At 35.3% G+C, this 72,089-nt stretch overlaps 3 protein-coding genes and 3 long non-coding RNA genes across 6 annotated transcripts; all 6 read left to right on the top strand.

Annotated features, from left to right (window-relative positions):
* The first annotated feature begins 14,162 nt into the window (after nt 1-14,162).
* On the top strand, nt 14,163-14,711 carry LOC136815184 (uncharacterized). The gene is made up of 3 exons (XR_010847686.1): nt 14,163-14,217; nt 14,380-14,410; nt 14,676-14,711. It is a non-coding gene; the product is annotated as an uncharacterized lncRNA (long non-coding RNA).
* A 1,424-nt stretch (nt 14,712-16,135) lies between these two features.
* On the top strand, nt 16,136-17,389 carry LOC136815179 (uncharacterized protein KIAA1958-like). The gene has a single exon (XM_067071632.1). It carries the CDS (start codon nt 16,136-16,138, stop codon nt 17,387-17,389), a length of 1,254 nt encoding a protein of 417 aa, XP_066927733.1.
* A 4,110-nt stretch (nt 17,390-21,499) lies between these two features.
* LOC136815185 (uncharacterized) lies at nt 21,500-22,998 on the top strand. Its single transcript, XR_010847687.1, has 3 exons — nt 21,500-21,530; nt 22,221-22,274; nt 22,981-22,998. It is a non-coding gene; the product is annotated as an uncharacterized lncRNA (long non-coding RNA).
* Nucleotides 22,999-26,239: 3,241 nt separating this feature from the next.
* Nucleotides 26,240-34,847, top strand: LOC136815180 (uncharacterized). Its single transcript, XM_067071633.1, has 13 exons — nt 26,240-26,288; nt 26,608-26,878; nt 28,948-29,142; nt 29,610-29,721; nt 30,280-30,438; nt 30,734-30,880; nt 31,835-31,966; nt 32,211-32,310; nt 32,708-32,764; nt 32,870-32,974; nt 34,120-34,169; nt 34,362-34,433; nt 34,677-34,847. The coding sequence occupies exons 1-13, from the start codon at nt 26,240-26,242 to the stop codon at nt 34,719-34,721; spliced, it is 1,494 nt and encodes a 497-aa protein (XP_066927734.1). The 3' UTR covers nt 34,722-34,847.
* Nucleotides 34,848-39,007: 4,160 nt separating this feature from the next.
* Nucleotides 39,008-41,513, top strand: LOC136815182 (uncharacterized). The gene is made up of 3 exons (XR_010847683.1): nt 39,008-39,077; nt 39,294-39,347; nt 41,492-41,513. It is a non-coding gene; the product is annotated as an uncharacterized lncRNA (long non-coding RNA).
* A 45-nt stretch (nt 41,514-41,558) lies between these two features.
* On the top strand, nt 41,559-45,328 carry LOC136815181 (uncharacterized). The gene is made up of 5 exons (XM_067071634.1): nt 41,559-41,603; nt 41,703-41,754; nt 42,173-42,256; nt 42,418-42,495; nt 42,659-45,328. The coding sequence occupies exons 1-5, from the start codon at nt 41,559-41,561 to the stop codon at nt 45,154-45,156; spliced, it is 2,757 nt and encodes a 918-aa protein (XP_066927735.1). The 3' UTR covers nt 45,157-45,328.
* Nucleotides 45,329-72,089: the final 26,761 nt, after the last annotated feature.

The raw sequence follows: 72,089 nt of genomic DNA on the forward strand, positions 1-72,089 counted from the left end.
CCACGAAAAAAAGGAGAAATTCAGACTTTCAGAGATTCCTCCATCTTCCCCTTATGGCTTTTAATAAAAACTTCCTGAAAGTTCTAAGTTGCTGAGACTTCTATTTGGGGAGCTAAATAATTCTTAAAATGGACGCAATCAAATACCAGAATTTTTAGAGACTCTAAAGGACCCTGTAAAAGAGAAGTGCCGACTTTTGGCCCCTCTTAAGGTAGGTTCCCTACCAAAAACGCAAAAACGGTCATTATTGATCCAAATAACTTAATTTTTGGTTGAATGAAACTTCTCAAAGTGAAAATAAGAATTTTCCAAAAAAAAAATTCCAATTTTTCAAATTTTGCTCACTTTGAGCATGATTTATAATTTTAAAGGGTTCCATTCTGAAGTCAATATGTTAAATGCTTCATGGCTTCTGCAGAGTTTCTAAAAAAATGGAGAAAATCACGTTTAAAGTTTGCATTTTGGCTGAAATAAGGACAAAATATGTTTTTTGCCTTTTTTCAAAAGGTCAACATATCAGCAGTCATCAAAAGTCATTCATTCAGTCTTAAAAGTCACTTTTTTCTCCAAAAGTAAAGACCAACCTATGGGTAGTCGTTAAACGTCAACTTTGAAATTATCATTTATGGTAGAGAACCACCTTAATTTATACCTTCTCATTATATGGAACACATCCAGAAAGCTGTTAAAGACTCTGGAGTGAACCAATTTTGCTTTCGTTTGCGTCTCAAAATCAGTTTTTAAGGGGCCAAAAGACTAAATATAATTTTCCATTGGCACCTGTGAAGCAACTGATCGTTTTGAGAGAGTTTTTTATCTTTTCTGACTGTTGACTATTTGCATTAAAGGTGTTACTTCGTTTATCGTCACTCTAGATCCCTTAAAAATCATACCCAAAATCCAGGTTTTGAAAGATTAGCACACTTAAGATCATTTCCCAAGGGCTAGCACGAAATATCCGAGTTTCCTGACTGAATGAAATCTATTTTTCCGGATACCTGGTATTATTTTGAATCATTTTGAGTGATTTGAGAGGATTTAATTAATTTTCTCTCACTCTAAAGTCCCTCAAAATGTGCTCCAAACTTTACTTAGATTGATTTAGGGTGGTTTTGAGAGATGACAAAACAAATTTTGGAGGTAGGTCACGTAAATTACTGATTCTGAAAATATTTCAAAACACAAAAATGATTTTAATTAACCTCAAATACTGTCTGTCCCCTTGCCGAAATGGGTCTGGAACTTAGTACACCTTGCAGCTGTCCCAGATTTCTATGGGGCATAGCTCAAAACTACCATCATCCAGGGTGCTAATTTTTTGCTAGATTTTCAGTATTACATTGATTTTTCACATGAAAACAAGGTTTGGAATATTTTGCTGATGTAAATAAATGTTATATAATTCCCTTGAATGGGGCTCCAAACTTAAATTGTTTTCTAAGAGAACTTCAAACTTCACTCAAAAAAACTACTCATATTGAGTGTGGGTGATCGTAGGCTCGCTACACGCTTTTTTATAAGAATATCTTCTATAAAGCTTTTTCCACATGTACGTAAAAAAGTAGAAAAAACATTGATTCCTTTTTTGATAAATTTGTGTACTGTATTATGTGTAACAGCTCTTCGACAATTTTTTAAAGTTGTATATTTTGTTACTATTTGTCAGACTTCAAACCCTTCTTAACATGACAATGGAAGATTACTCGGAAGCTAGAAGAAAAGATGGATTTTTCACCATGATTCAGATAGAAAAGCACAAAACTTCTATTATGAAGAGTGAACACATCACTATTGGACAGAATGAAACTGAACATTTAAGAATCTATGTTGAAAAGGTGAGACCAATGTATGCCAAGCAAGACAGCAATCGTGTATTTACATCAATCCTTGGTGGAGAGTTGACACCTAGAGACATAAGTGATAAAGTGATAAATAAGTAAATTGAGATTTTTCAAAAAATTTCGAAAGTATTTCCCAAAAAGAATTCAAATTTTTGCGAGAAAATGCTGATATCAGCAAATTTTCTATTTTATAAAAAAGAAATTTCCCTCCTCTTGATGAGTTCTATAATTGGTCTAAATTTCATAATGTTTCGAGTGTTAATTCTTGAGATATTCAACTTTTTAAAATTAGGACTCGTGAATAATTACGTCATAATCACGTTTTCTTAAAAAATCTCATATTCTGCTGAAAAAAAATAAGTTACACCGATAATGTATAATTTGTTATAGTTTAAGAGCTGGAGTTTGGGGGAGAACACGAAAGTAATAGAAATTGAGGCAAAACTTGAGATTTAAAAAAAAGTTGATATTATAAAAAAAAAAAAGTTTTTGAAGAAATTGGGACATGCATTAAGTTAGCCGAGTTAACTTTGTCGTTTTTTTTTTTTAATTAAATGTAGCGGTACAATTCACTGATTTAGATTCAATGATAACCATTTATTAAACAGAAATTAAACAAAACTGAAATCTTAAATCAAAGCTTCTTAAAAACTTACGATATATTTTTTTAACTTTGAAATTTCACAGGTGATAGCAGTGGCTTTTGGTGAATCTCAATCTACCTTGAATGGAGTTTTGTTGAAAGGAAATCCGACATTCCTCGAATCTGACGATGTCCTCATTAGTGACACATCGCTCCAATTCAAAGCAGGCGAGAGACAGGAACACAAAGAGTACAACGACCTCGACGGATCAAACATGCTAAAAAACTGCTTGGAACATGTCAAAAATCGTGATAATGGGTTATATATAGGTATTCAAAATCTTCTTTTTTGATTAATCTATCAGTACACCCCTGTGTCACTGACCCTGGGACCCCGGAAGAACGTTCATTCCCGATTAGAAAATATCCTGAAATTTCAGACCCACTTGGAAATTGACTTTTAAATTTCAATTAAATATTAAAAATTGCACTCAAAAAACCATCCCCACCGGATTTTTTTTTCTATGGAAGATTTCAGAAAATATTAATATTTACAATACTTGTAATCTACTTTCTTTATTTATAGTTTCAATGCTTGACCGTTTATTGCTACGTTGTTTGTTTTCTTCTACTTCTACTGTTAATGCTGCTTTTGTTGCAGAAGGTTGTCCTATTTCCATCTCCTGAAATAACAATGATAAATTACGGATAAATTATTATAAAGTATATCAACAAACCTTATAGCTTGATTATGCTTGTATAATGATATAATTAATATGTAGGATTGTCGAGATTTGCTACTCTGCCATGGTTTACAAACATAAAAAAAACGATGGTTGACACAGTATATTATTAAAGTTTGCGGTAACTGTTACCGTTTTCACATGCCAACGTTCCTCCAGTTCTGGAACTCGGGTTTTGTTACTTGCGACAATAACGGGGACAGTGTTTCGAAAATCTTTTGTATACGGACATGCACATTTTCAAAGATCCAATCGTCCATTGAGGCAATGTGGTCCTATGACAAGGGATGTCGTAAAGATTCTCGGAAAAGCATCAGATGAGTGTGAAAGTTTTCTCCCATCAAGAACTGAATTTCATTTGGTTAGAGACTGGTTATTGGCCGCCATCGCTCTTGCTAATGCTCACAGGTATATTCAAAATATTTCATTCCCAACTCACCATCCAATGTTATAAAAAAACCGTCAACTTTTTCGCTAGATATTTTAAAGAAAAATACAAAAACATACTGTAACATGTTATTGTTCCTAGACATTACATATCCAATTATGTGAAGAATCCTATACTTAACTTAAAAGTTCACTTATTGTATTATCCTTAGATCCGGAGTCCCAGCAAACATCACCTTAAAGGAATATGAAAAAGTAATATCTGAAGACGACTACAAAATTATCAAAGTTCGTTCTCATAAAACCTTCTTCAAACACGGTTATGCTCACGTCACATTATCAAATCTTGTTTTCTAACACCTAAAGCTTTACAAGAAGTACATTAGACCTACGTTCGCTCGTGACAAAGAGTGTACAAATCTTTTCATAAGCCATAGCGGAAGAGCAATGGAGTCAGGGGCGGTGAGCAGACGTATCAACAAAATTTGGCATGAGTCAGGTGTTTATAAAGACAGACCGGAACCACCAAAACGCAATGTATGTGACAACATTGGTTCATGAAAAACGGCCAAATGACAAGCAGGCCGTAGCTGATTTGCTTTCACATAACGTCAGCACAGCTGAAAACATATATAGACAGAAAAAGATGATCCATCAAGCTGTGCGTGCTGCGGAAGTAATCCAGAGTGTTACAAATGCAAACTCATCAAACGAAAAGTTAGTCACTTATCTATCTGCAAGTTAATATACTGAATTTGACTTGGGCATTGAAGCTTTTTAAATAATAAAATGCTTTATGCTTTAAAAGACTTGAAAAATGCCGATATTTGGTATCTATTTTTAACGCACTACAATACAATACAATACATTTTTATAAAATTAGCATCTAAAATGGTTAGTGTTCGTCGTGGGCGTCAAATGGTTCGACGCGTGGATTTAGACAAAAATTCGTTCGACACGCAGGATAGAAAATTTGACTTGAAAGTTCTAAACATGATAAAATGTGCCCAAATTTGTAAAATTTTGTAATCTACTTCATGATTTTATATTAATTTTATTTTGCTTTACGAAAAAAGTTCGTAGTGAAGACAAGAAAGGACTGAAATATAAACGCAGGCGCCTTAGAGTTAAACACGGGCGTCAAAGCATTAGTCTAACGCTTCGACAAGATTTCTTCTTTCTGCTTCAGCAGCCCCTGTTATTTAATGATATATTTTTACTCCTGTTTATAGAAATCCCGAAATTTCCTGCAACGAAGTTGAAAAGAAAAAGAGCACAGAAACCGATTGTACCTCCACTCTTCAATCCAACGATTGTGACAGTATTCATTTGGAGACTTCAAATAAAAGGTTTTGTAATTTTCATTTAAACAACTACACGATCGCTTGATTGAAACTCCCATTTGAGTGTTTTGAATTTTTATTAAGCTTGACTTGGCCACGATCCATCTTTCCATAGGGAGAGAAAAAGAAAAACAGTTTTAAAAAATTCCATCTCCTTTACAGATCGAAGGAAGATGCTTCCGAAGCATCCAATGATGACTCTGATTCAGACATTGATGACAGATCTGTGGTTGCCCCGTCTTCAACCGTCTCATCAGGAAAAGATAAACTCTTTACTGTGGTAGAAAGTCATGAATTATACAATATGGCTATGGATTTGATTCGAAACCCACCTATCAACGAAGAAAGGATCAATGAAGTTTTGAAAAAAACTAGTTGTGGAAAACAATTTCTGCTGAAGTTTAATACTTTTCAGTTGGAAAATAAAATGAAATATGGCAGGAGATTGTTCAGAATGGCTGACTCTCGAGTAATTAAGCTTAAGAGCATCATAAAGTAGTTTTAACGGTAGAGTTTTTATAATGCTTTTTATAAGGTTAAAACTGTTAGCTTAATATTTGTCCATTACAATTTGAAAATTTCCGAGATTTAGCCTAGCTCCCAGTTCATACTCCCATAGGACAAGTGTTTTTCGAATGTGAGGCCGAGGTACCTTAAGAACATGACTTTCTTTCCAGAACATAAAGAGACTTTCTTATTGCGTTAGCCACCTTGTAGCTGTTTTGTAGCATTTTTTTAAAGGCGTTCAGCATTTTGTACTTTTTATATTTTTTCATACTAATACTTCTTTAGTGTAACATCTACGATTGACTTTCTAAACCTTAAAATATTCATTGTAAATGTTTATACCTACTCAGTAGTATCACAAAATATAGTCTACAGTAATGAATAAAACCCGAAATATGCTTTACTATCCCTATCCCTGCCGTAATTTTGGCTATCCTTGATGTAGTTTTTAGCTTTGTACGGTTACGATCTGCAGCAAAGACGTGCCGCTAGACATTGATACATAGAGTGTTTGTTACAGTACCAAACCGAGGACTTGTTTATGATTTTGGCGGGATATTCGAGGACTTTTTAGAGACCGAGGACCTACGCACACGTCCTCGAAATCTATTTGTCTGAAACCTCGTAAACGAGGTATTTAAGGCTAGAAAAGGCTTCTCTTTAAAAAAAAAAAAGTTGATGTCCTCGAAAAAACATTTTGGACATGTGAAGTGCGGAGGGGTCTAAATCAGTTTTCACTTTTAAAACTTCCAGATGGTACAGAGCAATCTCCTTTACATCCGTAATTATTGTTACAACGGAAGGACAGCCAGTTAATTAATTCTCGAGAAGACAATTTTCCTTTACGCATGTCACAAACGCGCTTTTGAGAATGTCCTCACTTTCGTACTTGAGACACATACCTCACTTCCAACTTTAAGGTGCGATTTTCCTCACATTCTTTTTACCGAAGTTGATCTTGGACCAATGAGCAAGATGAACGATAATAGATCGGAAGAATGATTGACAGATTGAACTTCTTCACCCGCGGGCGTTCACGGGCGAATTAGAGGGTGGTTTATGTTGCGACTCGGCCGAGAGCCTAGGGGTCGGCCTTTTCACGGCACCGAATTCAAAAATGGTAGCGTAGCCGTGAATCTCAATTTAAATGAACACCACGTTGTTTAAACTAATGCTGGACGTTCAAAAGTTCTTAACAAAATTTCTTTTATTTGAAGGCAATGCTGTGATTATTTTTTGTCTTATCTGGCAAATGAGGTTAGTAGGTTTTGAAATCGAGCATTTTATCATGTTGTCATTTTGTTAGTCAGTGATGACTGCTCTCCTGGAAGTTTTAGGGCCCGTTTACATGGATTTTCGGTACTGTCTGAGATCTAGACCGTTCTGAGTCTCTGTCTTGTTTACATGAGTGTCTCGGTACGGGCTGGATTTTCAATTTCGGTTCGGGGTTGTCATAGTACTTTTAGCAGGCCGAATGTTACTTCAAAAATGAAAATCTATCCCGTCGTTTAGAAAGCTCTAGAAAAAGGCGCTCCAGTAATTTTTTTTTTGAGTTCTGTGATAATCGGCCCTAAAAAAAGTGCTACGACCACCCTGAACTGAAATCTTTTAGCGTTTACATGGATTTTCTGGATCGTACTGAAATTTCGGTACGGTGATTTTGAACGTACCGAAAGTTGGGGCGCACTGAAATCTCAGACCGGTCTGGCATATAAACGATATGAGACTTCAGACTGTAGACCGTAAAAAATCTCAGTACGCCCGTACCGAAAATCCATGTAAACGGGCCCTTAGACTCAACTGGCAAACCCTGTTTTTACCCCAAAAACTAGTAGGAAAGTAAAAAAGCAATGCTAATAATAGTCATTGTATGATTGCTTCCAATCTTTCCTAGCATCAATAATTAAAAATTCAATTACTCAAATTAAAATATTTATTGAAAAAACTCTGAATGAGACTTTTTCATGTGAAAAGCTACTTTCACTTTCCCAGACCCGATTAATCGAACTTGTCGAACCAATCGAACCATCGAACTAATCGAACTTCATCGAACTTCATCGAACGATTAAAGTTCGATTAAAAAAATTAATCGAACTTTCCATTTTTCAAAAGTGTTCGATTAAGTTCGATCACTAATTTGGTTTGATTAGTTCGACAACCTAATTTGTTCGATTAGTTCGCACCATTAAAAGTTCAATTTTAAAGTAAAAACCGGATTGTAGATCGGGAAAGCTACTCCCAATATCAGAATTGAACATTTTTCCCAAACCAGTGCTAACATTGCGTCAGCAACGCGCATCCGGCGCGGCCGGACGTCAAAATTACTGCGCGTTTGCTCGCGCGGCTCGGGTGTTAGCAGTCGTGTGGACTAAATATTGTCGGGTCGGTAAACTGAATATCCAGGAGAGTAAAATATCTGGGACTCGGCAAGATGGCAGCTTTACAAAAATCGGAGTGCTAACATTGCGTCAGCAACGCGCACCCGGCGCGGCCGGACGTCAAAATTACTGCGCGTTTGCTCGCGCGGCTCGGGTGTTAGCAGTCGTGTGGACTAAATATTGTCGGGTCGGTAAACTGAATATCCAGGAGAGTAAAATATCTGGGACTCGGCAAGATGGCAGCTTTACAAAGAAGTCAAAGAAGTGGCGATAAGTTTTGCAAAAGGAATTGAGGATTGGAATAACGAACTAATCGAACTAATCCTTTGCTTTTTACCGAATTAATCGAACTAATCCGAAGCAAATACCGAACTAATCAAACTCCAATTTCCGGTAAAATTGAGAGTGTTCGATTAAGTTCGATGGTTCGATTGGTTCGACAAGTTCGATTGATCGGGTCTGCACTTTCACTTTCAAAGCTTCACCGAAACCAAAACAAACAGCCATAGTCTAAACTCAAACAATTGAAATAGTAATTGGAAGATAATAATGTTGTCTACTTAGTGATTTCTGGTAAGAAAGGATGACTTAGCAAACACAAAAGAATACACGAGCAAACAAAAATTCTACGTACCTTTGGCGCACTCCAGACGACGACCGAACGTGCTCTTACTCAAAAGAAATCATAAGTTACAATGTCATGAAGTATTACTTAGAGTTTTACAAACCTCCATGTACATTAAAGAAGCATTAAAACACCTTCCACAACAACAAATGAGGATGAAACACACAGCAAGCCTGATCTCATGAAAGCAACCACTGAACTGCAATGGCGGTTTTTGTTTACCAAAGTTCAAACTCTTATATACTCAATATTGGTACATTTAAGCGACTCGAACCTTCTAGAAACGTTTTTACCATCTTGAAGACGGTCTGTAAGGATTTTCAAGCCGTTTGAGCCGCTAGAACAGGATTTATTGCTCTTTAATTGCCGGGCGGCAGAAAGGGCGTCAGCGGGCGGAGTCCTTGAAGCTCCAGGAAGGTGTTTTAAAACCCAAATGCTTCCACTTTCTCTCTGGATTTATGGATTGAAATTTTTAGATTGTTACTGAGAGGTTATATTTGACTTTAAGCCAAAAAAACAAAAATCCACTGACAAATGTTTCACTTTTATTATTTTGGGTCGACGACCACCTTAAACATATTACTCCCCCCTTAATCTACAAAGCCTCATGGTGTATATTCGGGGCCAAAATTTCATTCATATCTGGTTTTGCTTTCATGATTGAAACTTTTTGAATGCTCGATGGAATTTCAGTTAGAAATAGTTTAAATTATAAATCTTGGATATTGCTAAATTATTGAAAAATTTCTTATTGGATCATGGATTTCTATTGGAAGTTGTAGAAGTTTAGATTATGGTAGAAAAACGTGTTGGTAAAGATACTGATGCTAAAACATTATTTTACATCATTATCATGCTGGTCCTATGTCTGATGAATATTACAAAGAATTACCATCTGTTAAGTTTTTGTTGCAAAGCATTCTACATTCAAATTTTCAAGTCCATAAGTATTTACAGTTAGGAAGAGGTTAAGGGTAAGGTTTTCTTTTTTCTGTAGTTTTTTTCAAGAAATTTCATCTCTTAGTTTGGTATCCACGCTCGTACAAGATTGTAATTTTCAAAAAGATATGCTTTAATATTACGAAATATTATAGAAATTTTGACAAGGAAAGTTTATGCGTTAACTGAAAACATGGAAAAAAGAGACTACATTTTTTTTCTAACTTTTTATTTTCACACTTGCCTGAGATTCTTAATTTACCAAGAAGCTTAAAAAATCCGGGTAAAATTATAAATTCCTAAATTCAAAATTTTAATCGCCTAATCCAAAATCTCAACATAATTTGCCTTTATTTTATATCCATATTGGCAATTATGTCAATATGTGTTACATTTTAATTTAAGGAAATATGAAAGAATCTTGAAAAATTTTGAGTTTCTTCTAGCTTCATGGGAAAATTTTGATTGAGAAAACAATTCGAGCTCCGTATTAAACAATTAAGAACTAAGCCCAGATTTAATAGTTCTTATAACAAAAGATAGAGGTAAACAAAAAAGTTTTTCTTAATTTTTTCATTATTTACAATAACTTTGGCTATTAAAACCCTTTTTGCTTTTGACCACATCTCAAGGGGAAACTATACCATAAAATAACATTTCTTTGATCTCCAAAAGATTTTGTGGCCATTTCAAAACCATTTAAAGGTGATCAAAAAATCAAATCAAAAAGATTTTAAAAAGCAACACAAAGAAACACACTTTTTCTCTCATAAAAGAAACGTAACTTCATAGAACTTTTCAGAAAAAATGTATACCAAATGTTAACGAAAGGTTCACTCTTTAATTCTATTTTACTCTTCTAAGGCACACATATCTTTTATTCTTTTGAACGTAATTATAAACGGCCGGTTTTATGCCGTCCCACTGAGCACAGAACGTTTTTCAACGTTATAAAACGTAATGTCAACGTCGAAACGTTAAAATGACGTTTTAATAATGTTGAATAAACGTTCTGTGTCCAGTGGGGTGTCTAATTCAAATAATTAAGTTCGGCAAAAGTTCGACATGCATTTGAGTTTGACTGTATAAACTTATGTTACAGCAAATTTATTTTTTGATTTTTAAAGGAACCTTAACTTTGCTCTGAGCCAGGAGTTCCTTATTTTTACAGAGAATTTCAGCCTCGAAGTTCCTTAAGGTGGCGGTCTACTGCCAAATTGGTAAAAATTGAAAATGTTATGAAATTTTTTTTTTTGAGGTTTTCTATTCTATAACCTATTCTGAACACTTCCTGAAAATTCCAGATCAAAAGCTAAAATACTTCCTTCAATATGAACGATTTTTGTCAGGAAAGGTAAAATCAGCTTTCCTTAGCAACGGATATTGACGTCGGTTGCTATGGTCCAAAACGGTAACCGCTGCTTGGAACCCTATCAAATGACCCGCCATTGGAAAGCTCTTTATACGCCCGTTTCGAGCGTTTATAATTATATTGACTTTGCTTAACGGGATTTTTTGCAAATCGGGTCTAAAGATGGTAGATGTTATAGTGGGAAGTGTTTTTGATGCAGAAAGCAGGGTAAAAGTACTGTATTGTTGTTGTTTTATTTTTAAATGACTTTAAAGCATATTTGAATGTTTCATTTATCTTTTTAAGAAAAAATAAAGTAAATAATGACAAGAAAAAAGGCATCAAAGTATGCTAGTCGTGTTGGCAAAACGTCCCTCCGACGTCGTGGTTTCAAAGGCACCCAAAAGCAAAACATGCCAAACGTTTTGAACGCTGTAAGAACTGTTAGTGACCAAGCTTCTTCATCAAATACACCACAGACACCACCCAGGCCACAAACTCCATCTTTGCCATTAGCTGCTGATGAACCAGGGCCATCGTCCAGGGTCACCTGCTCAACTCCTCCAACGGCATTACGCAATGTTGCTGCTGCAGCCATGTCACCTGTGAAGAAATCATTGGCGGCGAAAATTGAAAAGCAAGAGTTTCGTACTCTTACTAATAGAAGTGCTGAAAAATTAGAAAGAAACAGCAAATTAAAATCAAAATTCAAACAATCTAAATTGTTCAAAAGAGTTTCTTCTCGTAAGGTCAATGCCCGTACCCAATATCGTTCCCCCTGAGGAAATGAAATTATCGATAGCGGCATTTTATACAATATCTTATCTGATCATGTGTCATGTAAGAAGTGCAATCACAAAGGTATTGAACTACAGGAGAGTAATGGTAACAAGAAGGGCCTTTGTGAATTTCTCAGAATCTATTGTAATAATTGTAGCTAATCCGTTAATTTCAAAACGTCCAAGCGTAACAAACAACGGACATTTGAATGTAATTTACGCTCAGTTTTAGCTTCTTTACCTCTTGGAAGAGCAGGACTCAAAACTTTTTGCTCTATTATGGACCTTCCACAGCCTGTCAATGAGCAGCCCTTTACGAATATTCAAAACTCTTAGGAAGATACATCCACAAAAATTTGTAACGACTTGCTCATCGCTGCCGCCAAGAATGTTTATGAACTTACCGCAAAGGAAAAACCTGAAAACATTGTTGTTGACGATAAAGGTGTAAGCCATGCAAAAATCTCTGTAAGTGTAGACGGTACCTGGATGAAGCGGGGACATCAATCAAAAATGGGTATCGTCTTCGTTCAGTCAGTTGATACGGGTAAAGTGCTAGAATATTCGGTAAAGAGCCTATTCTGTCAAACATGTGCAACCAAGAAAAAGAAATTATCCGATAAGGACTTTGAAACTTGGTACGAAACTCATGAAGCAGATTGCAAAATTAATCACAAAGGATCTTCCGACAAGATGGAAACTGAGGGTGCAGTGGAAATCTTCCTTCGGTCCATGGATAGGAACTTGATATACAAGCTCTTTGTTGGGGATGGCGATAGTGGCACGTATGGCCATGTAAAGAACGCATGTTTTGAGAAATCTATGATGTCATTAAAGAAGAGTGTTCGGGACACGTTCAGAAAAGATTGGGAACCCGCCTCAGAGAGTATAAGCGTATTCATCGAGGGGTGAAGCTATCTGACGACAAAGCTGTTGGTCGTGGCAAGAATCGACTTACTGATAAAGTCATTGATAACATGCAGAAATATTACGGTGAAGCAATAAGAGGCAATATTGGTGGTAAGAGTGCTATGTATAAAGCAATCTGGGCAATTTATAATCATTGTATCAGAAGTGACACAGACACTCTTGAGAAACAACTTTCCTATTGCCCTGAAGATGGTTGATGTAAGTACCGCAATGACAACGCAAATTATAATGACAAGAAGCGACTAGACCCTGTCTTTCGAGTTGAATTTAAAAAAATCTATGAGAATTTGAGTGAGGACTCTCTTTTGGATAGCTGTCTTAGGGGATTAACTCAAAATCAAAATGAAGCCATCAATGGTGTTTTATGGCGGCTTTGTCCAAAGAACAGCTTTTGCGGTTTGGACAAATTGAAACTAGCCGTATCCATTACAGTCGGGAAATTCAATAGCGGTGGAGGTTATTATTTAGAGTTACTTGAGGATCTTGTTGACAGTATTGGAGAAAACACTATAAATGGATTTGAGCAACAAGATCTAAAGCGAATCAAGGATGCTTCTAGGAAGATTGCTGGTACCTCTTTTGCCAAAAGAAACATCAAAAAGGGGGAATTTATAGCCTCCTTTGAAGGAGAAAGAATTACTCATGCTGAAGCGACCCAAAGCGACTACAAGAAGATACCGATCGAATCTACTTGTACTTTGTATCGCACAAAAGAGAAAAATTTTGGTAAAGGTTTCTAAAGTCTATCCCAAAACAAAAAGAATTGGCAGTTGACACATTTTGCTTTCCTGCTCCTAAAAATATAAAATGTTACGAAGATAAGTGATGCCTCCTTGGAAAGATAATTTAAAGTGGGTAGTTATTAAAAATTAAAATTTGTCAAAAAGTTTGAAAATGTAGTGAAACAAACAGATTTTTATCTAGCAATCCTAAGAACTTGAAATTTAGTAGAAAAAATATTCCAATGGAGCTGATCAGTATACATTACTTTCCTTGAATGTTATAGAGGTAGAGGGATCAAAAAGTTCAAAATCGGATTGAAATTGGGGAAAAATCGGGAACCTAGGCCTACTTTGAGGAGATATTTCGATACCCAGAAGGGTTCTGGTAAACACCTCTCATAATTATCCCTTCTAAACTATCTTTCCAATGAGGTATCACTTGCTATTGTGGCAAGTCCATTCAGAACTTCTGACAGAAACTAGAAGACAAAAAAGTGCCAACTGCTAATTCTTTTGGGATAACATTTTAATGCTATTTAGATCATCTTGTTTTCTTAAGATAAATTTTCTACATTTTTTTATTTTCTTTCTTTTACATTATCAACTTGCTAAGGCATAGAAATACCATTCTTAACTTATAGACAACTATTTTTTTGCGTTCTTATAGCATGCATCAAAAGTCGACAGACTCGGACGTTACATCAACGATTCCAAGAACCATAATTGTGTGGTTAAGACCATCAGCAGCGGAGTTCCATGTGTAGCAATATTGGCCGCAAGTGATAAAGCCGAGGGAAGGGAGTTTCGATATGACTACAATGATTGTAACTTATTCCGGAGAAAGCAGGTATTTGAGGCATTGCTACTAAATTAAGTTGATTTTTCCTAAATTTTAAAATTTCCTTAACTTTTCATTCTAAATTCTTACAAAGGAGGTCACGCCAAATTAGAAAAAGACGTTTTACCATTTCAAATTCCTAACTTATCGATTTCTATGCCTCTGGTCTTGATTCAAACCTTTCCCTCCTATTCATAGGACGAGTTCAAGAAATACAGAAAGCCACTACTAAAGAGCGATCTGTCTGCCAGGTATTATTTTAAGAGTTATAATTTGATTTTTTATTCATTTTCAATCAGATTCAATCAAAAGTCTTAATTATCACTGAAACTTCCAGATTTTAAATTTTTTAAACGTAGATAGGTTTTGACATGATATTTAGATTGCTAATAAAACCTTTTTTTTCGTTGCAGCAAAGAAGAAGGACAAATTATCGAAAAAGAGGTATTTTGATATTGTATTACCAATTACATCCACTTTTAACGAATTATCGTTATTGTATAGATTGCTATACCCCGATTTTCATTATTCATTACCGAGGTCAAAATATTAACCTCAAGGTCATGTGAATATTAATTCCAAAGTAACCTCTGTTAATATTAAATATCAAAGTCCAGCATTGATTATTACACCTACCTATTCTCAGCAGACCCATGATTTATCTTTTAATCCAATTATTTCAGTATCATTCTTATTTGATTCAATTTAGAATTTAAATCCAGATGTAGTTCCACCAACTCCAGAGAAGAATTCACGAGGTCTATAAAAATCAATTTGTAAGGTAAAACTGCTGGGCTTGTTGTTCTTTCAATCATAGTTTGAAAAATGTTCTCTAGTTGTTTTACTAATCCCCAGGCTAGAGGAATGAAAAGATAGCCAGTTTAGTTCAATCTAGATTGTTACTGTGAGTATCACACATGTCATATTCAAAATGTGTGACGACGAATCGCCATTCTATTCAAAGTGAGAACAAATAAACCATAGCAATCATCCACTTTCCGAAATTTCAATATGAAGATAAAAGTGCTCATCCGAGGACTAGACATAGTGTCCTAGTGAGTTGGTTCCCCACCCTTGAAAATTGAAAAAAATCCATCCGTCCCCCCTTTTAGTTCCCCTCCCTAAGGATTTTAAAATAATTTCCCAACCCTTGAAATTTTTTTTATTTTTTGCTTATAACATAATATTGCTTCTATTCATGTTATCTCGTCCCTATATACAAAGAAAAAATGTAAATCGCCACCACCTCGAATATAAAGCTAACATAAAAGCTAACTAAAGCTCTTAACAAGGTCTTGTAATGTTACCTATGGTATTAAACTTCTCTCAAAACTCACATTGAGTGCAAAATTAGATCATCAGGAACAGAAACAGAAATTTTTTTCCTCAGATGTTTTCTCCCCCCACCCTTGACTTTTTGGAACTAATTTTCTCCCCCACTCTTTTGATTGAACCCCTAGAATTTCGAAAACGATTTTGCCCACCCTTTTCCCATTCTCTGAAAAAAAACTCCCCCCCTCCCCTTAAAAGGGGGGGGGGCATTATGCTGGAGCAGTACTAGCTATCTTTTAACGACTCAAACTTCTTAAGTTTTCTCTTAACTATTTTTTTTCTATTTTGCGCCAAATGTTTATCCGAGGACCCTTAGAATTCATTAAAGCAATGCTCAAATAGGGTTTAAGTTTTATTTACCAAAAATCTCTTTTAACTAATTCTCAATTCACGAAATTTCAATATGACGATTAAAGTGTCCATCCGAGGACTAGAGCAGTACTAGCTTTTTTTAGTACTTCTTTTAACGGCTAATACTTATTAACCCTATTCGTACTGGGGGGGGCTATTTTTTACCACCTGAAAACTTTTTTTGATAACTTCTGTAATTATATGGTTGATTACATTTAGCTTAGATTTGTAAATGACGAGCGGGGCGATAAATCCGTAATAGCCCCGCTTTTTTGTAATCGCCCTGATGTAAACAAAAATTTCTATTGGTTGAAAAGTATCGTACGATATCTTTAGAGCATTTTGATTGGTTAACAAAATATCGTACGACTTTTTAAGCCAATCAAAATGACAGTGTCAATTGAATGTTTTTTATAATTTCGAAAGTTTTCGAATTTTTGAAAAAAATAGCGAGCAAAAGGAAAAGAATTCAAAACACAGAAGAAAATGGAGGAGACAAGTGTTAGATTCCAACTTCTTTCTGAAGAAGAACTTTCAAAAATAGCTGAAGAATCGAAAAACAAAAACACTAAAAGGAGTACGAACACTTGGATCAATGTCTACAAAAGCTGGGCTGTTCAGAGAAATATGAAAGTCCAGTTGGAAGAGTACAGCCCTCCTGAATTGGATGCTGTATTATGCCAGTTCTACGGTGAAGTCAGAAAGAGAGATGGAGATGATTATGAACCAGACTCTTTACGTGTAATGCAGGCAGGACTTCATTGTTACCTTGTAGAAAACAACTATCCGAAGTCTATCATGGATGAGACTGTATTCAATAAAAGCATCAAAACTCTTGAAGGGAAAGCACGTTTGCTTAGACAAAATGGAATGGGGAAACGTCCAAATGCAAGTCAAGCTATTACGAGGGATGAGGAAGATGAACTTTGGCGTTCTGGAAAATTGGGAATATCGAACCCAGTTTCACTGCTGCATACAATATGGTTCCTTAACATTCAACACTTTGGTCAACGAGGCCAACAAGAGCATGCTTCATTAAATATCGAAAATTTCCAAACGAAAACTGACGAAGAAAGTGGATTAGTGTACATTGAGTATTTTGAGCCTCCCACAAAAACACGTCAACACGGTTTGCACCCGAATCCTCGAGTTACAAATCCAAAGATGTTTGAAATACCTGACAATGAAAGATGTCCTGTCAGGATATTTAATTTTTACGTTTCAAAGCGCTCTTCAAATCTACAAAACACTGGTCGTTTTTATCTTTCACCGAAATCTGTTTATTCGAAAGACGTTGATGAACCTTGGTTTAAAAGCGTTGCTGTTGGCAAAAACAAGATTGCAACCTTTATGAAAGAGATTATTTCAGGTACAAACATCGAAAAAGGCAAGAAAATCACTAATCATAGTGGTCGAAAACTTTTTGTCAAAAAGATGAAAGCAGCCAACATTCCTGAAACCTCAATCATCAAGATAACTGTTCACAAAACAATTGAGGGGTTAAAGAGTTATGACCCTGGTGACCAAGGAGAAATGAAACGTATGTCGGATGCTATTGTTTCACGCCCTAAAAGTGCTTCTTCTCACCCCTCTTCATCTACAATAACTCGAAACCCAGAGCAAGTGGGACACGTATTTACCAATTGCACTGTGACTTTTAATAACATAATTCAAAAAAACGAATCGAGTCGGAAGCGAAAACGTGTGATTTATAGTAGTGACTCTTCTCAATCGCAATAAAATGATAAAAGTCAGATTTTTTTGTTTAAAGTCATGAATATTTCTTGGGTTATTGATGTATGTTTATTTATAGCAATTACTGTTGTACGTTTTTTAAAATTTGAAATTTCTTGAGTTGTCAATTTTAATGATTTAAGTCTAAAATGTTACAAAAAATTGTACTCTATTGCACTTTACGATTGAGTCTTCTTCAATTCTTTTTTGACCATATAATTAACGCGGAATAACATGGTATTCTCGGGTGATTTTGGATTAATAACCCCTCGTTTCATTGAAAACATTTCAAAATAGCCCTCACTACGTTCGGGCTATTTTGAAATGGTTTCAATGAACCTCGGGGTTATTAATCCCAAATCACCCTCCAAACCATGTTATTACTAGTACAAATATAGATACTAAACCCCCCCCCCAATTTTCTGACTTTTAATCAAAATTATCTGGCAAGAAAATAAAACTAGTTTGAGTCATTAAAATTTTTCACACCTTCTGCATGATGTCATTTTGGGCAATAAGGTGTCATAAAAATGACACATTTTCTGCATAATTTGAATTTTGTCATTAGATATATCATTCAAATCGTAATTTCACAAATAATTTGAATAAACAAAGTCATTTTCATCCATTTATTACATTCCCAAGGTGAAAATTCAGGATTTGGAATTTATGGTGGCAAAAAGTGCTATCTTTCATTTTTGCTCACATCAGCATGAGTGACGTCATCAAAAAAAATTTTATGTCATTTTTATCTGTTTATAGTAAGGGTCATGTCTACCAAATTTCATCAAAAAAGGACAACCAGAAAAAGAGTTAAGGGGTGGTACTAAAATAGAATAGCCCCCCCCCCCTAGTTCTGAACCGCCCCTAAAAGCCTAGAAGCATTACTCCAATAGGGTTTAAGAACTTTTACTAAGAATCGCTTTTAAAACAAATCTTTATTTACGAAATTTCAATATGACAATTAAAGTGTGCATCCGAGGACTAGTAGTAGCTAAAGACTAACGGATCAAAATTCTCATTTTCTTCTAAAAAGTTTTGTTTCATTTTGCACAAAATGTTTACCCTTTAAGACTTCGGGTCCCTGATGAGTGTCCCCAGGGCAAAAAAGCAAAAAAAGTAATAATTAAGTTATTCTAATGAAATTACGGATATAACACAATTAAATGGTGTAGAATTGAATGGCAATATTATTTTTGTGTATTTGGGGGTAAAATTGGGGATTTTGGGCCCAATTCTGGGCTTTTAGGGCAAAAAATGACTCAAAAAATGAAGTTTCTCCAATTTCGATGAAACTTTCCACTTTTATCCAGTTTTTCATGTAGAATACGAAAATGAAACTCAAAATTATTCGAAAGCTCTGAAATACCCTCAAAAAGAGGGTTTTCGCCCCCAACTTTTTCCTGTAAAATATGAAAAACACTCTGAAAATTGTTCCAGAAAACGAAAATCAGAGGGGTTTTCAGAGAAACAGTCCGCGAAAGCAGCCGGCGAGGTGACCTTTTTTTCCGTTGTGTTCCGAGAGCATGGTTCAGTTAGAAATTTTAATTTATTCTGATCAGAACTAAATAATCAGCTAAAAATAATGTGTTCTGGCGAGACAGGGGTATAATTAAGTTCATCTAACGTTTTCTTGTTGTCTAGGTAACCCTAGAAAGCTATGTAACATAATTTGATTGAACAGAAAAGTATGAAATAATATTGATGAAAATGATAGTTAAATTCCTATCACACATAAAAAACAACTTTACAACAATACCAGTCAATAGTCATATATCAATCATATATTGCGTACATATATACTATACTAATAATACACTAATGAAAAGTAATTGAAACTTTTCAAACAATAAATCATTTGTAAGGAAAATGCACCAAAAGGAACAGTTATGAAAATCAACTACAAGTTATGTATTTAGAAATTATATACAGAAGTGTACGATAGAAAATCGTTATATAAACCGATGATACAGAGAATCTCAATCTTTGTCAAATGAAAACACTCTCATACGCGTTTTTTGACGTCAATAGTGCACTTTCACCAAAAGGTGAAGAGAAATAAACGATAAATTACTTTAAAAGCTTTGACGAAATAGGATTCTCAATATCAAATTCAAACGTCATCTTGAGACTGGCTGCTCGCAACATCAAATTCTCGCTTTTTTGTGGTAGCGTCGTCTTTTGTTAGCTTAGCTTCTGAATGTCGAACTTGAATATGAATTAGTGTAATTGTTTAAATATTCACTTTTTCTAAATAATGTGACACGATCACACTGAAACACTATTTGACAAGCTAAACAGATCCAAAATACAGATTAAAAATCTAAAAAGTAATTATGTGACTGTAGTTTAAACAAGCAAAAGGGAAAGATGAAACCTTTTAACGCTTTTCAGGAATTTAGGAGAAACTAATTATTTTATTACCTTTACCTTTACGAGGTGATAACACGCTCATTTCAAATTTTCTTCTTTTTGAGACATTTGATGATGGGTTTCGTAACAGTTTGTCTTTATTATTGTACATTCTGCATTTTGCGTACCAGTTACGAATAACAGCAATTCTGAACTCGCTGCTCGAATATATCTGTTGCTTTTCCGTGATGAAATGAACATTTTTCCAGATTGTGAAGGTATTGCAATACGCGTATGTCTCAATTAAGGAATCAAGCACTCGGCTCTGTTTACGAACACTACGGCACTCGCTGTTGTAGTATGCTTGATGTTGGTTTGTACGGTCAACCATCCCATAAATCTGGCGATAAAAAACCACTGAGGGTGGAGTGTGAATGGCCTGTCCGTTCACCTCAATTGAAGACCAGTTTTCCCTGGCAGAATCAACATCATTGTCAAGGAAGCAAACTGCATTATTATCGTTCCAATATGTCAAGTTCAAATTTTCGTGATGTAGGGACTGTGAGTATCCTCTGACAAAGGATTTGGTATTCTTTAGAAATGAGCTGTGTTTCTTTGGAAGATGGGCCCTATTTCCACGAACAGTAGCAATGATTCGGGTGTTCCATATGCTAGCTGCATCTTTCAAAAGTTGAATAGTTGGAAATCCACTATCAATCACCACAAGTTTTCCCATATGTTTTAGCCCATCTAAAAGTTGCTCAACGGTGTTGTAATTTTTTCCAGAGCCCGTGTTTATGAACGTTTGCTTGCCGATTTCATTTCATTTTGCTGAGTTCACGAAATTTCAATATGACGATAAAAGTGTGCATCCGAGGACTAGTAGTAGCTATCGTCTAACGGCTCAAACTTGTTATTTGCTTTTTAAGTTTTTTTTTTAATTTCTTTAAAATCTTTATCTGAGAACTTATATCAAATCATAACTTAATCCGTCGTTAATTTTTAATATGACGAAAAAAGTGTGCATCCTAGGACTAATAGTAGCTATCATAACAACAGAATGGTTATCCGAAGACCCTCAGAACTTATCAAATCATTATATAATTCACGATATCTTGATAAGACGATAAAAGTGTGCTTCCAAGGACTAGTAGTGTCTATCGTCTAACGGCTCATATTTATTATTTGCTTCTAAAGGTTTTTTTATTTGGCACAAAATGTTTATTCGAGGACCCTAAAAACTTATCCAACTTTTAATAAATTATGTCTTTTAGTTTTTTCTCCTTTTCCATTTTCCTATATTAAGCAATGATAGAAATTTCCGCGGAATTTAATTTCGCGAATCAGACGTCGAAATCGAATTTTGATGGAATTAAATTTCGCAAAATGACTAGATTTTGGGGGAAAATAGATGGACCATTTTAGAGGCTAAAACGACTTTTTTGAGGATAAAATCTCCTAGATTCTATATTTTAAATAAACAAATATTTTCCTAGAATATTTTGTATTTCCCAAAATTTAATTTAGTGAATGATTCAGTAAAATTTCTTGCTTTTGAAGTAAAGATCTTTGACAATTTTATGATATTTTAAACTTTAGTGTGGGTCAAAGCAATCAGAAGAAACTGTACTTATCTTTCTTTAAAACCTACTTCCTTCAAAGGTTTCTTAAAGATGTTCAAGTGCAAATATTAAATTTTGTATCTATTAAAATTTAGTATGGAACAATGGAATCAGAAGAGATTGTATTCCCAAGATTATAACGAGCCGAATTGACTGAAGGTGCTGATAGCCAGGTACAGATAAACTTTGTCTACATTTTCACTCTGATCAGGGGCAGGCATACAATTACTATATGAACGCTATGACACATTAGTACCGAGATGGCATATATAGAAAAAATTGCGAAACGAACAGTTAGTACACGATAAAATTTGAAAAGAGAGCATTTTTTTGAGTCTGGTTGAAGTAATGTTTCAAATTTTGTTGCAAATTTCGGCAGTGATTCTCTTTTACCTCAATTTTATATACCTAGGATCACATTAATATTTATTTGATACAATCAAATATATCAAATTTTTTTCAAAGTTTCCAAAGAAAAGGTGATTTCCCCACTCTTATCCCTAATAATTGTCAATATTGGAGTTTGGGGGTAGGGGTAGTGCCGGGATTGTTAAGGTCATAAACAGTTAATACATTGGGTAGTGACGAAATGGGGGGGTGGCATCTGATGAATATATCAAAATTTGCAGTTAATACACACAGTGTAAGATAGTTACTGTATGCCCCCCTCCTCTGATCAAGTTTAAAGAAGAATTTAATATCATCTTGGTCCATTACAGATATAAAATAAACACATCATGCCTTTTCTGACTAAACGCTAACTAATTTTACAATAAAATTAAATCTAAAAATTTGGCTTACAGATTTCACAAAAATCATGTTTTGTGCGTAACTTATTATTTCAAAATGTCTTTACATTTAAGGAATCTTCCAAATTAACCACCTCGTCTGCTAAAAGTAATGACGTCCTATTTGAGGTAAGATCTTTATTTTCATCACCCTTTACTTCATATGAAAAATACCACTGATTTACCTTAAGGGAACTAAATTTAATCATTTTGAATTGCAAAACAAGTTTCTAAGTTTCTTTTTCACTGTTTCTGGTTCTTTTTTACGAGATTTCGTAATATAAGGTTCCTGCAAATATTGTCTAACCGCAAAATCAAATAAATATTGATAAAATTAGTGGACCGTAAAAACTAATTCCACAAAAAAAATCTATTTTGTGATCCGCAAAAACTAGTTCCCGCAAAAATTAGTTCCATTAACAGCAAGTTGGAATTCGTGGAAACTCTACAAAAGCTGTTGGAAAGCCTTTGAAACCAGTTTTGCTGGAAATCTCTAGGCAAATTTGACCCCTGAAAACCATTTTTTGTCGAATTAACTCTTTCGGTACCATGGGAAACTCAAATTTGACATTTTTTTTCTTTTTGCAATTACCAAACTTTGAAGCCAATTATCTCAAGAACCAGAAGGGCTAAACAGGTCAAGTTTGAGTTGGTTGGAAAGCTCTTCTCAAGAGCTATCTTTTCAGCGTGTCGGATTTTTGATTTAGGCCCTTAATCAAAGCTGCCGGCAGCCGAGAGTGATCGTACATATATGAACGAATTTTGGCTGGGTGGTACTGAAAGAGTTAAGGATCATTTATTTCATTTTTCATATTTGGATCATTTTTTCCTCAAGGATTGTCCGGAAACACCATCAAAAGATAGTAGAAAAATTGTTCTCCCACAGGTAACTTTTTTCATCTTCATATTCATAAATGGGATTTTTTGAATTGTATTAAAAAAATTTTTATGTACTTTTTTAATGTACTTTTTTACAATAAAGAAAAAAACTTGATGAACCTTTTTGTTAATTATTCATCTTAACAATGAAGTGAGAATGAAACAAATGAAATACCTTTAACAACGTAGTAGGTATTATATTAGCTACTATCAGTTGGTAAAAATATAACTATTGACACAGTTATGGACGACTAAACTTTATTTCAGATTTCATGTAAAAAAGGTTTACTGTAAAACTTTTTTCTTTACAAGTTGGTTACATATCGCCTGTTTCTTACAAAGAAGACCATCATAATTTGCTTCTCCCCCTACCCCTCTGACTAAGAATCGAAATAACAATAAAGCCAAATAAAAATCTAGGATGAAGAGAACACATTCACAAAAATCATGTTCTGTGCGTAACTTGTTTTTCTAATTGTCTTTAAGGAATTTTCCAAATTAACCACCTCATTTGGCAAAAGTAATAACGCCCTACTTGAGGTAAGATTTAATTACTTTATTTACATCATTCTTTACTTCATATGAAAAAGGGCCACTGATTTATTTAGATCATTTTTTTCTCAAGGATTGTCCGAAGACACCGTCAAAGGATAGCAGAAAGATAACTCTCCCGCAGGTAACTTCTTTGTTTTCTTTTTTTATAAAATACGATTATTGGTATTGTTTACTAAAATCTTTTATATCTTTATGTACTTTTTTATAACGAGGTTTTCAATTTGATTCATGTTTAATAAATATTAAGATTTTAACGAATTTAACTTTTAAGGGGATTGAAATAAATGAAAAGTGAACGGCAAAACGAGGGACGGGGAAATGAAGAGGGTTTGCAGCTGGCTGCGACGTGACTTCTAAGTAACTACTTTCAAAGGAAATTTGGAATATAAAAAATTGATGAACCCTTTTGGAAATCATTCTTCATGATTTATAGCAATGTAATAAATTATAGTGAATATTCTCTATTTTGAAGTTTTTTCAAATTTCTTAGAATTGACAGTTTTTCAGGTGGGCCTTGTAAGATATGACCTTCTGCACTAATAAAAAGTTATGTGAAGAACTCTCGAGTCAACCCGCCATAGTCCCCACCATCTTCCCCTATAAAGTCCACCAACAGTGGCTTCTCTAAAAAGTCGATTAAAGAATGATCTGCAAACTCACGAACAGCGTCAGGCCAGATTTTTCTTCTTTTCACAGAAATAATTAGTCTATCCGTATCCTCTAGTAGTGCTAAATTTCTGTGATTTCGAGACTTTAGGGCAACTGCTTCATAGATGTTTTGAGGTGGTAAATAACTTATGTTAATACAAGAATTTGCCAATTCGTCGTTATTGTTATTGTTAGCTGATGTTTCTTCTTGCCTTTTGGTTGAAGCAGATTCATGTCCGCTTAGGGTCGAGGCAGTTTCTTCTCTGTTTGGGAACAAGGTAGTTTCTTCTAGGTGTGAAGTCGAGGTAGTTTCTTCTAGGTGTGAAGTCGAGGTACTTTCTTCAAGGTGTGAAGTCGAGGTAGTTGCTTCTTGTCTCGCAGTTGAGGCAGTTTCGTTATTTCTTGAATCGGTTCTTGTGGCTGTAGCACTTTGATCTCGTCTTGTGGCTGTAGCACTTTGATCTCGTCTTGTGGCTGTAGAAGTTTCAACTCGTCTTAAAAAATGATAAAAGTTATGTAAGAAATTGCTCTTTTTGAATTCGCTTGTCATTGGCCTGATCAAGAAAAAACTTTAATAAGATTTAGTCATCTCAAGAAAATCTGAAGCAATTAGTGAGATAAACTTTTGAAATATTTAAATTTCAGGAATTGGGTGTCTGTCATGCGTTTAGCCAAATGGAAATTTGAAAAGTCCTATCTGATATATTTTTGAACAAAACTAAAAATGAAAATGTTCTAAATGCATTTTTCACATTTTTAATGTTCTTTGCGTACAAAAGGGGTGGCAAAAATCTGGAAAATTTTGGCATGCATAATATGTGAAAAAAGAAGACTTTAAACAAGCCTTCAATTGAATATCCTTAGACTCTATATTGTAAACTTACTTGTTGCAACTATGCTTGTTAAAATCCTTTTGGTTTACCAGCTCATTACATTTAAAGCATTTCACTTTTGGGCCCAAAACATTCCTTCCATCTGATGAAGATTGCTAAAGAAAGAAGGGAAAGAATGTCTCAAGATAAGCAACAGCAGACTCAAAAAGGTCTTAGAATATAACTTCAGTCAGTTCAGTTGGAATAGATGTTATTTTATGCTCCAGCAAAAAGAGCTTGCGAGGCTCCAAGCAATATCAAAGACACAAAATTTAAGCCAGACAATAATCAGAGGAAGTAGGGAAATATTTAAGGAGTTAGCGCAAGGAAAATCACAGCCAAGCTCAGATATTCCAGTGAAAATCATAAAGGATAATTGTGATATGTTTTCCAAGTTTTTATGCTCAGAAATAAATGCGTCATCCGAGTCAAACTCTTTTCCAAAAGAATTAAAAACTTGCTGATATAACACCTGTGTATAAGAGAAAAGGTTCAAATAATGACAAGGGCAACTTCAGACTGGTGAGTACAATTTCATTCTCCCAGTTCTGTCAAAAATTTATGAAAAAGTCATACATACCCAAGTCTCAACCTACTTGAGCAATAGACAATTTGGATATAGAAAGGGGTGGTCAGGATTAGACAATCTGACGGTACTGAATGTTCCGGAAAACTTGAAAATAAATACTTATAAAAACGAAAGTAACACAAGCGTGTACCAAAACCAAAACCAATAAAGTGAAAACTGTAAACAAATTTAAAGACCAAATTTTATGTGGAAAAAAGCCGAGGAAAATATTAGACAGCGAAGTGAAATGTAAGGCATCTTGAAGGTACAGCATAGTGTGTATTAACCCCATATCCTATGTAACCACGTATACAGTTCCTATCCCCTTGTTTTATTACAATTTATTACAAGTTTTCTCAAGCCCCCCCCCTTTAAAATTTTACCCCCTATTTTTCTTTAACCCCTCCTCTTTTAAAATCTCAAACTGCCCTATTTCAAAAAATTTGCCCTAAATGCCAACCCCCTCCTTTTTAAAGGGGGGGGGGGGGGTGCCCACTATGTATATAGTACCACTTTTTTGCCCACAGAAGGCATATTTTAATAAGCTTAGTTAATTGAATTTGTAGAAACATATGACCATCTTCGATCTACTGGCTTTTTGGAATTGCCGCATAGGACTACGTTAAATCAATATAAAAATTTCACCGACATCGGCGCTGGATATAATGCTGACAAAATCCAACGACTATATGATGATTTCAAGCTTGATAGCTATGACGAAGACAATAGTGTGTGTTGGCATTCGATGAAATGAAAATAAACTCTGGTATTCAGCAAAAAAACAGGTAAATACCAATTATCGTGGAATTTTTTTCACTAGATTTATTTGGTCATTTTGAGCAAGCTAAGGCTGTCATTTTTTCAATAATGGTGGATACTCTAAATTTTTAGTGTCAAATGCTACAGCACACTTAGGTTTATCGTTTGATTTTTTTTCTAGGTAAATTGATTGGATTCACTGAGCTTGGTGATTTAAATAATGAAATTGAAGAGTTCGAACGACAAGTGAAAAATGATGAAAACACTCCACCAGAATTAGCAACTCATGTTCTATCTGTCATGGCAAGAGGGATAACAATACACTTCAACTATCCAATTTGTTATTTTGCAACCACTTCCGCAAACGCTGACCAATTATTCAATGTTCTATGGGATGCTGTTGGTGTTTTGGAAATGTCTGGATTAAAGGTGGCATTTGTTGCTGATGGAGCGTCAGCCAATCGAAGATTTTTCAGCATGCATAGGTTATATGATGGTGAAAATCAGACACCTTAAGGAGTTGTCTATTGGTGTTGGAACAGTTTTTGTAGATCCAGAAAGATATACTTTTTCAGTGATCCACCCCACCTTATCAGCGAAATGTATAGCATGGTATGGGCTGAGAGTTTGAATTTCTCAGATCCTAATAACGGTTGAGAACATAGCCAATCAAATTTTGTAATTCTTTTACCAGTCACGCTTTCTTACGGAAAGCGCAACTTTCGAAATTTGGTTTTTATTTTAGTAATTGAGGACAGCGCTAAATTCGAGTTTCCCACTGTAAAAAATGAAAACAGCTCGAACAGGACCGTGCCGATGCACCGGACTTAACGAACACCGGACACGCGAAAATCCGGTGTAAAAGATAATTTTTTTTACCACCGGACAATTTCTACACCGGACTTAAGGAAGTCGGATGTTCGATGACAGAGAAGGATATTTTTTCCCACCGGACAATCAAAACACCGGACATGACCAGTCCGGTGCGTCCGGTGTTTCTTAATTTTTTGTTTCATAAATGTCCGGCGTCCAAAATTCCCTGTATGCAACACCGGACTGACACCGGACTTATTGCGTCCGGTGTAGCGAAAGGATACTTTTTGCCACCAGACAAATACACCGGACAGTCCGGTGCGTCGGCAGGGTCCTGCTCGAACCTGTCTTGTGTACATCAAATTATAAAAACACACACGTTAAATTTAATATGAAAAAGCTTCTTCAAAAGTAGTTCCTCCCAAAATAATACCTAGTCTGGATATCCAAGCTCAAAATTTTAGAAAAAACAAACTTTACCTCAACATACAAAGTTCTAAAACTATAGAGCTTGGTCTCCCTAGAGAATGAAAGTGCAAACCCAGGGCAGCAAAACAGAAATTAATAAAAAGTAGTCTTACAAGATCTAAAACTATTTAAAACATCCAAAGATTACACCAAAGTCCATAAAAAAGTTTGCATGCATTATCATGACCAACCATCATGTTTTCTTGGAAAATGAACTTGCCTCTGTTTTCTTCTTTTTCATTTTTTCATGTAACAGAAAGCCCTATCTTCACTAGCAACTGGAGGACTATCCTATTTTTGCTTTAGAATTTATTATTTTTGCTCAATGATGTGTAGATTGGCTCTTAAGGTTTTAGCGAAGTGAGCGCGAGCAAGCGGACTGCATTCTCTTTAAGAATCGAAATCGCTCTAGGGAGACCAGGCTGTAAACCAGAACATTAAATATCAAAAACTAGACTGTGAAATAGTTTACAGCCTGGATATCCAGGCTAAATAATACCTTAAGGGAACCTTTTTTGGTCAGCACTAATTTTGACGAACGGACGGATCTAAGATTTTTTAATTTCGGCGAGAACTAATTTTGGTCAAATAGGAATTTTTTTAAATTTCGGCGAATCAAAGATTTTCTAATTTTGGTTAAAACTTATTTTGGCGAATGACAGCGTAACTCTGTTCTCTGTTGTCTTATTTGAAGCTTATTATGTCAAAGATTATTATCAAAGATTGAATCAAACAGAAAAACGAATTAATTCGAGAGGAAAAAGCGTTTTCATAAAAAAAAATTTCATTATCGGACGTTTTAGGGCGTGGCCAAACCCCAAAAAGGGCAAAAAGGATTGGGTAGCACTAGAAAACTTTGGAATGATATTTTTGCCCTAAAGTTTTGCATACCTACCCTCAGATTGTGTTTGTGGTTTTTTTATGATATGCTTGCACAAAAAAGAAATAAAACCTGATCTGGTTGATGTATAATTGTAAAATTTAGTATACATGCTGGTAATAGAATTATATTAAAAGTCAGAAATTTTCGGAGTGTTAAGAATTTTCGCAAAAGAGGGCCACCCTGATAAAAATAGGGTTAAGAACAAAATGATAAGTACTTTGCTTCCTTGTGTTTTGCGCAATTACACAGACGCCTGAAAACTCCTAACCTACATCTTGGGGACCATGAATAAAGCTTTCTGTTTTCAAATATAAAATGCACCATCAGACTGATGATTTTTTATTTCTTTTACTTAAGGACAAAACAATTACAAATATTAGCTTTGTCTAATATGGTCATTATATTCAATGAGCTAGAGATTGCTTCGCCAATGGTTGGAAAGGCATTAAACCAAGCTCACGACAACTATGGGTGTCATTCAGTTGGTCGTGGAACACTTAAACCGAAAGCATCTCTGCTCGCCGCGTCAAATCAACTGATACCACACATAAAGTAATTATCTAATTTGATTTTAATTAAATACGTTCTCAAACAGTCTTGACTACTTTAATACAGTCATTTTACATTTTTTTACATTTTTCCATTCACTAGAGGGATTCAATATTCTCAACTTTAGTTGAGTTAGAATATTGTGTGTATGTATGTAACTGTGTCTGTCAGTCCCCTCAAAGCTTTGGGGCAAGCCGAAGACTTTTTTTTTTTTCATTTTTAGGGTGGTCACAAGTTTTAGCCCAAAACGAGGTTAAAAACTTTGGGCCAGGCTGGAGACATAAAATTATCTAATATGATTTTCATATTGCTAAAGTTTTCTACGTTTGATCCTTGGGTGTGGATTCAAATTAGCTTGGCTTACATGGATTTTACAATTGGGCCTACGAATGACTTTAAAGATACTGAAATTGTGTCAGTGCGGTTATCAAGTTAAAGAGTAGAATAAGTCATTGGTCAATTTTCTTTAGGCTGGACACACGAATCCAAATTATGACGTGTGAAGAGGGGGAAGACTTCGACAAAGTCGGAGACAAAAGGGCTTTGGATAATGATTTGACAAAATTGGTTGAATCAAATCCTGTAAGTAATCATTTTATTTGTTTTCGAAGGCTTTTACTTAATTCTATTAGAATCACATTGAAAACAGAGTTTATAGAAAAGAATGAGAGTATTGGTGATTTACTCTTTTGAAAATCATAGGTGAAGAATTATACCTACCTTAAGGGAAGAAATTTTTGCGGGAATTTAATTTCGGGGTTGATCAAATTATTTTTTTTCGCGGGAATTTAATTTCGCGGCTCAGCAATTTTCGAAAAATTCGCGGGAATTTAATTTCGCGGTTGCAGGATATTTTTGGCCAAAAGCGTTATTAAGCAAAAAACCTATTTTAAGGCTTGAAAAAGTACGAATTTGGGGAATGCGTTAAATAAATTAAATTTTGCGGATTAAAATTTTGTAAAATTTCGCGGGAACTTAATTTCGCGGTTTTAGGCAAAATCCGCGAAAACCGAGAAATTTTGTTTCTGCGAAAATTTCTTCCCTTAAGGTAATGGTTCACAGTGCTCAAGCGGTGTGTTTTGACAACCTGTGACATGGCAACACCAAAAAATATTTCATGTTTTATTCTCTTGATTTTAGGGATTTCTCATCGCCTGGTGTACCTGGCACAATGATATGGTTTGTAAAGCGATGGAAAGATTTGCAGACAAAGTTGCCAATGAAATTATCAGTTCACGCAACGACATTAAATCTCGCTTGTTGGACGCCAAGCGCGACAACGTGATAATTGCTTTCCTGGTTGGTGATTTTTTATTGTGCTTTTCATTCTTTTCTTTTTCTGAATCTTTGTGGAAGTCCTATGAAAGTTCGTTAGTTATTTTGTCCGTTCGTTAGTTTGCTCATATTCGTTACCAGCTTTTCTCAAAATTGGCTCATTCAATTTTTCAGATTTTTTGCACAAAGATGCTAATTATTAACCCTTTAATAATACAGAGCTTGATTTCCAGGAAAATTTTTTTTCAAATTTCTACAATAGACAAAAGACAATCAGGTACATGCTCCAGAATGCAAATCTGTGGTTTTCTTCTTTTAGCTCCTCGCTCAGTATGAGAATGATAGGGACTATATTAGCCCCTCAGCTATCTACAACAAGATTGTTGGCCAGTCCGTCCATGCCAATTCGATTGATAAAGAAAAGTCTTGGGTTGAAGTCCTGGATCTAATTAAATCTGATACCGAGGTAAGTTTTTAGAAACGGAAAGAAAGTCCATTCGCATCATATGTGCACTTTCATTTGATATTCTCAAGGTAATGAGAGAGTCTCTTGAGAGTGGTCGCCACATGGTATCAAATAAAGGTGCACTTTTTTACATCGAAACTTTTCGGTAATAAAATGTAACTAAAGTCAGTTCACAATAAGTGTGCACTCTTTTTTCTTTTACCTATAACTTTTGAAGGAATTCTTCAAAATTTGGTATCGTTGGAGAGATATTTGTGAGTGGAACAATTTAAAATAAAAAAGTTTTTAAAAAGATTCTAAAAAGATCTTGTAGAAAGCTGCTATAACTTTCATTTTCACTGGAGAAATTCTTTGATCTTAGGAGGTCATCACTGTGAAGAAATTTCCCTGAAATATTTATTCAATATAAAGTTATGATACAAAGTTAATAAGTGACTGACCCCAAAAAACAGCAGAAAACAGCGTTTTTAGACGTCAATAAGCTTATAACTTTGTTTGATATCTTTTGACTGAATGATTGTTTTTGAGAAATCTTTTCACAGTGATGGTGTTCGATGATCAAGGATTCACTTCAGTGAAAATGATAGTTATACCACTTTTCTACAAGATCTTCATTTTTTTCTTCTTCATTTTCATCTTCATTTTTAGAATTTTTTCAAAGAATTCTTTATTTCAAATTGTTCCACTCACAAATATGTCTCCAACGAAACCAAATTTATAAAGATTGAAGAATTCCTTCAAAAGCCGGAAAAACAGTTTTATTGAAAATCTACTAAATATTTTTTCATCAATTTTCACACTGATGCAAAATTGTAATGCCCAAAGATGGTAGATGTTATAGCTTGCATGGACCGGAAATGTACTCAAACAGTTTTTTTTCTCGAGAAAACTTTTGTCCCATTTCTTTTGTCTTTAGATTTTGCCGTCCTCATAAATATTGTTTTATGTTTTCAGGCAACCACTTGGTTCCATCCCTTTACAGGATTTAAAAGAACAGATACTAAAGGGAAAGAAAGAGGTGATATAATCCCAGCAGTGGCAATCCATTCAGACAAGATGAAATGCCTTCATTCAGTCACTTTTAAGGTTAGTCATTCGGATGATATATGATTTTTTAATTGACAGGTAGTTGGTGTTAAAATAGGTGTATTTCTTTGTGTCTGAGTAAGGGAGTTGTAATAAAAAATCTCATTTTCCCTTGCAGTTTAGCCAATGACATCACTATTTTGCTCATAAAAGGTTTGCCCGGGCCTAATCAGTCCTACTTCTTAAAGATATCTTGAATTTACTGTTATATATTTGGTGAAAAATGTTCCTTTATATCCATTAGGAAATGGAGCTTTACTTGGGGACATATGGTAAGCGCGCTCACAACAAAAACGTTTGCTGGCCAGATTGGAAGAAGGCAGACAAAAGCAACAAAAGTCGAGGTAAGCCCTGATTAAAATAATTTTACCCTCAAATCACTGTAACAAAATAACTAATTTACGGATTTATGGAAATGAGCTTTTTGTTTTATCAATTATTGTGAATCGTAGAGACACGGTGGGTATTAAACTTGGGCCTCCCAGGCGGGAGTCAAAGTTCATAACCACTATACCACCACGCCTAAAAATCATCTCCTGATCGATATGTGGTTTAACTACCATTTTCAGATCAGTGAATTTTCCATCTTTGGGCATTATACCACTTTGAAAATTTTCAAAAAATAATCAAATCTCTTTCGGAAATTATGTAGATACACTTAAATTTGATATTTTCCAAAACCTGTATGGTGATGATTGATCTTAAAAGCGTAAACTAAATTGATTAAAATTTTTTTTTCAGCATGCAAGTTTCCTTGGTCAGAAATACCATTTGACATCGCAACTGAAATTGCTGAAGGTAAACCGATAAATTTTCTTTCCAGATAGTCATTTCACCTTCAAGTATTTTTGCGAAAAAGTATAAGGGATGTCATTAATTTCTATCAATTCTCTTTGCTCCTAGTTTGTGGAGTTGCTGATATTCCAGAAGCACCAGCGTCCGAAGTCCAGTCGGCATCATTAGTGACTGAATTGTATTCAAAAGTGAAAGAATTTTATCAAGAGTATGGTATGGGATTTATATTGCGTCGACACTAAATTGATATGAGAATTATACCCTATGGTGTTTAACAATGCATAGACGATTGGGGGTTGGGTAAAACGGAACCCTTAACAAGAGTAAAAAATTATTCTAGAAAAGTCAATAGCGTACCAGTACCACCTGTTAGAGTCTGCATACACTACAAGATGTTCGCAATATACTGCAGCTCGATTTGCAATATTCCAACAATACAGGGGGGTTGTTCACAGAAAGAAAACTTTCCTTTTTATAATATAGTATCAGTTGTTTACTTCGCACATTACAGTCCGCAAGCCATATTGTCGATTATCGCCTACCTCTAAGCAAAACGCACTGACGGATATAAAGCAGATATTCAATAAGTAAAAGTTGGTTATTGAGATTTATAAACCCGAGGCGGTGTCATATTCAACGAGGCGAAGCTTTGCTTCGTCGAATATTCATCAAGCTCGACTGAATATTTTTCGATATTCGAATTTTCTTGTCGAATATCTGCTTAATATTCTCCATCAATATATTGTATAGTCTACCTTAAGGGAAGAAATTTTCGCGAGAAGATATTTTCGCGAGAATTTTCGCGAGAGGAAATTTTCGCGAGAATTTTCGCGAGAAGAAATTTTCGCGGAATTTAATTTCGCGAATCAGAGTTTCAAAATGGCAAATTTCGCGGAATTTGATTTCGCGAATGAGCCGATTTCAAAAGTTTCACGGAATTTAATTTCGCGATTGAGAAGAAGTTATCAACTTAGATTAACTTTTAAGCATCACGGAGTTGTTTATATTTGTTTATATTTGATAAAAAATACACGTTATGCTTAAAAAATCAATTGTGTCCATCATTTTTGGTAACACCTGGTCAAAAACAACAAAATAAAATTAGAAGAGAAAAAATTGAATTTCGCGAAATTTAATTTCGCGATTTAACAATTTTGGTGTGATTCGCGGAATTTAATTTCGCGAATTACGCCCCAATTCGCGAAATTAAATTCCGCGAAAATTTCTTCCCTAAGGTAATTAGCCCTTTAGATGTAGTGTGTCCGATATAGAAGTATCGAGTATATCAATACTGTATATATTTCTAAATAGTGTTCTAAAATATAAGTCATCTACGATGTAATTATTTTGCATTTCAGGTCGGGATGATAATCTAAATGAAAATAATGTACCAACAAACGCGGATACAGTGAGTGTACTTTTAAAATTCTTAAACTGGGATTTTTCAAATATTTCTGTAACCCAGTTATAAAAGGCATCTTAAAAACTATCCTAAACTTAAAAAAAGACAAGCTAAGCCGTACAAATCTCGTACCCGTACCTTCTCGGTTTGGTTAAAAATTTAGAGTACCTCTCTATTGGGATAATTTTTTGTTTTAAGATAACGATGACGCCAGATGCAAAGCAGAAGTATGAAGAGATGAATACTCCTAATAAACGTATTTACAAGCAGGTAATTTCGATTTTTTTTAAATTGAAAAGCTATTCAAATACCTGCAAGTCTAAGGTAATTTTCTGAGAAAAAAATCTGTTTAAATTTGTCGTTACTGTTGGATCGGGCTGTTTCCGTGTATTACGCCATGAATACAGTTGACACTCACTAATTTGATCTTCAAAGGGAATTGGGGAATTTATTACGAATTTCTAAGGACGATTGACAGTTGATGTTGTATGAAATTTACATTGATATTTTTAGGCATACGAAGATATCAAACGAGCCAAACTGATGTTTGAGGAATAGTAGTAGAGAAGGGAAATTTTACTGGCTTTGAAAAACGATTCTTTTGTTTTGATTTAGTGTTTTTATTGTTTATGTAACAATTTTTGTGTTCGAATATTTCTTTTTTATAACTAAAAGACCCAAACTAATTTTATACACGCTTTTATACAAGATACGGCTTTGCGGACCATGAAACGTGCGATTCCTTCAATAATTACATCAGAAACGTGTATGCGTTAGTCTAATTAGCCCTCTCCTAAATTACTAAAATATTTTTTATAATTGATCCCTTGACGGTTGTGGTTGTTATATTAATTAGGTTCAATATCGATTACATTGGAACCGGAACATTGTCCAATTTGTTTTTATTTTTAAGCAGCAAAATATTTTAAAATTCATTTCAATGTAAATATTATGTTAAACATTTAAAAAGGAAAAGAGAAAGATTTTTATTTGTAATTTACACTGTACTGTAATATTTGTGAAGCGAACGTTAAATTTTATGTCATATTTGAAACAACTAGGATACATTTTTTTACGTCGATGTCAAAGACTTTTTATCTTAAGGTTTTGTAAATATAGTTTTTATTTTGTTAACATGTCATATTTTCAAATAAAATTGAAAGCAGAAAATATCAATCTCGCGTCCTTTCATGGGCAGGCATGAATGTAGCATATTAGTTTACTCTATAAACATTTTAACATAGGAACAAATGACGTAGCTTAGTATCATATGTTTTCGCCGTGTTAGTCAATTCGATTGATCACTAGATTCACAAAATAGTGACTTACAGTGCGTTCCGTATAAAGATCAGGTTCATATTGTAAGATTTAAATCAATTATATGCATACATTCTCAAATGGTCATTATTTTTTGCTTCGTCAACATGCTATTTAATTAACCAATTCGAAACAACATCGATTACTAGTAAAAGTAACTGTGACATTCAAAACAGTTAGTTCGCTCGTTTTTCACAATTCTGCGACGAAATGTTTCCCTCTTTTTCCAAAGAATTTAACCATTATTTCTTACTATAAATTGTTACCACAACTTGCCCCAAGAAATTCAGCCATGTGAACATCGTTATGTTTTTATGTCTAATGTTGCCACAGCTCGCCACGCTTTGCCCCATTTGCCCCAAGGAATTCTGCTATGAGGATATCCCTGTGTTCACTATATGAAATGTTGCCACAGCTCGCCACACTTTGCCCCGTTTGCCCCAAGAAATTGAGCTATGAGGATATCCCTGTGTTCACTATATGAAATGTTGCCACAGCTCGCCACGCTTTGCCCCATTTGCCCCAAGAAATTTAGCCATTGGTAAATCCCTGAGTTATGTTCAGTGTATGAAATGTTGCCACAGCTCGCCACGCTTTGCCCCGTTTGCCCCAAGAAATTCAGCTATGAGGATATCACTGTGTTCTCTATAACGAGCTCTATAATTAATATGAAATTTTGCCACAGCTCGCCACACTTTGCCCCATTTGCCCCAAGAAATTCAGCCATGGGAACATCGCTGTATTCTCTATAACGAGCTCTATAATTAATATGAAATTTTGCCACAGCTCGCCACACTTTGCCCCATTTGCCCCTAGAAATTGAGCCATGGAGACATCGCTGTATTCTCTATAATATAAAATTTTGCCACAGCTCGCCACACTCTGCCCCGTTTGCCCCAAGAAATTCAGCCATTGGTATATCGCTGAGTTATGTTCAGTGTATGAAATGTTGCCACAAGTCGCCACACTTTGCCCCATTTGCCCCAAGAAATTGAGCCATGGAGACATCGCTGTATTCTCTATAATATAAAATTTTGCCACAGCTCGCCACACTCTGCCCCGTTTGCCCCAAGAAATTCAGCCATGGAGACATCGCTGTATTCTCTATAATAAAATTTTGGCCACACCCCAAAGCGTCCAACACAGGCCCCTCAAAAATGGTCCAACAAGGCTTAGAATATAGCTTGGAAGCCAACAAACCCCTCCCAAATCGAAATATCCAATGGAATAAAGTGGAAAGGCTGAAATCGCCTTTTTCGCCCGAACTTTAAATTCTGAAAAATGCTAAAATACCCAGAAATGCCAATATATTCTGACTATGATTGTACCAAAACGGGCGTTTTTCCTGTCCTATGTCCAGCATCCTCTCGGCCCAATATATAGGGGGGGGATTATCTGACCAGCGAAAGCTATTGACACTTCTGATGGACGCGTGGCTGGATATAAGATTTCCTATATTTTCAGTACAGTCACCGGACCCACTGTACGGTGTGAATCATTTGGGCCCTGGAGCTGAGGCTGGTATTTAAGGTTCTTACACGCTTTTTTAAAAGAATATTAAAATGTTTCAAAGTCTAGATTTTGAGATATTACGTGGATAAAAAATGCTTATGATGGTTTTATGTTAAATCAATTTTAGGGGAATTATTGTTAAACAGTACCCGAAGGAAATTGTGGAAGAAACAATAATTCCAGGAGATGGTTATTGCATTATCAATGCGGTGATTCATTGTATGAGGCAGAAACAGATGAAAGTGATACCTTCGCGCGATGGATTACTTCAAATGATGAAGTACGAAATTTTAAAGAATTTAGAGCATTACGCATTGTTTATTGAAGAAGAAAATGATTTTGTTGGACAGCTAGAAAACTACATTTACAAGCGAAGTTACGGGTCAAATATCATTGACTTGATTTTATTTAGCATAAGCAACACTCTAAGACTTTCAATCAATATTTTCGAGCTGCACAATGGCTCATACACGCTTTTTAATATGAAAAGCATACATCCAAGAGATGAAGCGCCGCTGTGTAACATCGATGTTGTTCGTCACTCCGACCACTTCAATTCAATTTCAATAATCGGTTAGTATACACTTTTGTAGAATTTATTTCAAATGAAAAAAATTCTATCCCACTTTTATTTGGATTGCCGATAGTTAGGGTGAAAACGGTCTACGCAAAAAAGCTTTGCATTTTGAAAGAATTTGAAGCATAACCATTTTTATTCAAAATGCTTTAAAACAAATATATTGGTCCGGAAAGATTGAGTCTAAACTATTAAGACAAAAGATTGTTGTTCGAGTTCTTAACCTTTACCACGCCTTCTCTCTGGGAACTTCACCCCGTGCACGCCTTGTCGTTTTGGGAAAAATGACAGTTTTACGCTTTCCGTCATAACTTTTGATCTACTAAACCGATTAAAAAAAATAAGCCCAATCTGGAAAGCCCAATTATCCTGCTTTCCAAAAATGTTAAAATAAAAGGATTTTCCTCTATCAATGGTGACACATTAGTCTTCTGCCTTAGAGTTGAAAAAAATTCAAAACGCAATTTGTCATATTTTTCAAAATTTTACGTTTCGGTTAAAAAAAAAGTGGGGAGAACATTTGCGATACCATAATTTTCTGGCTCATTGTTTCCACCATTATAACTACAACTGCTAGCCAAAAAATCACAATCATACCTTTACTAGAAAAGGCAGAATTCATTTTTAGAAAACCTTGGTTTTCGAGAAAATTTCAACGTAAATCAGAGGCACGTAAGGCAGAGGCCCCTTGAGGTAATTTTTATGGGAAATATCACTAAAAACAGCTAAAAATGACTTTCCTATCATCAACCAGCATGAAAGCAATAGAAATAACTTAGTATATACACTTTGAAGCTCTTTGCAGCCTTATCAGAAGCCTTAACTTGGGTTTCGGTGACGGTCGATGACGGCCGACAAGCCTCCAGTCCTCACCCTTAATGTACCGTCATACTAAAGAATAAGGAGGCAGAAACTTACATCAAACACTGACTAAACTACAAACAAGCAATACATAACATTTCCAACCAATAAAACAAACCATTTTCCACTAAATAAACATAAAAAGTTAGTTACAGCAGTCAATGAGCTCATAATTTCCAAAAAAATATTTTGCCTGATTTTCCAGTTTGTTTTGACAGTTAAAATCGAAAGTAGGTGGTTTCAAACTATTGAAAATAGTTTGTTTACATTTTCTCTCCGTCATATAAGACATTTCCCGGGATTTAAAGGCGTCTTTAAGGCGGTAGGGCGGCTTTTCTTAACACCCCATGAAAAACGTATATTTACGGCTTCGGCTATATATTAGAACGTAAATTTACGGCTTCGGCGTGGTAAAGGTTAACCTTTTGGGACCGCCAGGGCGATTAAAATTGCCGACATTCCAGGATGCAAACGGCGTACCTATTTTAGATTCTTCCCTTTTTTACATTTGAATTTACTCAAGTTTATAACTTCACTATTTAATGATTTAATTGTTAACATTTATTTTTCAGAAACTCCTTCATTCAATCAAGGTAACAATGAAGATATCCGGATGAACTTTCATAACCAAGGACTCGTCAAAACAGGTAAAACAGGTGTAATTCTTTGTAACGAACTTAGGATTTGGCTTATTTTAGTCTGTTAAACCTTTGGGTATGTCTAGGCTGCTTCTCAAGACCAATTTTTCCAATGCAATTATCTAAATTATCAACTTTTTCTCAGCAAAGACTCAGCTTGCCCTATAAAACCTTAACTTAATTATGTCTAAATAAGCTCTCACAACATTTTTTTTTTATTTTCAGAAACTAGAGAAGCAGATGTTAAACCAAATTTGGACGATTTGACTTTTGAACAAGGTATAATTAGAAATAATAACACGTTTTTATACACATATAGTGATACATTGTCTGAGTTTGAATGCTTAAAATTACCGCAACTTTTTTTCTTTCATTATTAAATTTGACGTAACTGAAGGGGAAAACATTGGCGAGAAGGAATTATGGCGAATTGGGCGAAAAATTGCCAAATTTTTTTTCCGCCAAAATTAATTATATGGGGGATTCACCAAAATTAATTCTCGCCAAATTCGATTTGATTCGATTTTCTGTGGAATTTTTCTAATTCGGACAAATATAATAAGCTAAGTTGTAAACAAAACAAACATTCCTTATTCGCCAAATTTTATATTTTTTTTTTTTCCGCCAAATTGCATCGATATTTCTTCTTGCCAAAACTCCTTTCATCCTTAACCCTATTTGTCAGCTAGTTTCCCAGGGAAATTTTTTTTAATTTTGACTCCATCACTGTGACGTGCAACTAAATACGCTTTTTTGGTATATAAATGACCATGCTAGGATAGGTGCTATTTCATGGTGCTACTGGTGCGGAAGAGTTGCGGTAATTCCGGACGTGCCATAACAAGCCCGAGTCCTTATATTTTTACTAGGCCTTTCGCGAACAGATGTTTTTAATTTGTTATAACTTTTAATCATGTCGGTCTTTTTTTTTTTTTTTATTATTATTATTATTATTATTATTATAAAGAATTACAGGTATATGCACACAAGGGCCTCTCGCTGATCTTGTTTTACAATAACTTTGGCTTAAAAAACTTTTTTAGGTAAAGTCCGTCCCGTGGACTTCCTCGTACTCTCCACACATAGTCATTATGCGACTCTGTTTAATTTCTTTCGTCTGCTTTCTTCTTCCATTCTTTTACTAGGTTTCTTTCCATTTTTGTCATATCGTCCGTAATGCTAATCTTGGAGTATTTTTGATGATTTTTTAATTCGGTCAACCTCTTTACAAATTTGTATTTTTCATGAGCGTCTGTAAATATGACTTTGATTGGTCGTGCACCTTGTGATTTTCCAATGCGAGAGACATAGGTGGGTTGCGTCATGATATTAACATCTTGCAGAAGCTCGTTAACGTAATCTTTCTCGCTATCGTTTTCACTCTGATTCACTCCATGGATTATGATGTTGGCATCATTTAATTGTTTTCTTTGCTCTTCCATTATGTCTTCGAGTTTCTCGCTTCGAAGTAACTTTTTAATATTTGGAATGTTTAATTGATTATTTGTTTTTGTGATCTCAGCAAAACTTCTTTTTTGGTTGGAAATTTGATTTTTTCCATGGAACTTGGTATTCATTGTTTCTTCTATTTTCGTTGTCAGTTTTGTTTCCAAGGCGGAAAATTGAGTTTCGATCAGGTTGGTGACACAGTTCTTGTCTTTGATATATTCTTGACATCTTGTTTGGAGTTCCTTGACCACGTTGCTCAATTTTTTCTCATTTTCGTTTTTTAATTTTATGATACTTTCGCAAGCTTCAATTTCTTTTCGGCTGTGTGTGCGGCTTTGGATTCGTTCTGCTTGTTCGTGGACTTTTTTGTGCAGATCTTTCGCTATGAGACAGCAGTCTATACATACATATTTTCGATAATTTTTAGTCATAAACATTTGTAATTGATATATCGGTAGTCCGGTGCATGCATAGTGCAGTGTTCGTAGACATTTATGGCATTCGAGTCTCATTTTATCGTTATCATTCGTACAATTGTGTTCCGTACATTGATTTGTTTCGTTTGAACCTTCGTCAGAAAACCGAATTTTACCAGGTGATGCCATGTTTAGGTGAAATTTGGTTGAATTTTATTGAAATTTCGCCATTTTTTTCAAAAAAAAACGAAGAGCACGACCGTTCTGTTTGACGTCAATTTTTTTCTTATCTTATGCGCCAAAACCTCTTCTGGGGTACCGCCTTGTGTTTACGTGGGAAATAAAGCGTTGAGCGTTAGCTTGTTTGTTTAAATATATGTTTGGATCTTTGAAATTTTTGAATGAACAAAAACTGAAAGAATATTATATATGATGGTGGAAACAACTATAAGTATATGAGTAACAGTTTAGCCTACTGAAGTTAAAAATCACACCACCACATTTAACAATGACTTTCCGAAAAAGGAAATGTTATAATCCTTTTCCTTCCACGTTCAGGGACATCAGAAACCGTCTGGCAAAAAAAATAACAAGAGTAAAGAAGTCAAGATTCTACAAGCGAGGTATGTCATTAAATATTATCCAATTTAATTTTTTGTCACCTTTTATGGTTTATTAACATCACCGCCATAACTACAAAATTGAAGTCAGACCCAAAACACATTTCATAAAAAAGAATTTCAGTTTCGGTTATTTTTACTTCTTAGAGCACCAAAACAAGATCGTTAATGGAAATAAACATGAAGTTGTGGTTATTTCGGGTAAATATTATCGAATAATTTTAATCTAAAATGTTAAGCCATTTTTTATTTTTTTTGTGGGTGACAGGTGACAGACGAGGATTTATCAAACAAATAACTGTGTCCGATGAAAAGATTTAATCATATAGCATTGTTTCGTTAAAATTTCTTCCGCGAAATGCGCAATTTTCAAGACTTCAATTCGCCCACTTCAATTGACTCTCGTAAATTTATGTTTCATCATGTTTTCTACATTTCTGGTGGGGCGTGTAGTTAAACATGGCTATAAATTTTCTTTTTATCAGTAAAGAAGGCTGAGATGAGTCCTAGATGAGATTTGCGTTGCATCAACTCCATCAAACATCAAACTGAAGCTTTGTAATTTGAAATTTATATATTTGTATCATATTTCAAAAAAAACTATTATATTCAATCATAGATTCGGAAAGTGAGAATGAATTGCCAACAAGTAACCGCTACTCTGCACTATCAAACGAGGAAGTTTTCAACCCTATAGGCCAAGGTATTGAGACGGGTAAATTCTAAATGACGTCTAGATAAAATTAGTGGATGTGATATCAATGGTTTTACTCAATTTTTCTATGAAATTTAACGTCAAATTTAGACAATAAATTCACAAGACAAGAATCTTACTGATACCATCGAATTTCTATATATTTTTAGTAACAGATTCAGATAGTTATGTCACTGACGATAGCTTCAATTTCAAACCCTTTACCGCTCAGCAAAGCAAATCTATTGGTAAGAATTTGGGATTTTCAAGTAAAAAAATCAGCTATAAAATAATGTCACTTTTTGAAAAAATATCTATGTTTTGGCCCATTTTACTTCGGAACTTTTTATGCTATACGCCGATAAGGTGACAGTGGAATTTTATCTCAAGTTTTGTTCTTTTCGTATATAGACCATGAAGCTGTGATCCTAATCAATTCTGACAGCGATGAACAAAGTTTCCAAGACGACATTGGTCCTGCTTTACATTCCCCTGCAGTAATCGACAACGTGGGTGAATGCATTGAGGTGATTAGCAGTGGCAGACAACAGAAAAAGATACCTCGGACTATTTGGGCAGATGAGCCGGAACAGATTGTGGAGGAGATTCCTTTAGATATTGACGGTTTGCAGGTATATAGGGTTATAGCATCAGAGAGAAGTGAATTTAGTGCCAAATTGAAAGATGGAAGGCATTGGAAAAAGGACTCTAGAACTGAATGGGCTGGTTTCAAGTCTGTGAGGTATAGAGATTGCTTGGGAGGTTACTCGTGTCCAAATACTGACTGTTTCTATTTTCTCGAATTCAAACATCCAAATAGAAATCGCTTCAAGAGAAAGAATATTTGCGAGTACTGTGAAGGAATCGGAGATTACACGCCATGCTCAGCAAGAAAATATACAGCTTTTCGATCAGACAGCGAAGCATATGTCTACCATATTGGGTTACACACTTGTTATGCTAAACAACAACATAACCGACCAGCTTCCATCGTCCAGGAAGCGGTTCAAAGAGACGCAAACGTAAGACCTCGGCAAATACAAACGATGAGTATATTATCGGATTTAAGAGCGAGAAAAAACTGGTCTGAAGTGGAAAGTAATGCACGAAAGGTTTTAAATGTAAAAAATCTTTCAAACGAGAAAATTAAACAAAAGAAAGTTATGGAGCCTCACGGAGGAAGTTTTGAAGCTGTCAGAAACCTAAAAACATACACCGACACACAAGATCCTTTGCTCATCAAAACCATAGACGAAAACAATGAACTGGTTTTTAAAACATCGACTCTAGAGATGAAGATTGCTAAAAACATGGAAGCATCTGGTGAGCATTTCCTTAGCAAGGAGTATTGCCATTTTGACGGCAACCATAAACGCGTCAAGAACTACGTAACACTAACGGCCAGCGTCTACCATCCTATGTTACGCAAACAACTAGTGCTAGCCAGTATGAATTGCAAGCATGAAGACGAAACATACGTCCAGTTGTTCTGGAGAAATTTTAATGACGCGTTTAAACAAGTAAACCTTACGGAGCAAAAATTTAATCCAAAAGGCTGGGTTACGGATATGGCTGGGGCAAACTTCAATGGTTTGAGTAGAATTTACGGCGAGGATGTTATGAACAAAATAAAGGGGTGTGAATTTCATTTTAAACAATCAATAGAAAGAAAGGTTAAGAAGTTAGGGGATCAAGGTGGTGAAACATTCAAAAAACTCGCGAATGAGTTGCTGCTATCAGCCACGGCCGAAGCTTACGAGGCTGCGATTAAAAAACTAAAAGATTTTGCCAAAGCTAGTGCTCCAGATCTAAAGGATTGGATCTCTTGGTGGGATGATCGAAAGGAGAATGTATTTCGAGCATTTACAAGTTTTGGCGCTCCCCAAAGTAACCTCGCCGAAGTCGTACATGCAGGGTACAAACACCGGGATCGTATGGGTGTCAACCTTCTTGAATGCGCATATTTTGATATAAGGGACAGTATCCTTTTAGCACTCAACCTTGGAGAGCTTGAAAAGGGGGGACACGAATGTGGATATGGTCAGTCCATTTCTTCAAGAAACAAACAACAAGCATCAAGAGATATTGGGCATGCTGAAAGACTTGGTCGGGATCTGATGGATTTTACAGTTCAGCAGACTGGAAGTAGTGGAAAGCGAAAATCTTGTGAGCCGGTGGAGGGCTGTCACCCACCCAAAAAGCGAAGAAACATTGGAAAGTTATTTGACAATAGACTTGAAACTGCAAAAAAGTTGGAGGATATGATGAAGGTTAAAAAGTTAACTCGGCTATCGTCTCAAAAAATCGAGTGTCAGATATTGGGAACATCTTCCGGAAGGGTACATTACACAGTAACTATATGCAATGTACCTACATGTACATGTCCCGATTTTAAAAAGCAAGGGTTGGTTGTTTCCTGTAAACACATAATTTTTGTTTTTTTATTCATCATTCGTTCTGAGGAAATGTGCAATGAACGCCACATCGGTGATGACGACCTTTGCAATTTGCTTTCAAACGTTGAGGTTGACGATAAGTATAAAGCAAATCCGCAAAGGTTACCATCATCAAACAGAGATCGTGGTGAGATTTTAAGGAGCCACCATCTCTACAACCAAGGTCAAACTTTCACTGTCCACAAAAAAGCTAAACGAACAGCTAAATGCTCTGCTCGGCAATGTCAGGAGATTCTGACCGTTGGTAAACTGGCATTACGTGTGGATGGTGCACTATCGGTGATTTACGAGAGACCGGAAGCAGTTGAGAGAAAATTTTATTTCTGTCCAAAACAGAACTGTGTTCTGCAGTTTCCAGTGTGGTCAAATATTAGACCACCTGGAAACACAAGTGAACTTAAATTCGAGGATGGCGTCACACTTGAAGACATTTCATTTTATACTGATATTTGATTCATTCGGTTTTGCAAAAGTGTAGTTTTTAATTAGAGAACCGTAATAGCAAGCACAGAACGTTGTTTTAACGTCCAAACAATGTTGTTTTCACATCAGAACATTATTTGGACGTTGAAACAATGCTGAAATAATGTTGTGTGTCTGGGAAGCTATTGTTAAAAAATCCCTTGCAGTAAAATTATTTTTCTTAATTTCACGTTCTTAAGATGTTGTTCTTAATTTTTAAACATCTCTGACTCAATTTTCTTATAAAAGTAAAGTATCTGCAACATGTAACACTGTTTCAACCTCCAAATAACGTTCTGATGTCGAAACAACATTGTTTCAACGCGTCAAAACAACGTTCAGTCTCTGGGGTTATTACGGTTCTCTAAAGACAATGTATCTTTTTTGAAGACTGTCATTTCTTTTAAATTTCCATTGAAGCCGTTAAGTACAGCACGAGTGTGTCAATTGAAAAACGGTATACTCATAGTAGTAATTTTTAGGAAATCTTCTTTTTTAGCTTGGCTGTCTATATGTCCTACATTAAATTTTCTTTATATTCTCTATGCTAGGTGTTGCGACGATGGGTTTGCTCTCTTTGCGGATAGGCCCTGCATTGGAACAAACATGACTCGTAGCGCATAGAATAGATTTAATCACAAGACAAACATGTTTTTGTTTTGCAATCCCAATCGCGTAGGTTTTAATTCAATTCACATAGGCCAGTACCATAGACTATTCCCCTTTCAGGTGATAATCAGAAATCACGCGATCACTGAAGTGGTACCAACTCTACTTACGGATAGGCCCCGTTTTAGTAATGGTATCTCTACAGTGATTGCCCACTTCTCTTACTAATCTACTTCTCTTTTACATATTATTTTCTCCTAAAAAAAAGAAAACTGAAGTATTTATGTCTTAGAGATTTTTAAACAAAACTGTACATTTTCTTTATAAACTTATATATTGCACGAAGAAAAGGATCATACTGGCGTTTTTTAGTATTATTCTTGATAATCAGTTGCTTTTTATAAGTTAGTTTACTGCCAGGAGAAGCCAATGGACGCAGGCGGTGGGCGCTTTTATGACTGGAACTGCCACTGTTAACCCGTTGTTTCGGTGTCGATGTTGCAACTTCTTTATAAACTTATTATATAGATAGATATTCGATATACCAATATATACCTAATATCTGGTGATAAAGAGATTAGAAAACGTATAAATCTTTTATTAATATGAATAACGTACTCATATATTTCTTTTGTTTTCATTTTTAAAAGAAAAAGCTAATCAGTTTTAAATCTCACTTGTTTCATTATAAAAAAGATTGTTTCAGTATGTACATTCTTTACAAAAGTCCTGCCTGCATATTTCTAATTCTTTTTACTTCACACAGAGCTTGCAAAAAAATTGTTCTTCTTATGTTTCTAGAAAACATTTTGACCCACGTAAAAAAAATTTGATCCACGTAAAAAAAAATTAGACCCACGTAAAAAAAATTCCGACCCACGTAAAAAAAAAATTTGACCCACGTAAAAACAAATTTGACCCACGTAAAAAAAAATTGGACCCACGTAAAAAAAAATTGGACCCACGAACCCACGTAAAAAAAATACCCACGAACCCACGTAGAAAAAATTCTGACCCACGAACCCACGGACCCACGTACATTTCGGACCCACGAACCCACGCGCTTTTCTAACCCACGAACCCACGCGACCCACGAACCCACGGACCCACGTAACCCACGGACCCACGACACCCACGCGACCCACGTAATTTAGCAGACTCGTAGTGGGACTACCGTGAGTATCACAGCGCGAATAAATTAATATTTTCTCTTTGAAAACTTGACCTCTGATACTCAGGGTATAGTGGGACTGCAATTTGATTTTCTGATTTTTCCGACCCTTAGTAGGACTTTGGAAATACAAAAAGGTACCCTTAAGGGTGGTACCCTCCATTTGCCTAAGTACCCCTCCCCCCAATCCTGCCTGACTTGACCAAAGCAAAAAGAAGGTTGACAAAATTCCGACAAAATCCCAAAATTAAAAGCGGACGCGCGTTGGACAAGCGCGATTCAGAGTAAAATATTGTACAGTTTCCTTGCTACCAAAATAGAAAATGTATTATAAACAAAGATGGCGGTCGAAAAACACTGAGAAATCAGAAAATCGCAGTTTTTTATGATGGTATTTTGGTTTGGTAGAGATATCTTGAGTCTATTCTGATTCAATACATCTACAGATACAGAGGTAAATAAGTTTTTCAAAAAAGCCACTGAATTTTTCTTTCAAGTAGTGTTTTTTTTAATTTTTAGAGTAAAATTCTTAAAAATTCTTTTCTTTCTCAATCATGTATGTTTTCGGCCGGGGTTTTGTCAAAGTCCTCAAATGGCCAAGTGGCCTGAAAACCTTTGTGCTGTACCCCATGGGGTTTTCATGCAACCACTACCTTGAAATTGGGTAACTTGCATTAGTTGAGGGAAACTTGTGCATCATAGGCATAGGCGGCATGCATAGCCATCAAAACAAATAAAAGAGTCCCCTGCCCAGTTGGCGACCGGTCTAGTTGGCGACCGAACGTCTTTGAACCCAGAAAAGTCATACAAAAAAAAACCTCTGGAGAATTTCTATTGGTAGTTATCTGCCTTGACCTATTTCCCGTATATACTGTGTAAAAAAAGTTTTAGAAAAAAACGAGTAGAATCCGAAAGATCCAACTTTGCAGAAGCACACGAAAAAGCTGGATTTTTCAAAAAAAATAAAAAATGGCTACCTGTACACGTAAGAAAAAACGCTTCAACTCCCACTCCAAAAAATACTTGTCCAAAACAATGAGTTTGTTAGAAAGAATTTCTGTAAAAGTCAGCTCGATACAGTTTCCCTCGTGTGAAATATTGATAAAAAAGTTGATGCAATTAGCTTCGATATTTGACATCCAGTCTGCGACCGACCAAACTCAAAAAAAATGAAAAAAAATACTCCACATTGCGATCAAAACATTCTAGACGCAAAGAGAAAAAAAGAAGACTTTACATTGCAATCAAAACATTCAAGGGGCATGCCCGCGGTCTTTAACTTGACAGCATAGCTCCAATGCAAAGTTTCTAGCTCTGGATTGAAATAACAAGGGAAACTGGTATATTAAATCTCCGGGTAGTCATAAAAAAATTTTTATCAAATGAAGACTCTCCATAGACTGCCACTTTCACAACAAAACAAAAACAAACTTTAGAAAAAAATGGCAACTTGAAGAAAAATTCTGAAAAACATGCCAAAGGGAAATGTAAGTAAGCTATTTTAAAACAAAAGAACGAGTGTAAATAAATTTAATACGGGAAGGCTTATGAGTTTATGATCAATTAATATGACCTTTTACCTGCAAGTAGAGCACTGATTTTCTCTTTCTTAAGATCGGTTGCAGACTAGTACGTCGGTCGGGAACTGGGCACTAGTACCGCTCGCTTCGAAAGTTTTTTATTCTAAGAAGAGCGCCTCAAATAAAAAATTTGTGGTGGGAAGAAAACAATCACAATCTGATCTCAGGTTAAAAAGTACCGTGAGATCAGATAACTTGCATAAAAGGCGTTGTGGTATAGTGGACATCAACCTTGATTTCTGTACAGGCGGCCAAGGTTTGATTCCCACTCACAACGGTTCACTTGGCAAGTAAACAAACCTTAGCCCGGGTCGACCCATCCCATGTGAGGGGAATTGGGTAGTCAGTTCAAGGTACTGACGGGATGCTTACTCAAAGCATCTATAGTTGTGAGAATGGGCTCCAGAGCCTCCTGTAACTCAACCATAATAGATAGATATATCAGTGGATGCTAACTTGAATAGCTCTCAAATGAATGGCCTGGCTGGTCATTAAAATACAAATTCAAATCAAAACAAACCTGACAATTAGTCACACTAGGAAATCAAGCTTTCAGAAAAAATAACATCAGTCATCTACAGGATTCATTTGCAACAACAAGGATGAGAGTTACCTGAATCAAGTTAGCAGGACAATTTATTAAAACTTGAAAGTTTGAAACAAAATAAAACGTGCAGCAGCCAAAATCAACCAACCAAAATTTGTCATTCAATTCCCAAGACAGCGCTTCAATTTTTAAGGCCTTGTTTATACGCTAAAGTAAAAACAACTCTGCACATGTAAATGGGTCAATGTTTGAGGTCTGGCAAAATTTACAGGAGATAGCTTATCCGGCAGTGTGCGTCTCCCCCATAGATCTTATTCTTGGGAAGTTGATCTTCAAATTTAGTTCTCAAGGTTAGGTTGGCTCAATTTTTTTCATCTACGGCTCAAATTTTAGGCAATTTCTCATAGTTTTTGAGAATGTTAATTACATTAAAAAGTGCCGGGTTATTTTTTCATGAATCCCTTTATAAGTTTTGCCTGGTTTTGCGGTGCATATTTTTGCTTGAGAGTCAAAAGGTAAACGATATAGCGCTTTTGCAGCATTAATCTTTGATATGTATTTCGGTGGGACGCTAGTGTGACGAACTGCCTGATTTACAAAATTTACGGATTGTAAAATGTATAATCTCCTAAACATAAAAGTGATATCATGCATTATGTTGGGTATTCCTAAAAGGTAGGGTACCCCAATTGGGCTGCTACTATGTATCGAGAATGGGCCTTCGGGTCTGATGTTACTTAAAAACCCATTTAATTTACAGACCAGAAAAACCGGAAATTTGTGGAGGAAAGCCAGGAGTTATGATTCTAAAGAATATTTCAATTAATATTGCACGATGCAAAAGATATTCAAAGATACATTAATTACCATGTGATCAAAGCATAATGGTGTATGAAATAGAGCTTAGTGACAAGGGGTTTATATATGCCTAATACATAATATGGGTAGCTACTTCAAAAATGATAATAACTCGACCCATTGAAGTAAGTCATTATGTTATTGTGTACATAATAGATTAAAAGACAAAAGATTGAAAAGATATAAGAGTCTGATGAAAGATCAAATGCAAAAAAGACAACAAAAGAGATTTTTAAGAAATAACAAAATTAAAAAAAGGAAATGATCGAAAAATATTTTCTTAATTTTACCAAACGAATTTGTTCTGCGTTTTTCAGAAATTTTATTCTGGTCTTTATATTTCCAAGTAAGACCAAGTAAGAGAAGACATGCATGGCACCTAAACATTATAAAAAAAAGTAGATTTTAGTACCTTTGGGAAAATGACTATTGCAACTCAAGTTTTAAAGCAATCTTAAATCTGCTTTTTGTAAAGGATCAATCGAAGGTTTTAGTATCATTCATCACAAAATCAAGCATCTGTTTATAAAATTTAGGACAAAAAGTGGTACCCCAATAAGCCTAATTGGGGCCCGAATTGGGGTGCCCTACTTTTTACGAACACCCCATTATGTTTTTTAATATCATTATTAAATTTTTCTCCTCGTTCTTCCGTCAGTGAATTTTAATCATTGATTTATTTTATTTTATTTCTATCAAAGTTAAATACAAAGAAATAAATCATGAATTTGTTGTTTTAAATGGGTCTTGTGATGTTGAAATGCCAAGAGCAGAAAATACTTCTGCAACATCAATCAACTCCAAAAACACTTCAGTGAGTGCCAGTGCTGTTCATCCTACTAAATTACAGGCTAGTGAAGAGAAATCCAGTCTACAAAATGGACGTGCAGTTGATCATTTATTCACAACCACCAATCGCTGTAAAGCATCTCTCTTCATTAATACAGGAGAAAATCGAACTATCCATGTGGTACATTATGCCCAACGAAAGCAAGACTTGTACACACAATCAACATTCTCCAAAACAGAGGATGAAAGTTATGAATCTAAAGTTACGTTATTTTTTATTCATGGAGTTGGTGGAACTATTCAAATGTGGGAACCCCAGATACATTATTTCCTTACTCTTGGTTATGAAATTATAGCATTGGATTTGCTGGGACATGGTCAAAGTGGGAAACCACGTGTATATAATGCATATCAATTCACAGAGCTGGCCTCTGATGTAATGTTTATTTTTGATAGATTTAGTAAACGTAGGAACGTTCTGATTGGACACTCTTATGGCAGTTCATTTTGCACAATGTTATCGAAAGAACGAGCACGTAAAGTTTGTAAAACTGTTTTAATTTCTGGTGGAGGACCAACATTATTGATGCCAGATCGTTGTAGTGCTTTTTGTTTACCATTACCTTTCTTTGTTTGTATAAGAAAAAGTGTGGTCAAGATGTTTCAAAGGTAAAACCTTATCTTTTTTCGTATTTTGATGTTTGATGAAAACAGGTTTCTGGATTTCAACCATGGAAAATGTTCGATAACTATTTCAAAAGAAGGTTTGCATATGTACTTTAATCCAAAATAATCACTGATAAATTATACTAGAAAATCTATTGATACCTCGTCTTATTCTTGTGGAAAGTTTTTCTAGTAAACTTTTCATTTTTATTTTTCTTCCCAAGGGCTTAGAATATATAAATTAGATTGGATCATTTTACAAATTAATTGTGTTTAAATTGAACGTTCTTTAAAACGGTAAACTATTTACTCCATTTTTCAGGATGGCATTTCATGAAGAAACAAGTGATACTGTTCGTCAAAAGATTTCAACTTTTGAGATTTCATCTTTCGCTCTTAAAGCCATCATGCAAGGACAGGTAAAGTGTGAAGCCAATTACAAACGGATAAATTATGTTGAACCTAGGTAACAGCAGTAACAGTGTTGTGAAAGACAGATAAGTTATCATTTAAAAGATTTCTGCAGGAGTAATTAGTTATTTATAAGACCGTCGCGTTCTTTCAAACCTCTTGAAGCCTCATAGAAAGTACAGGGAGGTGATGAAATTCAGCTAAAATCTAAGAAAAAATTGATGATAATTTGAGAAAAAATACCGATACAGATGGGGTCTCACCCGGTGGAACCAGCGAACCAAAACTCGATGGGGATTAATATTTGAATTCCATTGTTTTCAAGCCAGATAATTCAGTAGGGATGGAAAATGTATTTGGAAAATAATTTGCAGTGAGGATTCGTTTATCTGATTATTTTCAGCGGGGAAAAAATGAGAGTAGAATTTCCCACGAGGGACAATTTTTTGCCAATATTTTCCAGTGGGAAGGGTTTCCAGTGAATCTGTGAGAAGAGAGTGTACACACAAGCTACACAAGCTCCATTCAAAAGCAATAAGTAAAGAGAGTCTTCATAATAAAAAATTGTCTTTATATACCACGTGGAGGGAGTTTTATTGCAACCAATTTCCAACTTTCCCGATGATTCTGTGACCAAAAAGATGAAGGGAAAGAGGAAATTTCCTCAAGCGAGACTGAAAGTTTGGAAAAACCTAAGAAAAAGATTAACGATTATTTAATAAATACAGATGTACAAGTGTATAACTAATGCAATATATATTAACAGCCTTGGACTGAATGATATTTTGTTTATGTTTTTTGTTTTTGTTTCCAGAATTGGCACGAGTCAACAGAAGAATATCATGCTAGTTTGAATCTACCTGTACTGTTGGTTTATGGGAAAGGTGATCAGTTTGTTACTCTGGGTGGGGGGGGGAATGTTTGACGTCATAATTGTTTAGGAGGTATTAGTGTTTTTTATAGCTTTATTCCTTCAAGAGCAATGTATCAAAATTTGCCAGTTTAACCACGATGATTTATGTATCGACTTTTGTGCTCTTGCAAAAATCGTATGTATTATCTAAAACGAAAAGTTTTTCTTTGATTCCATTTATCAAAGTCACACCTTTTAAAGATCAATTTATTTGTTATATAATATCACACTTGAGGGAAAGAACATAATTGAAAAGACATAAAAAGCACTTAGTAGAAACCACTCTTATCTGTTTGTTTATTCTCTCGTGCATAAATTAAGAGAAAGAAGAAACAAGACGACTTGAAGTCGAAAATTTCGCCTAGAATTTGAACTGCATGGGAAAAAAAAGAAGTAGAGATTAAAGCTAATCTGAAATCTACTTTACATCGAGAACAATTGCTGTTTAATTTTTAAGAACTCTTACAAAGTATATGCTTATAGAAAATAAATATGCTCACATTGTGCGCCGTCCCTTGTTTACTTTGTAAGAACTAATTACCGAAAGGTATATCACCCTCTATCAAGAGTTATTTATTTGATTCTTATAAAGTATATGCTTATAAGAAAAATAAATATGCTCATATTGTTTGCTGTCCCTTGTTTACTTTGTAAGAACTAATTACCGAAAGGTATATCACCGTCTATCAAGAGTTATTGAGTTGATTCTTATAAAGTATATGCTTATAAGAAAAATAAATATGCTCGTATTGTTCGCCATCCCTTGTTTACTTTGTAAGAAATAATTACCGAAAGATATATCACGGTCTATCATGAGTTATTGAGTTGATTCTTATAAAGTATATGCTTATAAGAAAAATAAATATGCTCATATTGTTCGCCATCCCTTTTTTACTTTGTAAGAACTAATTACCGAAAGGTATATCACCGTCTATCAAGAGTTATTTGAGTTGATTCTTAATAAAGTATATGCTTATAAGAAAAAATATGCTCATATTGTTTGCTGTCCCTTGTTTACTTTGTAAGAACTAATTACCGAAAGGTATATCACCGTCTGTCAAGAGTTATTGAGTTGATTCTTATAAAGTATATGCTTATAAGAAAAAATATGCTCATATTGTTTGCTGTCCCTTGTTTACTTTGTAAGAACTAATTACCGAAAGGTATATCACCGTCTATCAAAAGTTATTGAGTTGATTCTTATAAAGTATATGCTAATAAGAAAAATAAATATGCTCGTATTGTTCGCCATCCCTTGTTTACTTTGTAAGAAATAATTACCGAAAGATATATCACGGTCTATCATGAGTTATTGAGTTGATTCTTATAAAGTATATGCTTATAAGAAAAATAAATATGCTCATATTGTTCGACATCCCTTTTTTACTTTGTAAGAACTAATTACCGAAAGGTATATCACCGTCTATCAAGAGTTATTGAGTTGATTCTTATAAAGTATATGCTTATAAGAAAAAATATGCTCATATTGTTTGCTGTCCCTTGTTTACTTTGTAAGAACTAATTACCGAAAGGTATATCACCGTCTGTCAAGAGTTATTGAGTTGATTCTTATAAAGTAAATGCTTATAAGAAAAATGAATATGCTCATATTGTTTGCTGTCCCTTGTTTACTTTGTAAGAACTAATTACCGAAAGGTATATCACCGTCTGTCAAGAGTTATTGAGTTGATTCTTATAAAGTATATGCTTATAAGAAAAATAAATATGCTCATATTGTGCGCCATCCTTTGTTTACTATGTAAGAACTAATTACCGAAAGGTATATCACCTTCTATCAAGAGTTATTGAGTTGATTCTTATAAAGTATATGTTTATAAGAAAAATAAATATGCTCATATTGTTTACCATCCCTTTTTTACTTTGTAAGAACTAATTACCGAAAGGTATATCACCTTCTATCAAGAGTTATTGATTTGATTCTTATAAAGTATATGCTTATAAGAAAATAAATAAAAAAACAAACAGTTATATGCTTAAATTTGTGGAATTAATATTCGAGCAAAAAACGCGACTTGATTATCTCCATAGTATACCGAACCAACTAACCAGAGAACGCCCGGGTCAAACGCCAACGCCATAATCTTCGCCCCAAAAAAATTCTCCCCCGCCGCCGCCGCAGAAAGGCTATCGTAATACTTTCGCTAAGCGAAATTAAAAAATGAATGGGTGACCGGTTAATGATATGTGGCGAAGTAGTGCTATGCACACCTTCCAACCTAATTTAGAGCTCTTCCAAATCATTTGTGGTTGTAAGACTTCGTGGGAATTTCCCATTTTTTAAATACTAGCCATAGCTTTCACTAACTGCCACCCGCTAGTACATATGCTTGTAAAAACTAATTAATGCTAATTAAGGCTTTTTAATACTTTATAGCAAAAGTTTGGAAATGATCTGAAATAGTTAGAATGATTCTTCTCAGCATTTTCTTTGAGATATCAATGAATAAGCTAACATAAATGAAACATATTTTTTATCTAAAAATGTGAATTACTTTTTACAAAGAATAAAATACAAATCTTAAAACATTCATTAGGAAAAGTGTCCAGGTAGAATCAATTACAGACAGTTACAGATACTAAACCAGTCAAAAGACATGCAACTATATTTATTTCAACCAATTTGAAATATAAATGAAACATAGTAGAACCAAACAGCATAAGAAATGCTATGAGCCAGAAACATAACGAGCAGGAACCAAAAATTGACAGGTAACAACGTACTTAGGAGTTTTTCCAACGGTTTAACAAAGGGTATCGTGATCCAAAATTGTTTACATTAAATGGATTTACCAGTAATCTAGAAGCTGTAACAGCGTTGTGTAAAGGATGGAAGATGATAGGACGGAACTTGGTAATAGTATCAGTAACGAGGCAATATTGATGAGCAGGAAGCAGGTATTAACAGGAAATAGCGTACATTCAGAACTTTTTCCAATGGCATGATAATGGATCTCATGGACAGAATTGTTTACATTAAAAAGATATGCCACTTATCTTGCAGTTGTAGCAGCAATGTCGTGTAGAAGGATGGAAAATCATGACGTAACGTGGTAATAGTAGCAGTAACGAGGTAATATTACGTTGTCAAGGTAACCGAATCCTCATTCATAAAAAGCTTAAATGGAAAATAAGAAACATATGAAATTAGATGATATGGCGCTCATTGAAAAAATGCTCTGTCCGCGTCGCAACGGGTGTTAAAAATCATGCGGCGGACGGGNTGTAAGGCGGTCATCGAAAAAATGCTCTGTTCGCGTCGCAACGGGTGTTAAAAATGCATGCGGGCGGACGGTCCGTCAAAAACATTCCTGGGTTTTTTTTAATCATGCCAGTATATAACTCAGGAGCGGGTGGTAACGCGAGCAAAACAATTTTTCGATGGTCGTCAGAGCAATTGAGAAAAAAGCTATACTTTAAAAGAACAAATTGCTTTTCCCAGATTTTTTCCCGCATCTCCGCACCGGAAAATCAGCAGAAAATTTGATGCGGGCGGGTGACGGCGCGAATAGAACAATTTTTCGATGACCACCTGAAGCCCTGAAAATTCATGATTTTTGGTAGCCTGGATATCCAAGCTCAAAATTTTAGAAAAAATAAGTTTTACCTCAGCCAGACAAAGTTCTAAAATTATAGAGCTTGGTTCACCTAGAAATCAGGTGAACCCCTGTTGACAGATTTTCCTGCATGAATCCCATGGCTGCAAATAAATATATGCACATAATGACATGCATAATTTCAAGATGGTACTCCAGCAGTGATAAATCAATTTAGAATAGCAGCCTTGACCATAAAATATAGACAGTGTGGTGGACTGTGGTGGAAAGTCTGTATAGACAGAAAAAGTGCAAAGTGAATTTTGGAGAAATTTTTTTTTCAAAATCCAACCCAAAACAGCAATTGGCAAACAGAAAAGAAGAATTGAAGCAAAATAAAGATATACCTTTTTAGTTCTTTACACGATGCAACCAAGTCATTAATTAAGAAGATTAAAACAAGAATATCTAAGCAAGTAATTGAAAAGAAAACAGCCAGAACATCTAAAAATTCCCATGTTTTGATCTTCCCAATCTCTTTGCACTTCTTCCCTACCATTATTGTTATTTTTATTTGGATGCGTGGTCAAACACCCAAGGGAGATAATTAAATATTCTATTGTTATTTGCTTCGAAGAAGAAAAGTCAGGGAGATTTGCAAAGCAGCGTATGCGCCTTGATGATCGCCCGCGCGGTCCACCTAAATATTTAGGCGAACACTTTAAGTCGGCTCGCATAATTTCTTATACGCGCGCCACCATTCAGATCTCTGATTCGCTTGGACCAACCAATCAGAATATATCCGCATAATCATCCTCAGATGAGAATGCAGACAATCTAGGTAAACCAGACCGTAAACATAAGAAATATCAAAATCAAAAAAAAGTTTACGGGCTGGATATCCAGGCTAGATTTTTGGGGGTCTACAAAATCAAAAAATACCTATACCACGTGATAGAGCTTTTCAAACTAGCAAAAAAATGTATTATATCAAAATCGAGACTTTTTTGAATTTTTTGTGGTCAAAAATTGATTGAAAACAGGGAATTTCCCCACAATTTGCATATTTCCATATGGATATTTATGCAAAATTATAGCACTTTTTTACCACAAAAACACCCATAACTTTGGATTGATCTAGAAAAGTTGAGACTTTGATATAATACATTCAAATTCCAAATTTATAACACCCTTGAATTGACTAAAATCAAAGGTCAAAGACGACCCACGGCATGGCCCGAACATGTTCGGGCCTCTTGATTAATACTTTTCAAAAATGGCCCGCGTGGGCCCGCACAGTTTCGGACCATGTTCGGGCTAGTTTTTTTGAAAACTTGCTACCATCGCGCGTGTAATTTCAGGACCCAATATTTATATTTTAAATTCCTTATTTTAGCAAACAAATTTAAAAATCTTCATCTTTATTCAAATATATAAAATAATAACAATAATAATAATAAAGCTTTACAGGTTTGCAGGCCACCGTGAAGACACATGGGCCTCTATAAACCGCTCCTACTTTTACAATGATCTTTTTGAAATAGAGTTTTTTTCGCGGGCTCCCCCGGACTTTCCATTTTGTGTTGTCTTCCTTTGTTTTAGCATTCATTTTTTCGGCTTCCTTACACCATTCTTTAATTATCTGTCTTTCATTTTTGGTCAAATCCTCTGTCACTCGGTAAGGAAAGCCTTTTTCTTTTGTTATTGCTTGCAACACTGTGTTCTTGTCCTCTTCGTTCGTAAATGTGACTTTAATTGGTCGGTATCTCGCTTTATCTTCTCTTTCTTTCGTAAATTTCCCGATCCGCTGCGTCTCGGTAATCTTTACATTCCTCAGATGGAGCCGCTGACCAATAATTTTGTCATGGATAAATTCTTCGTCCTCGATTTTTGTTTCTTCTTCAGTTTCATCTGTCGATTCATCAATCCCATGAAAAATTAGGTTGCGTGCTGTAGATCGAATCAGCTGCTCCTCCTGTTTCAGTGTGGCTCGAATCCTTCAGATCCTTGGTTAGAAAAAGCTATACCTGTTTACTTTTTTCTTCCCAGATTCAACAAGCCATCAACCAACAAAATTACCACTGACATCTGAAAATTCACACAACCTTTCCACTAGACACTTCTAAATTATCTGCCATTATGAAGATGTTCCGAAATTAACCAATCGGGTTTACAATCGGAATTCCTCTGGGAGTTAGCGAGTCGGGAAATGTAAAGTTATGTAATAGGTAATACATAATTTTTCCGGGGGTTAAACTTATAAATAAAATTGAAATGGTTTGTTTTTTTCTTCATTATATATTTAAGTTTTCATTATCGAAATTCTAGAAATGCTAGTTTGTAGACCATATTAGAAAATGGCTATATATTTCGCAAAATAAACACTTACAAAAGCTATTACTTACTATTTTTACCCCCGCTTTTTAAACAGCGTCTTCTGTGGGCGTGATATCAGGCGGAGACAAAACGCCCTCATCGTAAGATTATCGGGTTGTCTTATTGTTTGTTCCTTTTGTCGAGTCTGTCGGTCCTATTGTTCATGCTAAATCCATACACGATGACGTCAATGTTTGGCGGCATACCTGAAAATAAAAAACAAAAAGATTATCATATTATTTTTGCATGAATTACGCTACCTTATACGTCATTATAAAATTATACAAAACGAAAGCGAGTCTAGGCCGCCCGCCCAGAGCGCGGGCCCTAATATTTTTTCTCTCGCGGTCTTCAGGGGAAAACGAAAGTGATCGATATTCTTCGAAGGAAGAATTTGCCAAACAAACCCCTAGACAAAAAGATGTATTTTGAGGTTGGGAATGGATCCTGCGAAGATGAAAAAATTTTGACTAGGCGTTTTTTTGGCAAAGCCAAAAACTCTAATTTTTTTCTTCCCTCAAGCTAAAAAGGTTACAGGTTTTGGGCAATCGAGGCAAAAATCAGCAAAAAGCTGGTGTTTTCCGTAAATCTGAGAATCGCGATAAGATCCTCACTGTAATTTTCTTTTCGAATCGCATCTCCAATGTTTTTCTCGATGTGTTTGGATGTGATTTTAGCGTAGCTCATTGGTGGTCTCTTCTCTTATTTCTTTTCGATGATGCTTTCAATCTTCTTTTCAAGCGTGGTTATATTGTTCAAATATAAAAGTTAATCATCTATTTTCCAATTAAGTTAGGAAAATTATTAAAAAGAATAATTTGAATCTTACATAATATGGTCTTCTTTTTATTCTTTATCCCGTTCCCTTTTCTCGTGGTCTTCTTCAGGACCCTGCCGACGCACCGGATTTAACGAACACCGGACACGCGAAAGTGCGGTGTAAAATTAGAATTTTTTTTACCACCACCGGACAATTTCTACACCGGACTTAAGGAAGTCGGATGTCCGCTGCCGGAGAAGGATACTTTTTGCCACCGGACAAATACACCGGACAGTCCGGTGCGTCGGCAGGGTCCTTCTTCTCCTATTCGAAGCAGAATTTTTCTGGATCGTTTTTTGTACTGTTTTATACAACTTTGTGAATCAAACTGGTATTTGGAACTTTGAATTTGTCTAATGAAAATATTTAACAATGGATGATGATAAACCAGGAAAGGTAATATATATAATACATGGCTTATCCAGGAAAGGTAAATAGGGAATTTAATAATACTTTTTTGTGGCCCGAGCATGGTCCCAAACATGTTCGGCCCATGCCGTGGGTCGTGGTCAAAGCTTGTTCACCAGCATTTTGAAAAAAAGTGAAACGTTTTGAGGGGGCTGGCCATACAGACTAAAGGTGCATGAGAGGTTACCACCAGTTTTTAGTCTGAAGGTACGGTATAGCAACTTACAAGAAAAAACATAACCCGAAGATCAGCATCCTTCTTAGTTTTTAAATAAAAAACAACAAGAAAGTATTCATAATGCGGAATATTTCGATGACTCTATCTCATCATTTTCAACCATAAACTAAATACATTTCAAAAATCTACTTTTATTCTAAAAATCTGTACAGCAGTAAAATGATAATTAAAAACGTTAATGATTTATAAAATGTACAAGGGAAATAAAATTGATATAAGCTAAAAAATGACTGAATGAAAAGAACAAAAGAGTGTCAATTGTCAGGGGCCTATCCAAACAATTGAAGCTCTTTTGAAGCTTTCAACCCGTCATTAATCTTTGGCCTTAGTTTTTTAATGTAAAATGCTTCTAAAAAGGCCAATTGCGTACTACCGTCGCTTACTCAACGAATCTTTGGACAAGCGTCATTCTGAGCTGAAAGTTCTTCGAAAACAACACAATGATAGTAAGAATACTTTAATGAGTAAAACTACTTGGATGAAATACAAATTGATTTTGTTTTCAGTAAATCGATTACAAGATAATATTTGCAAAACAACAAAAACTCGCCACGAAAAGAAACTTGATGCGTTAATTATTAATAAACGCGTCTTTGATGGTATCGCCCCTAATCCCAATAGTCTTATCACAAACATGACAGACTTTGAGCTTAATGAAAAGGAAATCGAAGTTTTACGACTTGGTTTGAAACATGGCATTTTGTTGCGTCCAAATGAATCCGAGATGATCGTAATTACAGAAGACATTTGGAACCAAATCAACAGTAAGAATGCTTTACAAGATAAACACTTTACTAAACATCGCGTGCAAACAGCCCTCAAATCGTTTACTTACAATTACCTTGATCTTGACACAAAACAGTTTCGATCCGATCAAAATCTTATCAAAGTTGTTCGCGAATTGAGAAAGAAATGTCTTATTCTGAAACCAGACAAAGGCCAAGGAATTGTGCTTATAAAGAATAGTGATTATTATAGCTCGTTAAATGGCATATTTAATGACACTTCAAAGTTCAAATCAATTGATAATGACCCTACCTTTAGTAATCTACAAACCGTTCAACGCTACTTAAATACCCTTCTCTCCAGAGGCGAAATCGATGAAGATGAAAAGACATTAATGAGACCGAAATCCGCTCGACTTGGACGTGCACATGGGTTACCGAAAATACATAAACAATACCTCAACTTACCTAAGTTTCGACCGATTGTTGACACCACTGGGACACCTCATTATGGTATTGGTAAATATCTTTCTTCTATTCTTAACCCACTTACTCGGAATGAATTTACGTTGAAAGATTCGTTTGATGCTGCCAATCGAATTAATGTTATTCCTACAGAACTTTTTGAACAGGGTTACAAGTATGTCTCTTTTGATGTTGTTTCCCTTTTTACAAACGTCCCTCTAAAGAAAACTATTGATATCATCCTCACTCGAGTATACGATAAAAAACTCATCGATACTAAACTGAAAAAGCGAACTCTGAAAAAACTTTTGAATGACGCCTGTAAGAAAACTGCTTTCACTTTCAACGATAAACTCTTTGAACAAATTGATGGTGTTTCTATGGGCTCGTCTCTTGGTCCTGTTCTAGCTAATATTATCATGACCGAATTCGAAAAAGATGTGATTGATGATCTTATCAAAAACGATTTTGTCAAACATTACATGAGATTTGTTGATGATACCTTGATGCTTATGAAGCCTGAAAACATACCTTTTGTTCTCAATAAATTCAATTCTTTCAATAACAACCTACAGTTTACAGTAGACACTTTTGATAATGAAGATGTCCACTTCCTAGACATAGAAATTGATGGTACAACAACTGATATATATTACAAACCTACTCACACAGGCCAATACAGTGATTTTTCTAGTCAAACCCCATGGAACTTCAAAATTACTTGGGTTAAATCTTTGATTAATCGTGCTCATAAAATTTGTTCGAATCAATCACTCTTCAAACAACAAATCAATATTGTTAGAAAGTACCTTTCTTGGAATGGCTACCCATCACATATTAGTAACTGTATAATTAAACGTCAAACAGAGAAATTAAATCTCCCTCTCGTAATTGATGATGAGAATAGCGACGATGATATCACCAAAATCTTCGTTAACGTTCCTTATCTTGGTCTCGATGGTGAACGCTTAGTTAAATCACTTATTTGTAAATTGGGGAGATACGTTAAACCCGATGTAAAATTTATTACGCGCTATCAATCAAAAAAGTTAGCCATGTTCTGCCCAACTAAAGACAAAGTTTTAACAGAACACAAAGCTAAGGTTATTTACGAAATTGTTTGCCCTGGTTGCGGTGAAAGGTATGTTGGAAAGACCGACCGTTGTTTCAAAACCCGCATGATTGAACATGGGAAACGAGTGGACCAACCCATGAATCATCATTTAAATAACTGTAGTAGTTTTCACGATTTGACTGACATGTTTAATCTCGCACAATTGTTTGGTGAATCACAAGGGATTAACCATAAAGAACACATTTTGAACGCTGTTTTGAATAATTCTAAAATCTTAGATTCGAATGATAATTGGTCGCAATTGGCCTTTTTAGAAGCATTTTACATTAAAAAACTAAGGCCAAAGATTAATGACGGGTTGAAAGCTTCAAAAGAGCTTCAATTGTTTGGATAGGCCCCTGACAATTGACACTCTTTTGTTCTTTTCATTCAGTCATTTTTTAGCTTATATCAATTTTATTTCCCTTGTACATTTTATAAATCATTAACGTTTTTAATTATCATTTTACTGCTGTACAGATTTTTAGAATAAAAGTAGATTTTTGAAATGTATTTAGTTTATGGTTGAAAATGATGAGATAGAGTCATCGAAATATTCCGCATTATGAATACTTTCTTGTTGTTTTTTATTTAAAAACTAAGAAGGATGCTGATCTTCGGGTTATGTTTTTTCTTGTATTTTTGCGAAGCGAATTTATGAGCGAAGCAGTTTTGCTATATTGTGCACGTACCTTTAACTTCCATCCCAAGCGAAAATTTTCTATGAAATTTGCTATATAAATCACATCTTCAAACCGATGATTTTATCAAAATGACCTTGAATGGTTTGGCTTGAAGCCACGAAAACTTTCTCGGTTTGGTAGCTAGGACTGCGAAAAATGCCGTTTTAAAATGGTGTACCCTAGCAGTGAACAGCAACAAAATTACCGGAAGCCGAAATACGGTCTTAGAATCTGAAGTTGATCAAATTGCCGCGCGGGCGGCACGCATCTAAGCAATCTAAGCAGTGGTTCTTCGGTTTTGAATGTTTATTTTGCTGTTAATGGAAAAAAAATAGTTTGAACGGTGACAGAAAGGATCTTCATCATCCCTTGACTTTTAACAGCAAGTATCAAGTATCAAATAAGGTCAATCAATGAGAGGTTTTTGCAAGTCGCGCGGGCGGGAGTAGTGCTCTTTTAGTGAACGAAACTTACCTTGCAAAACCAAGTGGATATTCTATGATAAAGAAGTACGGAGCGGAGGTAATCAAATTTGTCGAATTTGTCAAGAAATAAATCAAAACTGCCGAAGAACCAACAAGCCATCTTTGTACATTTTTGTTTTTGTTTTATTTTTATGTTTTGTGATGATTTCGACAGACGATTTGTGATTCGACGAATATCGTTCGATTTTATTAAAGCACCATTTACACTACAATAACTAGAAGGAAAACAAAAGAGCGATGCGCGGGTAGCGGCGGGTGTTGTGCCGCCGTGGATTATGTGGTGTGTTTGGGGCATTAAGGCTTTTACGACCCTGTCTCTATAGCGGCTTTATTAGAAGAGGGATTTTTAGAGAGTCTCTTATTTTGCTAGCAACTTGCGAATTGAGGTGGAGTCTGGATCGCTTCGCAACCCTTATACAATACGGCTAGTTTGAAATTGTCTGGTACTGTTGGATAGACCTTTTCGCCTTTGAGTCCGCCATCTTGAATTGTATGCAAAAATACAGGAACGAAAATGCCGTGGTTGGATTTACTTGGAATGTATGCAAAACATATGCAAGTTTACACAAAGATTAAAAAGACAACAAAGCATCTTATAAATAAATATTATAATCATTAGAACAATAAAAGATGGAATTTCTTAATCCAAAAGGAAATATTTACAGAACAACAAAAGCCTTTTAGGAATTTGTTCTTAAAGACATTGCATATTCTGTTTTCATGCCATTAAAAATTCCACGAAGACGGAGTACACACATCAAACTTTCAAAACACGCATACTGAAAGCAGTAATTATGACGTCACACTTTATCAATGTTTTGATTTGATCATTTGGCGGCTCTATTCCCAGGAGAATAATTTGCCGTCAGCCGAATAAGGATTGTTTTTTACCTTCGCGGGTGATTTTTCAGTTTGAGTTTCTGTCTAATGTTATGGTTTTTTGAAGTGCTTGTTCTAAGAGATGAGTGAATATAATTGTTTTTAGTTTTCAAGAGAAGCAAATTTAATTTTTTTTCTACAAGATTACACTTTAATATAATGCAAATTATGCATGTAAGTTTTTATTTAACACTTTCTTTTTGCATATGTATTGCATACTTTCTAAGGGAATTTCACCACGGCAATTCGGCCACCATAATTTTTGCATACAATTCAATATGGCGGACTCAAAGGCGAAAAGGTCTATATANCCTAATTAAAGTATCGAGTTTGAACATGCGATTGAGTAGAAAAGTTTGTGTGTGTTATCGCTAAAATATAAGAACGTTCTCCATCACACAGGCTTATTACAAAAGGTAGTTACAACGTATAAATTAATCGTAATGACAAAGAAAAAAGAGGGAGAGCTTAAAATACAATTTTGTGAACACGCACATAAAACTTTCTACTCAATCGCATGTTCAAACTCGATACTTTAATTAGGGACACCCTGTAGAATAAATCAAAGATGAAGAGCAAATATTACCTTATTAATGTCTAGCAGACTGTATCAGTATGCAGTTTACTATTTACGAATTCCCCAGAAACCTCCAAGTGTAATCGAAGTGAGTTTCTTTCGAAAGAAATCTTTTACATGATCCCCAAATGTATAACAGTAATTACTAAACTATTAATTATGGAAATGTCACTTTTAATTGAATCGAAATAATAGACAGACTTTATGTTATGATTCTCTATCACTGTCTCTTTTAAAAAAGCATTGATGATGTTTTTTTGTTGTATTTTCAACGACGGGAATAAAAATATCAACTTTGAACTTCATCCAAGATCTTGGATGGTCGTCATGGTTACTTTTGTCTTCGTTGATTGCGCGATGAATAGAATCTCTATTCGTCGGCACAGCGTCAATATATGATTTTGACCTGTGCTTTTCACGGTACGAAGGGCTAGATAGGCAACTTTAAGCTTTCTCCAGCAAAAAAAAGTGAAGCAAAAATTTGACTTTTTAAATTTCGTGCCGATGGATAGGATCTAGCATTTTAATTGTTTTCAGAGCGCGAGATCAAAAAAATTAGGTGGCAAACGCTATTTCGCATCTCTCAAACCAGTGAAATTGCTTGTTGTCACGTGATTTCTTTGGTAGGAAATCCTACCAAAACTTGCTTCACTTTTCGATAAAAGCCGCAAATCTAGCCCTTCGGGCTTTACAATTACAGATCTGTGGAAAAAACCCTTTAATCCCATGCCGGTTATCCCGGGAAAATAGCGGAAAAAGTCTTTTGCGGGAAGTGTATGTAAAGGTTAGGGCGTAAGATATTTTATTCATGTTTCGACGCTTCGGGGCACACTTTCACTTTCAAATCCCAACTCCCTGCGAATCATAACACGATGATCGAGAAAGATGGCGGAGCAAAGTCAAGAAATTTCTCAGCAACCTCAACAACAAAATCCTTTATCCAGGAAACTGAAAAAGATTCTCAATACCAGATTAGATAATGATAAAGTAAGTTGAAGTATTCAATTTTCACTTTGTTTTAGTCAAACATTTGGTAATTTTTTGTAATGTTACAAGAAAATTGATTTGCAGAAGCAAAAAAATAAATTAAATAAATTAAATATTGTCTGCTCTAACTTGGTGCTTGGGACGATTGGTCAAAACATGGAATTGTTGATATCTGGTCTGTATTTTCACTTACTGTTAAATCTCTTTGACAACAAATTTGTTTTGATAACTCCACCAAGTTTATCAATCATACTTTCTGTCAAAACATGTGTGTGAGTGATGTCAAACGCAACTGAACTGGTCAAACGTTCCATCGTTTTGCCACTAATTTGTTCTTCTTCGTTCCAGACACTTGCAGTTAGGGAAGCCATCCAGGATCCTGCCATTTATATCAGCCAGCAAAAACTAAATGACAGGCCAGCTCTAAAGCTCTAAGGACTAAGGGGTCTTCGACAAAAAACTTTCGAATTTTTTATCGGCATTGGGCCGATAAGCTTCAGACCCCCTCCCTCCCTTGCTCTTATCGGCCAAAATTTTTCAAAACCAACTTTTACATCTTCGAAAAATACAATTTTCTCCAATCTTGTCCGCCATCGCCTTCCCACCCGTCATCGTTGAATTTTTGTCTATTTGTGCACCAACATTGAGTTTGTTCATACCCGCATATTGATATTGTTAATCAAAAGACAGTTAAAATGACGGGATGAAGTTGCAACATTTCGAAGGAAAAGGCAGTACGCTGGCCAATGAAAAAAGGTGTTTTTTATCAAAGATAGTTCAAAACTGTACTTTTAAAGATGCGAATTTGCGCGCAAAGGTGAAAGCAAGTGAAATCATATGCTTTCAGTGGAGTTTGTGGACGAAATCAGAAAGAAATTGGCTGAAAGGAATTTCGTCTCAATACTTGTTTTTTTATCGGTATGTAGTTGGACCCCCCCCACCCCCTTATCGGCCCAATGCCGATAAAAAATTCAAAAGTTTTTTGTCGAAGATCCCTAAAACAGCATCTAATAACATGAAAACCAGAAAGTGATTCTTTGATGGGAATCAAAACTATAAAGTGCACTTACAAACATCAGTATGTCAGATCTAACAATTAAAAAAAATTAATAACCGCACTGTCATCATTGACAATAAAACAAAGGATTTTCTGTCAAGAGTCTTGTAAACATTCCAACAACTTCCATCGAAATGATCTGTCACAGCTGAATCTACCATTTTTAACACGGTCCGAGGATTGAGCCGAGAACTCTTGCAGAACGCTCGCAGAATGCCTGCAAGCTCCGCGCGGGTGAAAAATTTAATCTGTCAATCAACTTCTCAAGCGAAGAGTACGCGAAGCGATTCTAGCTTTACGATAGTGACGCGGATCATCAGTGGATATTATTCAATTATCATTATCCCTTTATTTTCATTCCTAGAACTTTTGCAAAAAAAAGGAAAAATAGAAAAGTTGTATTTTTTACTGCTCTATTCACATACTGAATTTGAAAGATCTTCTATGTGGCGTTTTTTTGCAAACTTAAAAAACTATTTTTTGTCCCGTCTTTGAAGGACTTTGGCTTAAGTGCTTGTGTGCAGCATAGGGTACAAAGTCCAAATATGCGTTTCCCGTAATTTTTGTATGAAGAGTTAGGTCCATACTGAATGACACTTGTAAACCTAAGTTTCTTACCATTTTCCATTGAAACCAGACCCTCTGGCGTTAAAAAAAGGATACAGATGGAAAGTGTGTACCGTGAGTGGTCCTAAATCCGACAGACCTGCCTAAATCCGACGGGGTCTTTCAAAGATACAAACTAAAATAAAAACAAACTTTTTGCTGTGATGCAAAAAAGATATCAAAGTGTCAACTAAACTGAGAGATTTGATAGACTGAGCCAATTGAACCAAATAACAATAATTGCTTCTTATACAAAACATAATTTTTTATTGCAAAATTGTTAACGTCTTAAACACGAGCAATGGATTCAGAATAATAGAGGTAATTATTTTTACAACTTACACTTTTTTATCACATTTATTGACTATAGTCATCTTGCTAGATCTTTTGTTTCGAGATTTCTTGCAATAGTTTATTGTTCAACTTGGAGAGGGAATGTTTGAAAACATTGAATTTTTTTTCATAACAATTATTTGGGGGGTCGGATAGACCTTTTTTTAAAGAGGCAACCCTGTTGAATATTTATGGAGTCCAGCAGAAAAACAATGATGCAGTCATGCATAATTACCGTATCATTATGCATATTGTAATAATTATGCATGGCTATATCATTGTTTTTCTGCTGGACTACATAATTATTCAACAGGGTGGCCTCTTTAAAAAAAGGTCTATTTAGGCAAGGCTGTCGGATTTAGGACCACTCACGGTAATCTGTTATCGGAAAGTAATTTCCCGATTTACATTTCAAATTTGGCATTGAGAAAAAACTAAGATACGGTGGCGGAGCGGCACAAACTTTGGGTTATCGAACTGATCGAACTGCAACCCATTGATCGAACTTAAAATCGAACACTCACAATTTTGTTAAAAATCTTAGAGTTTGATTAATTTTTTTAATCAAACTTTAATCGTTCGATGGAGTTCGCTTAGTTTGATTGTTCGATTGGTTCAACAAGTTCGATTGATTGGGTCTGATTTAAGAATATCTTGTGTGCTTAATTATATTTGACTTTGAGAGCTTCATTGAAGATGAAGAAGTAGAAAGATAAAAAATGTGCTGGTTAATTTTGTTTAAATAGGTGCGTTCTATCATTGTTAAAAGTTGGATAAATTTCTACCAACGCATAATTTTTTACAGCCAATTAAAGGCACAGTCTGCTTATACTTACTATGTTTGCTATATCGTCTAGGCAAAATACAGTTAAGAAAGACGTAAACGTAATTTTTTTATGATTGTGGTTATGATTTTTTTGATTACAGCCACGTACATGAACTCCCCAAATGTTCCTAACTGACTTGCGTGTGTTCCACTACAGATTTTTTCATATTTTGATTAAAAAGCCTACTCAGTGCAAAATCGAATTCATGTACTTTATATAATTTCCAGTTCGCATTGACTCAAATTAATGACTTTGGTGGTTCGGTGAAATGGCGGCTGAATTGCCATCCCATGATTTGTGAGATAGTCCCAAGTTAGAGCAGTTGACGGTAGACATCAATTTGACAATAGACCTTTTGCTAGTTAGGATGTCATATTGAATAATTTTAAAACTCCAGACATGACAAAACAATGACAAATTATAATGCATAATTATTACCGTGAGATTGGGTAACTTGCATCATTGAAGGCTAACATGCATAGCCCTCAAATGAATGACCTGTCTGGTCATAAAAATATAAGTTAAATCCAAACAAACCTGATTGACAAAATTTGCGGGTTGTAAAATATAAATCTCCTAATCATAAGTGATGTCATGCATAATTAAGGTTAATATCATCATTAAATTTGAGATTACACGTCCAGCAGCCAACAAGAAACATCTGAATTCCTGCCATCTTTTAAAATTTATGATCTTGTATGATTTTTTATTATCCAACCACACTGTTTTATTACCCGCAATTCTGTCACGGAGTAACTCGCTGAAAATACTAGCGCGGCAAATACGATATTCCAAAACAGTATAGTAGAGCTGCGAGTGGAGCTGGGTAGCTACATTTCTTTTGAAATTTTGCTGCTTTGATTGGTCGGGCATTTGATTTGAAGAAGACTCAACATTGCGATCAAAACATTCAAGACACAGAGGAAAAAAAGAAGACCTTACATTGCGATCAAAACATTTCATCATCATCATCATCATCTTTCGACCGCGGTCGAGATGATAGATTCCACCCTCTGGCGCCAAGAATCGCGGTCGCGCATGGCAGTCTCCAGGTCACTATAATGAAGTCCAGTGTCCCTGCTAACTGCATCAGTAAAAGTTAAAACTTTCTCGATCTTTGAACCAGCCGCTTGGGTTTCCAGAGTAAGATAGAGGAGATGACTTCTGTGGATGCACGAAGGCAATGACCAGCAAACTGAACACGTCTAGCCTTTAAGATGTTTGAGATAGGCTTAATCGAACCATAGATGGTGTTTTTAGTGGGATGATCGCGCCAGGAAAGATTTTTAACTCTTCTTAGAAGGTGTGTGTGTGTATGTTCCATCGAGTTGTTTTTCTAATTTACGTGTGAAGGACCACGTTTCCGAACCATAAAGAAGGATAGGTTCTATGGTGGATTTAAAAACTTTAATCTTAAGGTTAGAGTCAAGAAGAGAAGATGTCCAAATTTTGTGTAGTTTGTTACACGCACTCCAGGCAAGTGCTTTGCGAATCTTAAAATCTTTTTCAGATGACGAAATATAGGAGCCTAAGTATTTGTAATCGTCAACTTTCTTTAATTTGATTCCTGCAACAGTTCTGATACTTTCGGAAGGATCAATGGGATTGAGACTGAAAAAACTCGGTTTTTTGATTCGTTAAGATGTAAGCCTATGGAATTTGCAGCCGATTCTAGTGCATTTAGTAATTTTTGAGCGTCTGAAAGCTTAGAACTGGTTAGAGCTATATCATCAGCAAAGTCTGTATCAGTGAGATAAGTCGCTGGACTACGAGGCCCAAGTTTATGTTCAAGTAGAAAACCACATTGTGAGATTTTATCAACAGAAACACGCATGATGTAATCTACAACTAAAATAAAAAGAAACGGGGCGAGGGTATCACCTTGCAAGATACCTGCTAAGATGGGAAAAGTATCAGTCTCGTCTCGCCGTCTGTAGTCTGGATAGAAGATTTGGTGTCTGTATAAAGAAGCTTGATGGCATTAATGATTTTCAAGGGAATGCCATATAGTGAGAGGATATCAAACATTTTATCTCGATCAACTGAATCGAAAGCTTTTTTAAAGTCAACAAATACAAGTATAGCGTCGAGATTGAAATTCCTGGCTTCTTCAAGTATGCGACGAAGGGATAGGATTTGTGTTAGTGTGGAGCGCCCACTACGAAAACCATTTTGGTTTTTACGAAGAATGGGTTCGACTTTAGACCTAATCCTATTGAGTAAAAGTTTGTTGTAAATCTTGGCCGCTATTGGAAGAAGAGATATACCGCGATAGTTAGTAGCAAGAGTGAGGTCTCCCTTTTTCGGAACAGGAATGATATGAGATTTTAGCCAATGATTTGTGCAAACATTTTCTTCGAACGCGATATTACAGAGATTAAGAAGGAAACTGTGGAAGTTTTCGTCTTTCCAGATAATAGGTGGAATGTTATCTGGACCGAAAGCTTTACAAGATTTAGTTTGGGAAAGGACCTTTGTTAATTCTTTTAAAGTGAAAGGAGAAAGAGGAATGTCCAAAGGCGGAGATATTTGCTCCCTGGGTAGAGAATTATTTTCAGAGAGAATTGGCTTTTTGCCAAGAAGATTTTTAAAATGATTGAGCCAATTATCTAGACGTTTCGCAGTGGATCCGCCTTTTAAATTGAATGGGGGGTTTCGAATTTTTTCCACTAAGCTCTCTGACTAGGCTCCATGCATTTCGATGAGAGTTATGCGAGAAGCATTCAGACATGGAGTTTATCTTGCCGTTTATAAAGGATATTTCGGCTTCTAGATAGGCCTCGTCAAGTTTAGCTTTACAAGAATCTAAATTTGCCTTTCGCCTGCGCGTAGGGACATTGTTGTAGAGAGATGCTGCAAGTTTGAGATTTTCTCTTGCTTCAATGACAGACGGGATGTCTTTCGAGTTTGAGATGTTTTCTTTTCTTTTCCTAGGAAGCTGCTCGAGAGCTATTTTTTCAGTGGTTTCAATCAAACTGGAATAAGCATCTTCAATGTTGTCTTTATTTAGATCCTCAATGAAAAGATGAGAAAAGCGGTTATATACTTCGACAGTAAATCTGTTACGGATTTCAGGATTGAGAGAAGATTCCTTCCAATCGATTTTCTTCAGAGAGTGTGGCTTCGAGTGTTTTGATGCACGAAGGCTCAATTTGATATTTGAGGAAACAATACGATGATCAGAGCTAACAGTGGAGAATGAGGAATATGCCCTGGAGTCTTTAATACTATTCCTATTCCTCCATT

Source organism: Clytia hemisphaerica, unplaced genomic scaffold (genome assembly GCF_902728285.1).
Source record: "Clytia hemisphaerica strain Z4C2 unplaced genomic scaffold, Clytia hemisphaerica genome assembly, whole genome shotgun sequence".
In the NCBI taxonomy this organism is placed as follows: domain Eukaryota; kingdom Metazoa; phylum Cnidaria; class Hydrozoa; order Leptothecata; family Clytiidae; genus Clytia; species Clytia hemisphaerica.

Coding starts and splice junctions, on each gene's coding strand:
- LOC136815179 (XM_067071632.1), top strand. CDS start 16,136: ATGGAGGAGACAAGTGTTAGATTCCAACTTCTTTCTGAAGAAGAACTT.
- LOC136815181 (XM_067071634.1), top strand. CDS start 41,559: ATGTCATTAAATATTATCCAATTTAATTTTTTGTCACCTTTTATG. Junction 41,604..41,702: donor ATTTTTTGTCACCTTTTATG/GTTTATTAACAT, acceptor TACTTCTTAGAG/CACCAAAACAAGATCGTTAA. Junction 42,496..42,658: donor TCAGCAAAGCAAATCTATTG/GTAAGAATTTGG, acceptor TTTCGTATATAG/ACCATGAAGCTGTGATCCTA.
- LOC136815180 (XM_067071633.1), top strand. CDS start 26,240: ATGACCATCTTCGATCTACTGGCTTTTTGGAATTGCCGCATAGGACTA. Junction 26,879..28,947: donor GCATTTGTTGCTGATGGAGC/GTCAGCCAATCG, acceptor CTTTTACTTAAG/GACAAAACAATTACAAATAT. Junction 30,439..30,733: donor ACGTGATAATTGCTTTCCTG/GTTGGTGATTTT, acceptor TTCTTCTTTTAG/CTCCTCGCTCAGTATGAGAA.